Genomic DNA, 72,089 nt, shown 5'->3' with positions numbered 1-72,089 from the left:
TGGATACATTGTTGATCCACTTCCAAACAACCCTTGGGTGGTCGGTGACTGTGGCAACTATGCTCAACGAGCCTTCGACGAGGACATGTTGGACGCTAAAAACCTGCATCTCGATCTCTTTCGCCATTTGGAACCGCTGGACCGGAGGGCTATGGTTTGGAGAATTAGGATTAGATGGCTAATCTAACTGAAGAAGATGATTATTTATAGGGGCTTCGGAATTACTCCAGGAGGATGTGAAGAGGTTAAAACAATGTGAATGCAGTGTGGCTTGGATGCAAATGAAGATCAAGGAGTAGTGAAAAGTCGAGGAAAATTGGTTCCTGATGGAGAAGTAAATGGGAGAAGTTATGCGCATGCATGAGGAGAGGTGCAGTGGTTTGACTGCTGCATGCAATGGATTGGACGGGCTCTTCGGTTGCCTTTTCTCTCTCCCACGCGCACAGAGTGGCCCACTTGCATGCTGCAGTTTATTGGCTGGAGTCGGGCTGCAGCTGCTCATGCGTACGCTAATTAATGTTGTGAATGCGGGGCATGGAGGGAAATGGGTGCATGCAAAAGGGTGTATACACAGACTAATTAGAGAAATACTGAAAAAAGTTATGCGCAGACAAAAGAGGACCAGAGGGAGTACTACTCATGTTCCTACTACGGTTAAGGAATATGCGGTTATCCTCAAAAAAAGAAAAGTCCTTCTTCGCGCTTCCGCATGCACGAGAATTTGGTTCTGCTCGCAATATGGATGATAGCTGGAGGATGAAGTGAACCCAGAGGCTTGCTAGCACGGGAATGTACTCATATTCCTACTACTCCTACTACTAGTAGTAGTACAACTGTGGTACACTTGATGGTCAAAATACTATTATTCATCCGGTCCTCACAGTGAAGTGACAATACCCTGTGCCTGAGGTGACACCAGTCCAGGCGGCGTGTCGGGGTTACCAAAGTCAGCCTCACCTTGTGCACTGTGTAGTCACTGTCACAGCCGCTGTATAGCATGCCTCGCCTCGTCTCCCTCTCCCCTAGCACCACTCCATCTCCATCTCCGTCTTGCCAGAGATCCTGAGGTCACTCTTCATTATTTCACTGTGCCCCCGCATACCCTCGCCTCGCTCGCCACCCCCAGTACCACTATTCCCTCGCTAGCCGCTCCAGCACCGACAGCCTTCTCCCCCATAAATCAAGCCCCCCAAAACCCCACCTTCCAAACTCCACCATGGCCGAACATGAACCGCGCAGGATCCATATGAGCCGCGATTGGAGCTATCTCCCCAGTGACGTCCTCGACCTCTGTTGTTCGTGTATGGATATGTTGAGCGCCCTGCAGCTGGCTGCATGCTCGAGGGGCATGCACACGACCATCATTGAAGCGAGGCCTAAGCTTTTCAAGACACCCTACTTGCTGCTATCTGGTCTTGCGGGATTGGCTCACCATGATACGGAGGCGTACATGATGCCCTCGACTTCAATCCGATCTCCATTAGCCGAAACTTCTTTGCAGGTATGTAGTGGGTCGCCGTACATCATTTCCCTCGACTTCGATCCGATCACCATCGCCCAAAACTTCTTGCACGTATGTACTAGGTCAGCATGAACTCCCACTGGATGGCTGCCGTCAGAGAAGACGGTAAAAAGTTGGTGCTCGTGAACTTCCAGACCTCATATGAGATTATCCTTCCTCCGTTGGATTATATAGAGTATTACCATCACGGTCCTAGTCATCTAGATTACCGCGTCAGTTGGACGGACCTTGTTTTGCAGAAGATTGTAATCTGCCAAGTGCCCACACGACATGCGGATTACGCAGACTTCAAGCTAATTGCCTTGTTCGACAAGGGACTCGCCTATCTTTAAGTCGGTGCCTTCTTTGGATGGAGACAACTCAGCTCGCAGTGGATCGTCATCAAAGCTGATACACACTTCTGTGATGCTATTGAACACAATGGCATCATCTATGCGATCGACAAAGAAGATGGCACCATGTATTGCTGGGACGGCGCGTGTAAGTTATTTCCGTCTCATGTTAATGATGACGCCATGACACTGTTTGAACTTTTTGTGATGATTGGCATATCCTTGTTTGAGCAGAATTTGAGTAGAACTATGGCAATGTATTAGAGACGCCGTAAATCAGCTATATTTGGAATGAGTTAATTCATGCGATTGTGATTATGTCATTACAGCCAATTTGTACCCCTGAATAATCAAATGGTTAGGAATATATGGATATTCTCCTTATTTTATAGTAATCTATATACCACTACTAAATACGAGTGTGTATCAATGGCCATGTTAGTTTCCTCATTTTCATGATGTAGAAACATGCACCACACTGCTGGTTTCATCTAACCATACATTAGGGAAGTAAATGTGCATATGGAGAACTCTATATTTGGAAGTAGTGAATGTTGGGGAACGTAGCAATAATTCAAAATTTTCCTACGTGTCACCAAGATCAATCTAGGAGATGCTAGCAACGAGAGAGAGGGAGTGCATCTTCATACCCTTGAATATTGCTAAGCGGAAGCGTTACAAGAACGCGGTTGATGGAGTCGTACTCGCGGCGATTCAAATCGCGGAAGATCCGATCTAGCGCCGAACGGACGGCACCTACACGTTCAACACACGTACAGCCCGGGGACGTCTCCTCCTTCTTGATCCAGCAAGGGGAGAGGAGAAGTTGAGGGAGAACTCCAGCAGCACGACGGCATGGTGGCGATGGAGCTCGTGGTTCTCCAGCAAGGCTTCGCCAAGCACTACGGAGGAGGAGGAGTAGTTGGAGGAGGGAGGGCTGCGCCAGGGAAGAGTTACAGCTGCCCTCCCACCCCTCCACTATATATAGGGGCAAGGGGAGAGGGGGAGGCGCCCTAGGGTTTCCCCTAGGGGGCGGCAGCCAAGCAGATTGGATCTCCCTAGGGAAAATCCTAGGGAGACTTGCCCCCCAAGCCAAGCAGGTGGAGGCTTGCCTCCCAAGCCAGGTGGAGGCGCCCCACCTCCCCAAGTAACGTGGGAAAGGGTGTGGGGGACGCACCACCCCTTGGTGGGCTGGTTTTCCCCTTCCCCTTTGGCCCATGAGGCCTTCCAACACTTGCCGGGGCTCCCGAAACACCTTTCGGTCATGCTGGCCATAGCCTGGTACCCCCAGAACACTTTCGGACTCCAATACCCTTCGTCCAATATATCAATCTTCACCGCCGGACCATTCCGGAACTCCTCATGGCGTCCGGGATCTCATCCGGGACTCCGAACTACCTTCGGTAACCACATACTATTTCCCATAACAACTCTAGCGTCACCGAACCTTAAGTGTGTAGACCCTACGGGTTCGGGAACCATGCAGACATGACCGAGACACCTCTCCGGCCAATAACCAATAGCGGGATCTGGATACCCATATTGGCTCCCACATGTTCCATGATGATCTCATCGGATGAACCACGATGTCAGGGATTCGATCAATCCCGTATTCAATTCCCTTTGTCAATCGGTATGTTACTTGCCCGAGATTCGATCGTCGGTATTCCAATACCTAGTTCAATCTTGTTGCCGGCAAGTCTCTTTACTCGTTCTGTAATACATCATCCCGCAACTAACTCATTTAGTTGCAATGCTTGCAAGGCTTAAGTGATGTGCATTACCGAGAGGGCCCAAAGATACCTCTTCGACAATCGGAGTGACAAAACCTAATCTCGAAATACGCCAACCCAACATGTACCTTTGGAGACACCTATAGTACTCCTTTATAATCACCCAGTTACGTTGTGACATTTGGTAGTACCCAAAGTGTTCCTTCGGTAAACGGGAGTTGCATAATCTCATAGTTATAGGAACATGTATAAGTCATGAAGAAAGAAATAGCAACATACTAAACGATCGGGTGCTAAGCTAATGGAATTGGTCATGTCAATCAGATCATTCTCTTAATGATGTGATCCCGTTAATCAAATAACAACTCATTGTTCATGGTTAGGAAACATAACCATCTTTGATTAACGAGCTAGTCAAGTAGAGGCATACTAGTGACACTTTGTTTGTCTATGTATTCACACATGTATTATGTTTCCTGTTAATACAATTCTAGCATGAATAATAAACATTTATCATGATTATAAGGAAAAAAATAATAACTTTATTATTGCCTCTAGGGCATATTTCCTTCAGTCTCCCACTTGCACTAGAGTCAATAATCTAGATTACACAGTAATGATTCTAACACCCATGGAGCCTTGGTGCTGATCATGTTTTGCTCGTGGAAGAGGCTTAGTCAACGGGTCTGCAATATTCAGATCCGTATGTATCTTGCAAATCTCTATGTCTCCCACCTGGACTAGATCCCAGATGGAATTGAAGCGTCTCTTGATGTGCTTGGTTCTCTTGTGAAATATGGATTCCTTTGCCAAGGCAATTGCACCAGTATTGTCACAAAAGATTTTCATTGGTCCCGATGCACTAGGTATGACACCTAGATCGGATATGAACTCCTTCATCCAGACTCCTTCATTTGCTGCTTCCGAAGCAGCTATGTACTCCGCTTCACATGTAGATCCCGCTACAACGCTTTGTTTAGAACTGCACCAACTTACAGCCCCACCGTTTAATGTAAACACATATCCGGTTTGCGATTTAGAATTGTCCGGATCAGTGTCAAAGCTTGCATCAACGTAACCTTTTACGATGAGCTCTTTGTCACCTTCATATACGAGAAGCATATCCTTAGTCCTTTTCAGGTATTTCAGGATGTTCTTGACCGCTGTCCAGTGATCCACTCCTGGATTACTTTGGTACCTCCCTGCTAGACTTATAGCAAGGCACACATCAGGTCTGGTACACAGCATTGCATACATGATAGATCCTATGGCTGATGCATAGGGAACATCTTTCATATTCTCTCTATCTTCTGAAGTGGTCGGGCATTGAGTCTTACTCAACTTCACACCTTGTAACACAGGCAAGAACCCTTTCTTTGCTTGATCCATTTTGAACTTCTTCAAAACTTTGTCAAGGTACGTGGTTTGTGAAAGTCCAATTAAGCGTCTTGATCTATCTCTATAGATCTTAATGTCTAATATGTAAGCAGCTTCACCGAGGTCTTTCATTGAAAAACTTTTATTCAAGTATCCCTTTATGCTATCCAGAAATTCTACATCATTTCCAATTAGTAATATGTCATCCACATATAATATCAGAAATGCTACAGAGCTCCCACTCACTTTCTTGTAAATACAGGCTTCTCCAAAAGTCTGTATAAAACCAAATGCTTTGATCACACTATCAAAACGTTTATTCCAACTCCGAGAGGCTTGCACCAGTCCATAAATGGATTGCTGGAGCTTGCACACTTTGTTAGCTCCCTTTGGATCGACAAAACCTTCCGGTTGCATCATATACAACTCTTCTTCCAGAAATCCATTCAGGAATGCAGTTTTGACATCCATCTGCCAAATTTCATAATCATAAAATGCGGCAATTGCTAACATGATTCGGACAGACTTAAGCATCGCTACGGGTGAGAAGGTCTCGTCGTAGTCAATCCCTTGAACTTGCCGAAAACCTTTTGCGACAAGTCGAGCTTTGTAGACAGTAATATTACCGTCAGCGTCAGTCTTCTTCTTGAAGATCCATTTATTCTCAATTGCTTGCCGATCATCAGGCAAGTCAACCAAAGTCCATACTTTGTTCTCATACATGGATCCCATCTCAGATTTCATGGCTTCAAGCCACTTTGCGGAATCTGGGCTCACCATCGCTTCTTCATAGTTCGTAGGTTCATCATGATCTAGTAGCATGACTTCCAGAACAGGATTACCGTACCACTCTGGCGCGGATCTTACTCTGGTTGATCTACGAGGTTCAGTAGTATCTTGTTCTGAAGTTTCATGATCATTATCATTAGCTTTCTCACTAACTGGTGTAGGTGTCACAGAAACAGTTTTCTGTGATGCACTACTTTCCAATAAGGGAGCAAGTACAGTTACCTCGTCAAGTTCTACTTTCCTCCCACTCACTTCTTTCGAGAGAAACTCCTTCTCCAGAAAGTTTCCAAATTTAGCAACAAAAGTCTTGCCTTCGGATCTGTGATACAAGGTGTATCCAATAGTTTCCTTTGGATATCCTATGAAGACACATTTCTCCGATTTGGGTTCAAGCTTATCAGGTTGAAGCTTTTTCACATAAGCATCGCAGCCCCAAACTTTTAGAAATGACAACTTTGGTTTCTTGCCAAACCACGGTTCATAAGGCGTCGTCTCAATGGATTTTGATGGTGCCCTATTTAACGTGAATGTGGCCGTCTCTAGAGCGTACCCCCAAAACGATAGCGGTAAATCAGTAAGAGACATCATAGATCGCACCATATCTAGTAAAGTACGATTACGACGTTCGGACACAGCATTATGCTGTGGTGTTCCGGGTGGCGTGAGTTGCGAAACTATTCCACAATTTTTCAAATGTACACCAAACTCGTAACTCAAATATTCTCCTCCACGATCAGATCGTAGAAACTTTATTTTCTTGTTACGATGATTTTCAACTTCACTCTGAAATTCTTTGAACTTTTCAAATGTTTCAGACTTATGTTTCATTAAGTAGATATACCCATATCTTCTCAAATCATCTGTGAAGGTGAGAAAATATAGATATCCGCCACGAGCCTCGATATTCATCGGACCACATACATCTGTATGTATGATTTCCAACAAATCTGTTGCTCTCTCCATAGTACCGGAGAACGGCGTTTTTGGTCATCTTGCCCATGAGGCACGGTTCGCAAGTGCCAAGTGATTCATAATCAAGTGGTTCCAAAAGTCCATCAGTATGGAGTTTCTTCATGCGCTTTACACCGATATGACCTAAACGGCAGTGCCACAAATAAGTTGCACTATCATTATCAACTCTGCATCTTTTGGCTTCAACATTATGAATATGTGTGTTACTACTATCGAGATTCAACAAGAATAGACCACTCTTCAAGGGTGCATGACCATAAAAGATATTACTCATATAAATAGAACAACCATTATTCTGTGATTTAAATGAATAACCGTCTCGCATCAAACAAGATCCAGATATAATGTTCATGCTTAACGCTGGCACCAAATAACAATTATTTAGGTCTAATATTAATCCCGAAGGTAGATGTAGAGGTAGCGTGCCGACTGCGATCACATCGACTTTATAACCGTTTCCCACGCGCATCGTCACCTCGTCCTTAACCAATCTTCGCTTGATCCGTAGTCCCTGTTTCGAGTTGCAAATATTAGCAACAGAATCAGTATCAAATACCCAGGTGCTACTGCGAGCATTAGTAAGGTACACATCAATAACATGTATATCACATATACCTTTGTTCACCTTGCCATCCTTCTTATCCGCCAAATACTTGGGGCAGTTCCGCTTCCAGTGACCAGTCTGCTTGCAATAGAAGCACTCAGTTTCAGGCTTAGGTCCAGGTTTGGGTTTCTTCTATTGATTAGCAACTTGCTTGCCGTTCTTTTTGAAGTTCCCCTTCTTCTTTCCTTTGCCCTTTTTCTTGAAACTAGTGGTCTTGTTGACCATCAACACTTGATGCTCCTTCTTGATTTCTACCTCCGCAGCTTTCAGCATCGCGAAGAGCTCGGGAATAGTCTTATTCATCCCTTGCATATTATAGTTCATCACGAAGCTCTTGTAGCTTGGTGGCAGTGATTGGAGAATTCTGTCAATGACGCAATCATACGGAAGATTAACTCCCAATTGAATCAAGTGATTATTATACCCAGACATTTTGAGTATATGCTCACTAACATAACTGTTCTCCTCCATCTTGCAGCTATAGAACTTATTGGAGACTTCATATCTCTCAATCCGGGCATTTGCTTGAAATATTAACTTCAACTCCTGGAACATCTTATATGCTCCATGACATTCAAAACGTCGTTGAAGTCCCGATTCTAAGCCGTAAAGCATGGCACACTGAACTATCGAGTAGTCATCAGCTTTGCTCTGCCAGACGTTCATAACATCTGGCGTTGCTCCTGCAGCAGGCCTGGCACCCAGCGGTGCTTCCAGGACGTAATTCTTCTGTGCAGCAATGAGGATAATCCTCAAGTTACGGACCCAGTCCGTGTAATTGCTACCATCATCTTTCAACTTTGCTTTCTCAAGGAACGCATTAAAATTCAACGGAACAACGGCACGAGCCATCTATCTACAAACAAGCATAAACGAGCAAGATACTTATCAGGTACTAAGTTTCATGATAAATTTAAGTTCAGTTAATTTACTTAAAGAACTCCCACTTAGATAGACATCCCTCTAATCCTCTAAGTGATTACGTGATCCAAATCAACTAAACCATGTCTGATCATCACGTGAGATGGAGTAGTTTCATTGGTGAACATCATTATGTTGATCATATCTACTATATGATTCATGCTCGACCTTTCGGTCTCCGTGTTCCGAGGCCATATCTGTATATGCTTGGCTCGTCAAGTATAACCTGAGTATTCCGCGTGTGCAACTGTTTTGCACCCGTTGTATTTGAACGTAGAACCTATCACACCCGATCATCACGTGGTGTCTCAGCACGAAGAACTTTCGCAATGGTGCATACTCAGGGAGAACACTTCTTGATAATTAGTGAGAGATCATCTTATAATGCTACCATCAATCAAAGCAAGATAAGATGCATAAAAGATAAACATCACATGCAATCAATATAAGTGATATGATATGGCCATCATCATCTTGTGCTTGTGATCTCCATCTCCGAAGCACCATCGTGATCACCATCGTCACCGGCGTGGCACCTTGATCTCCATCGTAGCATCGTTGTCGTCTCGCCAAGCTTGTGCTTCCACGACTATCGCTACTGTTTGGTGATAAAGTAAGGCATTACATCGCGATTGCATTGCATACAATAAAGCGACAACCATATGGCTCCTGCCAGTTGCCGATAACTCGGTTACAAAACATGATCATCTCATACAATAAAAATCAGCATCATGTCTTGACCATATCACATCACAACATGCCCTGCAAAAACAAGTTAGACGTCCTCTACTTTGTTGTTGCAAGTTTTACGTGGCTGCTACGGGCTTAAGCAAGAACCAATCTTACCTACGCATCAAAACCACAACGATAGTTTGTCAAGTTGGTGCTGTTTTAACCTTCGCAAGGACCGGGCGTAGCCACACTCAGTTCAACTAAAGTTGGAGAAACTGTCACCCACAAGCCACCTCTGTGCAAAGCACGTCGGGAGAACCGGTCTCGCGTAAGCGTACGCGTAATGTCGGTCCGGGCCGCTTCATCCAACAATGCCGCCGAACCAAAGTATGACATGCTGGTAAGCAGTATGACTTATATCGCCCACAACTCACTTGTGTTCTACTCGTGCATATAACATCAACATATAAAACCTAGGCTCGGATGCCACTGATGGGTAACGTAGTAATTTCAAAAAATTTCCTACGCACACGCAAGATCATGTGACGCATAGCAACGAGGGGGGGGAGTGTGATCTACATACCTAGTAGATCGACAACGGAAGTGTTTGGTTGATGTAGTCGTACGTCTTCACGATCCGACCGATCAAGCACCGAAACTACGGCACCTCCGAGTTCAAGCACACGTTCAGCTCGATGACGATCCCCGGACTCCGATCCAGCAAAGTGTCGAGGAAGAGCTCCGTCAGCACGACGGCATGGTGACGATCTTGATGTACTACAGCAGCAGGGCTTCGCCTAAACTCCGCTACAATATTATCGAGGACTATGGTGGCTGGGGGCGCCGCACACGGCTAAGGAAAAGATCACGTGGATCAACTTGTGTGTCTCTGGGGTGCCCCTGCCTCCGTATATAAAGGACTAAAGGGGGGAGGCTGGCCGGCCAAGGAGGGCGCGCCAGGAGAGTCCTACTCCCTCTGGGAGTAGGATTCCCCCCCCCAATCCTAGTTGGAATAGGATTCGCGGAGGGGGGAAAAGAGAGAGAGGGGCCGGCCCCCTCTCCTTGTCCTATTCGGACCAAGGGAGGGGAGGGGCGCGCGGCCCATGAGGGGCTGCCTCTTCTCTTTTCCACTAAGGCCCATCATGGCCCATATAGCTCCCGGGGGTTCCGGTAACCTCCCGATACTCCGGTAAAATCCCGATTTCACCCGGAACACTTCCGATATCCAAACATAGGCTTCCAATATATCAATCTTTATTTCTCGACCATTTCGAGACTCCTCGTCATGTCCGTGATCACATCCGGGACTCCGAACAACCTTCGGTACATCAAAATACATAAACTCATAATATAACTGCCATCGTAACCTAAAGCGTGCGGACCCTATGGGTTTGAGAACAATGTAGACATGACCGAGACATGTCTCCGGTCAATAACCAATAGCGGGACCTGGATGCCCATATTGGCTCCTACATATTCTACGAAGATCTTTACCGGTCAGACCGCATAACAACATACGTCGTTCCCTTTGTCATCGGTATGTTACTTGCCCGAGATTCGATCGTCGGTATTCCAATACCTAGTTCAATCTCGTTGCCGGCAAGTCTCTTTACTCGTTCTGTAATACATCATCCCGCAACTAACTCATTTAGTTGCAATGCTTGCAAGGCTTAAGTGATGTGCATTACTGAGAGGGCCCAGAGATACCTCTCCGACAATCGGAGTGACAAAACCTAATCTCGAAATACGCCAACCCAACATGTACCTTTGGAGACACCTGTAGTACTCCTTTATAATCACCCAGTTACGTTGTGACATTTGGTAGTACCCAAAGTGTTCCTCCGGTAAACGGGAGTTGCATAATCTCATAGTTATAGGAACATGTATAAGTCATGAAGAAAGCAATAGCAACATACTAAATGATCGGGTGCTAAGCTAATGGAATGGGTCATGTCAATCAGATCATTCTCTTAATGATGTGATCCCGTTAATAAAATAACAACTCATTGTTCATGGTTAGGAAACATAACCATCTTTGATTAACGAGCTAGTCAAGTAGAGGTATACTAGTGACACTTTGTTTGTCTATGTATTCACACATGTATTATGTTTCCGGTTAATACAATTGTAGCATGAATAATAAACATTTATCATGATTATAAGGAAATAAATAATAACTTTATTATTGCCTCTAGGGCATATTTCCTTCATTGTCAACTTAGTCAATATAAGCGATTCTAACTGCAGTGACCGTACGATGTCCATCCAACGGCCGTAGTGCTTCTTCAACCTCCGGTCTTCTTGCTCCAGCCGCCCAAAGCAGCGCCGGTCGTGTCGCGTGCTCCTGCCTCCCGTGGCCGGCTGTGATGCCGCGGAGGCCTCACCGCCCCCTACTACTCCCACCGCTGGCCAGGCCATCCCTCTACTCACCCACACCCCCTGTTATTCCACGGCGACGACAGCCTCACACCGCAGCCGAACCAGTGAACCCTCGTACTCCTCTCCGCGCGGGCTTCCACTGCTGCGTCTTCCCTGGCTCTACATCGTCCCCTTCCTAAGCCTCGCCGTCGTCCATCGCCCTGGTGCTCTCTGCGCGGCGTGGTCAACGTGGTCAAGGAACGGCTTCCATCAGACGTGGATTGCATGTGGAGAGGCTGACAGCTGGGTCCACGGCCGCAGCAAGGAAGTGCCTCCTTATTACGCGCAAAATAATTATTCCTCCACCTGACAGCGGGGACCCACCGGACGGGCCACCGTATTTCATGAAAAAAACCATTTCCCCCTGACTGCTGGGACCCACCAGCTACATCTTCGCATGCAAGGAAGTGCATTCGGGCAAAAAAAACGATTCGCCCCCCTGACTACTGGGACCCACCGGCTACATGTTCGCAGGCAAGGAAGTGCCTGACAGTCGGGACCCACCTGGTCGAGGCGTACGTAGCATTGTCATTCTGGTCGCGAACGTGTACGTACATACTGGTCGATGTAGAGGCGCGCACGTACTACATACAGCGGCCAGTGTGCAAGAAAGAAAATACGGCCACGTACGTACATACGGGTAGGGTCTCGAACGCCTACTCGCGCATACGTACGGCCAGGGCTCGTGTACATGGCTGGGTCGGAACGGAGAAACAGCATCGTCGTCGTGTTCATGGGGAGCCAACCGGCTGGGTCGGAACGGAATGCGTCGTCATGTTCATCGGGCGGGCTTGGACGAAACAGCCGATGGAAACGAGGCCTGGCGTACCGCAGAACGGAGGAAACGGCCTTGTGTTCGACCGGCCACGTTCGAAACTGTAAGTGCATCTAGTGCCACCCCTAGTTGGTTTTGGAGTATTAACGACAAACCTAGTTGAGGGACTAATGTGTTTGTGACAATTGCAGGATAACACAGGTAGAAGTCCCTCATTGATTCGGTTTTACTACCAGAGATGACCCCTAAAAATGTACGAAGACATTGAAGTCAAAGGTGGTATATGAAGATATTCACATTGAAGACTATGACAAATGAAGACACGTTATGAAGCCTATGGAGCTCGAAGACTTAGATCTTTCGTAGTTCTTTTTCTTTTGTGTTGAGTCATAGGAACCACCGTACTGTTAAGTGGGGTCCAGGAGAACCAGTCAGAATGACTGAAGTGATGCCTAAACCAAAAACCTATGTCTTCGAGTGAAGACAATGAGAGCGAACCTTGTCCAGAGCCGGACAAGTCAGCTTTGCTTGTAGCCCAAGTAAAGTTGCCATGAGAGTTTGAAATCTGACCGTTGAGACACGTGTCGGTTCCTTAGTGACCCAGGGTCATTTCGGACAAATCAGGTCGGGTTGCCAAGTGGCTATAAATAGCCCACCCCCTACAACCATAAACGGTTGGCTGCTCAGATTTCAGTGCATGGCTTTTGTCGTTTGAGAGCAACCCACCTTGAAGACTTTGAGAGAAAATTCCTAGCTAGGAAAAAGCCCTAACCACCCAGAGCCAGAGAACATTGGGCATCACTTAAGTCTTCTTGTCTGTGTGATCTGAAGACTTATTACACTTGAGGACTGTGAATCCTCCAGACGGTTAGGCGTCGCGTTCAGAGCATCCAAGAGACATTGTGGATTGCCAGTGAACGAAGTCTGTGAAGGTTTGGGAATCTACCTTGAAGACTTACCAGAGTGATTGGGCGAGGACTATGTGACCTTAGCTCAAGGAGAATACGGTGAGGACTTGGTGTCCTGAGCTGCGTGTTCAGGACTGGGTGTCCGGGACTGTGTGTCCTAAGGTTTAAATACCTAGCCGCTCCAACCAGACGTACAGTTGTCACAGCAACTGGAACTGGTCCAACACATCATTGTCTTCAACGAGTCACTAGTTTCATCTTCACTTCCTTTTACTTACTGATCACTCGTTGTGAAGTCATTGCTTGTCTGTTCTATCTTTTGTCTTCACAACGTGAGTGTATGATCTGTTTGGCTTCATAGTATCTTCCTACCTGATCCTTATTACACTATAGCTATTTGTCACTGTGCTTTCACTCTATTGATACTTGACCATGGCTTGCCTAGTGTAGTCTAACTTCCGCTGCATAGTAATAGGAATATCTCTACTGTTTGTCTTCATAACTTCCACGTTTTGAAGACTTTCATAAAAATCACCTATTCACCCCCCCTCTAGTCGATATAACGCACTTTCAATTGGTATCAGAGCAAGGTGCTCCCTTGTTCTGTGTGATTCGGTTTAACCACCTGGAGTTTTAGCTATGTCGACTGCAGGGATAATCAAAGTCTCCGTTGCGTGCCCCGTCTTCGATGGAACTGAATATCCCTACTGGAAGAATAAGATGCGCATGCATCTTGAAGCCATTGACGTCGACCTATGGTATGTCGTCGAGAACGGCGTTCCCAAGGCTGGAGAAGGTGTCACTGCTGCTGATGTCAAGAAGTTCACTCAACTGGACTCTACTGCCAAGAATATCATCTGCGGTCATCTGACCAAAGGACAGTATGGCCGTGTGAGTGCCTTGAAGACATCCAAGCTGGTCTGGGACTGGCTCTCCAAGGTCAATGAAGGCATCTCAACCCAGAGAGATCAAAGAATCAGTGTCCTTCGCAATCTCTTCAACCGCTTCAAGCGAAATGACAATGAGAATGTCCAGCACACATTTGACAGACTCACTGACATCACAAATGAGCTTCAAGCCCTCGGCGCTACTGAGATCACCAAACATGAGGTCGTTAAGACGCTGCTGAGATCACTTGATAGTTCGTTTGACATCCTAGCCCTGATGATTCAAGAACGTCCTGATTTCAAGACACTCGATCCATCTGACATACTTGAGAGGCTCAACACACATGAGTTTCAGCTTTCTGAGAAAAGAGATATCTACGGTCCAAACTATGGGCGAACTCGTGCCTTGAAGGCAAAAGCTGTTTCCTCATCTGAAGAAGAATCTGAGAGCAGTTCTGATGATCCTGAAGACATTTGAAGGGAACTTGAAATGCTAGTGAAGAAGTTTCAAAAATTCACCAAGAAGAAAGGCTTCAGAAAGTCTTCACGATCAAGCTCAAGGAATGATGAAGCTTCTGCTCATGACTACAAGAAGAAAACATGCCACAAGTGCAAGAAAACTGGACACTTCATCTCTGAGTGTCCACAGTGGGACAATGAGAACAGAAGGAAGAAGAAATGCAAGGAATATGATTCTGACGACAAGAAGAAGAAGAAATACTCAAAGTCTTCTTCCAAGTCTTCCTCAAAGTCTTCATCACACAAGAAGAGCTCATCTGGCAAGGCACGTGCGTTTGTTGGCAAGGAAATGGATTCAGAGGAGGAGTCCGCTTCTGAGGAGGCAGAGGTGGAGTCTGAGGAGGAGTCTGATTCTGGCATTGCGAGTCTGGCTACAGCATACGTCGCCAAGTCCATCTTCAACACTGAAGACAATGACTTCATCACCAACACCGATGAAAATGACAAGAACAACTCCACTCCTACCTACTGCTTCATGGCACGTGGTGCCAAGGTAAACACACGCACTACTCGCTATCGAACATCTAGTGACGATGACTCTGACTGTGATTCAAAACCCAGCTACAAAACACTTGCTAAAATTGCAACTGAACAACAGAAAGCTATGGAACATATTCAAAAACTGTTAGACAGAAGCGATGATCTGTTGGGTGCTGAAATGACTCGATCTGAATCCTTAATTGAAGACATAAAAAATCTTCACGTTAAGTATCAGGAACTTGAAGATCGTCTTGATACTCTCTCAACAACTCATGAAAAGCTTTCCTATGATTATCTTCAAAGGAAGCAAGAACTTGAGAAATTGAGAGCGGCTCATGAAGATCTTCAAAAGGAAAACGAGTCACTTCGCGCCGAACAGATCAGTTCCGCTCAGGAAGGATTTGAACCACCATGTCTTAAATGCATTGAGCGTGATAATGCTACTTCTGTTGCTGAATGTTCCACTGCTACTGCTGTTGCAATATCTTCAAATGTTGATGTGGTAACTAACGCCTCTACTGAGGATACCACTGTTATTGCTGATGAGAATGCTAGGTTGAAGACATTGCTTGAAACAGGGATGTACAAAAGTCTTAAAGGACATCAGACATTATGTGATGTCCTCAAGAAGCAGATTCTGAACCGAAACCCTAGGAAAGAGGGTGTTGGGTTCGTAAGAAAATAAATGCAGATGGCTCTTACTGGAAACCTGAGCAGTACTCCAAAACCACATGGGTTGCTGCAAAGGAACTTTCAGCAGATCCATCCAATCTATCTGGCTTCACTTGTGCTGACCCCATTATCATTGATGAATCCTTTGATGCAAACTATGAACTGTTTAAGAATCAGAATGGTGAAGTGTTTGCCAGGTACATTGGTACTAACTGCAGGAATGGACCGCCTATGAAGAAGATCTGGGTTCCGAAAACGTGTCTGGAAAACCTTCCTGTGAATGTCTTCATGACACCTCACTTGAAGAAGACAAACCTCAGACCAAAGGCTTCATACGGTCCAAAGGCTTCATACAAACAGAGGACTCACCTGAGTCACACTAACGCAAATGTTTTGCAGGGAAACCATACTCAGGCATATGAATATGAGAGCGGTTCATCGAAACGTCATGTTCATATGACCAAAAATTATTCTGCTTATTCTTATGAGTATTATTGTCCACCTGCAAGACTGTTTGCTAAGGCTTCAAAGCCAAAATTCTCAGATGTTGCACTTAGACTTATTGCTTCTAAGCCACCCTTGAAGATGTGGGTTGTTAAGAAAGCTTAACTCTCTTTTGCAGGGAAAGGTCTCCAGCAGAAAAACAAAATCTTCTGACGCTATTGCTGGGGACCATAAAAATCTTGTAGGGCGCAAGATAAAATGCCCGAATGGCATCATTATGTACTTCGTTCCTGAATCGCATGCTACTCTCCCTATTAGTCCTAATCTGGATCTAAGTTTTCATAACCCACTAGTTCGTCAAATGTTTTTGCTTCACAATTCTCTTCGTGAAGCCTATCCCCCTAACTGCACTGTAGGGTACGACACCAGCGTCTTCAAAGTCTTCAGAATGGGTTATTGACAGTGGGTGTACAAATCATATGACTGGCAAAAGAAGCCTTCTTATGGACTCAACCTTACGTCCATCTGACAAGAGCCACATCACATTTGCTGACACTAGTAAAAGTAAGGTATTAGGTCTAGGTAGAGTTGCAATCTCAAAGGATCAACACATGGATAAAGTCATGCTTGTTGAATCCCTTGGTTTCAACTTAATGTCTGTCTCAATGCTTTGCGATTTGAACATGGTCGTAATATTTGGAAAATATCGTTGCCTGGTACTAATGGAATCTGACAAGTCTCTAGTGTTTGAAGGGTATCGGAAAGATGATTTGTATGTGGTAGATTTCTCAGCAGGGCCACAACTTGCAGTATGTCTTCGTGCAAAAGCTTCAGAATGCTGGCTTTGACATCGGAGGCTTGGGCATGCTGGCATGAGGAACCTCCACACCCTTGCGAAGAAGAAACATGTCATAGGCATCAAGGGCGTCAAGTTCAAGAAAGATCACTTATGCGGTGCCTGTGAATCAGGGAAGATGACGAGGGCAAAACATCCTTCGAAGACAATCATGACTACTACTCAACCCTTCGAACTGCTCCACATGGATCTTTTCGGTCCCACTCACTACTCAACTTTTACTACTACTGCTTGCCTCTATGGCTTCGTCATTGTTGATGATTACTCTAGATATACTTGGGTGCACATAATCCTTTACAAGACTGAAGTGCAGGATGTCTTCAGACGCTTCGCCAATCGTGCTATGAACAATTTTGGCGCCAAGATAAAGCACATCAGAAGTGACAATGGCACTGAATTCAAGAACACTGGCCTTGATACATATCTTGATACCTTGGGCATCACACATGAATTCTCAACCCCGTACACGCCACAGTAGAATGGCGTCGTCGAACGCAAGAACAGAACACTAATTGAGATGGCCAGAACAATGCTAGATGAATACAAGACTCCAAGAAAATTCTGGACTGAGGCCATTGACACTGCATGCCATACAATCAATCGTATTTATCTTCACAAACTTCTGAACAAGACATCTTATGAACTCCTAACTGGCAAGAAGCCAAATGTTAGTTACTTCAGAGTATTTGGCACAAGGTGCTGGATCAAGGACCCACACCACACCTCAAAGTTTGCACCAAAAGCACATGAGGGTTTTATGCTTGGATATGGAAAGGATTCGCACTCCTACAAAGTCTTCAATATCTTTCATTACAAAGTGGTTGAAACAGTGGATGTGCGGTTCGATGAGACAAATGGTTCACAAAGAGAGCAACTGCCAAATGTGCTAGATGAGATTCCAGCTAGTGAATCAATCAAGCTAATGGGAACTGGAGAGATTATACCTTCTGAAGCTCATCCTGAAGAAGAACTTATCATCTCAGCACCTGATCAACATGAAGACAATGCTCAGCCTGAAGACATTCCTTCCAACAACAACACAGATCAGCAAGAGCAAAGTCTTCACCCTGTACATCCTCGCGTTGCTAATGAAGTGCAGATTGAAAGAATAATTGATAGCATCAATGCACCTGGTCCACTCACTCGTTCAAGGGCAACTCAGTTAGCAAATTTCTGTGGGCACTTCGCATTCGTCTCAATATCAGAACCCAAGAAAGTTGAAGAAGCCTTCATGGAACCTGAATGGATTCAAGCTATGCAAGAAGAGCTTCAACAGTTTGAAATGAATAATGTATGGGAACTGGTTAAGCGTCCTGATCCACGGAAGCACAACATAATATGCACCAAATGGATATACCGCAACAAGCAAGATGAGCATGGTCAAGTTGTCAGAAACAAAGCTCGTCTCGTTGCTCAAGGATACACTCAAGTGGAAGGCATTGACTTCGATGAAACATTCGCTCCTGTGGCTAGGCTTGAAGCCATACGCATACTGCTGGCCTATGCAAATCATCATAACATACTTCTATATCAAATGGATGTGAAGAGTGCCTTTCTCAATGGCAAGATTGAAGAAGAAGTGTATGTTGCACAACCGCCTGGCTTTGAAAATCCAAAACATCCTGACATGGTATACAAGCTCAACAAGGCGTTGTATGGCCTCAAACAAGCCCCTAGGGCCTGGTATGACACACTCAAATACTTCCTGAAGAGCAAAGGCTTCATACCTGGTTCCCTAGATCCCACTCTTTTCACGAAGACATATGATGGTGAACTGTTTGTGTGCCAAATATATGTGGATGGCATTATCTTCGGCTGCACCAATCAGAAGTACAGTGAAGAGTTTGGATATATGATGCAAGAGCAATATCAGATGTCCATGATGGGGGAGCTGAAGTTCTTCCTTGGTCTTCAAATACGACAACAACGCAATGGCATCTTCATATCTCAAGAGAAGTATCTCAAAGATTGCCTGAAGAAGTTCGGTATGCAAGACTGCAAAGGCTTCACAACACCAATGCCAGCCAAACATCATCTGGGTCCTGACGACAATGGTAAAGAGTTCGATCAAAAGTTATACCGCTCCATGATTGGCTCTTTACTTTATCTATGTGCATCTAGGCCAGATATTATGCTTAGTGTTTGCATGTGTGCTCGATTTCAAGCGGCACCAAAGGAGTCGCATCACTTAGCTGTGAAGCGAATTCTTCGATATTTGGCTCACACCCCAACTCTAGGATTATGGTATCCAAAGGGCTCAGAGTTTGATTTGGTTGGATTCTCGGATGCTGATTATGCTGGTGACAAAGTTGATCGCAAGTCTACATCAGGCACATGTCACTTTCTGGGATGATCACTTGTATGTTGGTCTTCAAAGAAGCAGAACTGTGTATCTCTCTCCACTGCTGAATCTGAATACATTGCTGCTGGATCTTGCTGCGCTCAGCTTCTGTGGATGAAGCAAACACTCAAGGACTATGGCATTCATCTGAAGCAAGTGCCACTTTACTGCGACAACGAAAGCGCCATCAAGATTGCCAACAATCTAGTTCAGCACTCGAAGACAAAGCACATTGAAATTCGTCATCACTTTCTCAGAGATCATGTTGTGAAGGAAGACATTGATATCATACACGTCAACACTGAAGAGCAATTGGCAGATATCTTCACCAAGCCCTTGGATGAGAAGAGGTTTTGCAAGTTACGGTGTGAGCTAAATATCCTGGAATCCTCAAATGTCCTGTGATCAGGCACACATCCTAACCCTTATGCATATTGATGACTTAGATGTGCAACACATGAAGTGAAGTATATCTTCAATCAATGAAGACATACATTCTAAGTGTGAATACATTAATATGGAATTTGACTTCGGAGCGCCACGATAATTGTGCGCCGTGTCTGGGTCTAATACTTCCTATACGGTGGGTAACGCCACCACCAAACGTTCTATTTTGAAGTGTTTCTCTCATGGCGTTACCTTGCAATGTCTTCACATTTGATTTGGCTTCGAACTCAACATATTTTCATGATTATCTTCACTATGTTGACTATAGATATATATATATATATATATATATATATATATATGCTAGTGTTCTGTCCTCTACAGCATTCACTTATAGCTATGTCTTCGTGTTGAATCTTTTGAACTAAGTGAATCTGATCGGACCCCAAACTTCTCTATGCTTTCTATCTCAAACTCTATCTCTCTAAGTCATATGCATTCTATTGAAACTGTCGAATGTCTTCACTGCGTCCTTGTCAGCAGAAGATATAGAGACAACCATAAAGTCCGTTTTCAATGCTCATTCCTCCACATAAAATCCGGAGAAGCAGGAATGACCGCCCGACAATCCAGGCGTGCGTGGGACGAGGAACAAACCCCAAACTTTCGCAAACTGGCCACGCGTTCCTCCGATGCGAATCGCCAGGGGCACCTAAGTAATAGCACAGTGCTGCCCCTGTGCCTATAAATTCACACTTACCGTGGTCATTATCTCCTTCTTCCACCCTCGCACGAACCCTAGCGCCACCGCTAGCTCTCTACGACACCGGCGACGAAGCGCTTCGCTGCCGCAACCTCTCCGACGCCGTCTTCACGCCGATCGCGGACATCGTCCTCTCCGTCGTCGCCGTAGGTGTCTTCCGTCGCCAAGTTAGGGCACGGAGGATTGAACTGCTCGGCATCATCTCCCACTCCGTCTAGCAGTTCCAAGTGTGGTAAATAAAACTTCTTTTTACAGCCCCTTTTGATCTCATGGTTCTGTCACTTTATACCATAAGAAGTTTCTCTTCACACAAGTTAGATCTCTCAATCTGCATCTCATAACATGCTTAGTACATTCACTTGTGCTTCATGAAGTAGTTAGATTCCTCACTTGTACTGATCTGTGCGTTCGTACAAATCTGGAACCAACTTCTTATCTATGAGTGAATGTCTTCGCACGATGAGGTCAATGTCTTCTAAACTGATTAATCTTCAAAACCTTCTGAGAATGCATATGACCTCTTCCCCTTCCCTCGCACCTTAATGCTGTCACAGGTACATGTCCGTGGGAGAATCCTTCGGTTCTCATAGTCTGCATTCATTTGCAGAATTCCTATAGCATCACATAAATTCTCCTGAAGCCAGTTCCTGTTGGTCCAGCAAAAGAAAGCCTTTGAAGCCTTTGAAAATTTACCGGTCGAGTGAAAGTTTGCTGACCGGATGAACTTATTATTATCCAAGTGGAAATATAGTCATCCGAATGGAAATATGGTCATCCGAGTGAAATTGTCCTCCAGGTAGAAATATTCCGAGTGAAAAGATTACCATCGGGACGAAGACTTGCCGATCGAATAAAATAATGCCTTCCGAGTGGAAATATAGTCATCCGAGTTGAAATATTGCCTTCCGAGTGAAAATATGGTCGTCCGAGTGAAAATTGTATTCCGAGTGAAAGATTCTGAATATCCGAGTAAAAAAGTCCAGTCGGACGATCCAAATGAATGACTCTAATCCAAGTGGATGAGCTCGAATCCGAGTGAAACTGAACATATGCCTGAAAGTTTATCAAGATGACCTCGGATGAAGAAGTGTTCAATACAGAAGTTGTGCGTATCATCAAGACGGTAAACTTTGATTTTGGAGTCATCATCATCAGAGATAGTATATAGCCTACAAATTCACTACGAGACTCGGATAATCCAGTCTACCGCAAGACCGAGTCCGACTAGGAGATAAAGATGACCTCGAAAAGTATTCAAGATGGCCTTATTTGAAAAAGTGATCAACATGAGAGTTGTTCGTATCATTGAGGCGCACAAGTTTGATATTTGGGTCGTCTTGATCAGAGATCATATGCAAGCCCGGTGGCCCGCGCAAGAAGGAAGACAGAGTTTGGGCCAGATTCAGACTAAATCTGAGTTGGAATAGAATTAGGACTTTAGGACGTGAATTGATGTAATTTTTCTTGTAAGGAAAGCCTAGACGGATCCTTTACTTGATCTGTCAAGTGATGAAGATCTTGGAGATGACGCTCTCGAGCAGCTCATCAAGAGCAAAGAAGAAGCTGAAATCTTCAACAACTTGCCTCTCTTTGATGTCGCCATCATCCACAACTTCATCGACGAATGGTTTGCCACACCAAACATCAGCTTCGAAGATCTGCAGCTGCCCGTTGGCCTCAGCATCGCCTTCCAAGGCGCTATTGCTTCAGAACTTGCAATTGCCCAGCGCATTGTTGAACTGAAGCAGAAAATTGATCATGAAAAGGCTCAGTTCAAGAAGAATATGGCCAAGCTCAGCGTGCAAGAAGTGAAGAGCTTCAAGACCATGTTGCATGAGCTAAAGGAAAATTTTCTGAAGAAGCATGCAGAAGCTCAGGGTTCACGTGAGCGGATGAAGTCTCTGGCTGAAAGATGTGTACAAGCCTACAATGAGGCTAAGAAGCGCAAGGCACTTGGGCATCCTGGCATAGACCCCAAGATGGCCGCGAAGAAGAAGAAGAAGCCTGCTATGGCTGAACCAGAGGCACCTAGGCAAGAAGCAGTTCCAATTGTCTTCCCAACTGCAACGACTGGCTCGAAGCCAAAGAGCCGGTCAACAGCTTCAGAGCTCAAGAAGACAAGAACTGCTGAGGCTGAAGCCAGGAAGAGGAAAAGCTCTGAAGCCTCTCCTACTGCCCCCAGCAAGAAGAAGCGAAAGATCAAGAAATCTCGGGCTGCTCCCACAGAGCCCTTGATAGTTGAACCTATTTCTATGGTTCACCCCAACGCAGAACGACAACTGACAGTTCATGAGCCTGCTTCCACAGAGGCTCCTGAAGCTGAAGACATACCAGCAGCCGACCCCATTGCTGCTGAAGACATTGGTCATCAGGAAAATGTACAAGATGATGCAGCCCTTCCTCAGTGTGAACAAAGCGAACTCATCAGCATTGGTCATCCTCTGACGCCAATTGCACAAGATGCGTCATGGGCGGATCGCCCTCAAGAGGAAGAAGACAATGAGGCCCAGCCCACTCCAACCCCACAGGCGTCGTCTGCATTCCGTAGGCGTCGCAAAGGTCCAAGGCCTCAAGTCTATGCTGAAGACATTCTGGCTGCATCAGCCGAAGAAGAAGCACCACAAGAGCCCACTCCTATGCTCCACCAAGAAGCAGTTCTCCAGGAGAACGTGCTTGTAACCGACCCTCCAGCTAGTCAAGCGGAGGCTGAAAATATTAAGGCTGCCACAACCAACACTGAAGCCAATGTGGAGCCCTCCCCACCAAAAGCTTCAGAAGACAGCGAAGCTACTGATCCAGACACTTCTGTTCCTGAGTCTGCTGCATGTCCTCAATTTGATTACCATGTTGAGCACAGGCCTAATGTCCAGAAGCTAGTCCCAAGGCTGCCAAGGTTCCCAGGTCCTGCATCAGCACCTGGCTGCTTTAACATCAATAGCTTCAAGGCAGATAATGCGTTCTTCAACAGCTCCAAGAACCCCTATTCAAGGGAAAGGATTTCATCAGATAGGTTATGGAGCTATCCTCAGCGCAGCTACTATTCATGCATCCTATACAACCAAGGTCGCATCTTCCCGCACAAGCGCCTTGATGTTGAAGCCATTGCTCGTCTGCCCTGTTTAGAGGAAGCGTTGGATTGCTTCAAGCAAGTGGGTCTGCTGTAGTTTGTAACTGATGAAGAGCACTGGAACGAAGAGCTTCTGTTGCAATTCTATGCCACCCTCCACATCAAAGGATACAACAGAGATCCGAAGACTTGGGCCCTGGAGTGGATGACCGGCAATGTCCATCACGAAGCCAATGCATTTGATATCATTGAGCTCACCAGCCTGCCCACTCCTGGCGAACTCTTCGAGGAAGGATGTCCACTACACACTGAAGCTCTTGAGAGCATATTCCAGAGGCCTGAACCAAATATGAGTCAGATGCTCTCCATGATGAAGCCATTGCCCCACGATGCTCCTTATCCAACAGAGTTCTTCGTTGAAGACTTTGAGTACCTGCCCAGAACCATCTATCACATTATCCGGCGGACTCTCTGGCCTATCAAAGGGCACTCTCCAAATGCCAAGATCGAGGGTGCAATGAAGACTCTGCTGTTTTGTATCCTTCATGGCAAATGCTTCAACGCACAGGACTTCTTCATACGCCAACTAGCTGCATTAGGCTCAGATCTGTTTGGTTTAAAGTTCTATGCTCCTTGGGTAATGAGACTGATCAAGCTTCACTCTGCGATCTCATATCAGCCCTCAGCCCGCAACCATCGGATCTTCTTGCCAGATGTGGATACCTCTGCTGAAGCTATATATCCTGAGCCTGCCAAGCAACCTTTGAGTCTTCAGAATGCAGAACACCAGAGCTTCACTCAAAACGTTGAAGGTGTTGAAGCCATCTCCAGGGTGTATCCTTTGGCTGGCACTACACGTGCACCACACCCTGCTTCAACTGAAGCCACTGACAGTGCAACTGCTTCAAGACCCAAGAAGCGCGCTCGTGTTCTCAATAACCGAGAGCTTCTTGTGGCCCTTCATCAAAAACAAGATAGGCATCACGACTGGCTAAAGCGTCAGATGAAAAGCCTCTTGGTGGATGTTAATCGTCTTCGAAATCTTGCCACCAAGAATGCTTTCGTCACCCATGAAACCTGTCGTCGTACATGGAAAGGGCTATCAATGATGTGTACTGAAGCTGAACTTGAAGAGGATGGCTTCACTGAGCGATTCAAGTTTGACACCACACCTCCTAGAAGGGCTGTGATGTGAAACACACCATCACTTGAAGACTCTGAGTTCTCTTCATCTGCTGCGACAGTAACTGCACGAGTCATCGAGGATGAAGACAATGCAACTTCACCACCACCCTCTTCTGCACCGCCAAACACCTCCAACGACCCTGCTGCTCCTGGGAACGAGTAGACACTCTATGTCTTCAAACCTTTTTGGTCCTTGCTGACAAAAGGGGGAGAAGCATATGAGTTGATAGTCTTCAAGCGAGTCCATATGGGCGGGTGCTTTATGTTTTGCTATATTTTGCTTCGTGCTTACAACTCTCGTTTTTTTTGCTACATTTGGTTCTTATGAGTTGTAACACTTAAACCAGATGGTCGTCTGCTACTTGTTTTCCACCCTGTTTTGCGAACATAAATTCCTGTACCCAACCCAACATGTACCTTTAGAGACACTTGTAGTACTCCTTTATAATCACCCAGTTACGTTGTGACGTTTGGTAGTACCCAAAGTGTTCCTCCGGTAAATGGGAGTTGCATAATCTCATAGTTATAGGAACATGTATAAGTCATGAAGAAAGCAATAGCAACATACTAAACGATCGGGTGCTAAGCTAATGGAATGGGTCATGTCAATCAGATCATTCTCTTAATGATGTGATCCCGTTAATCAAATAACAACTCATTGTTCATGGTTAGGAAACATAACCATCTTTGATTAATGAGCTAGTCAAGTAGAGGCATACTAGTGACACTTTGTTTGTCTATGTATTCACACATGTATTATGTTTCCGGTTAATACAATTCTAGCATGAATAATAAACATTTATCATGATTATAAGGAAATAAATAATAACTTTATTATTGCCTCTAGGGCATATTTCCTTCATTGTCAACTTAGTCAATATAAGCGATTCTAACTGCAGTGACCGTACGATGTCCATCCAACGGCCGTAGTGCTTCTTCAACCTCCGGTCTTCTTGCTCCAGCCGCCCAAAGCAGCGCCCGGTCGTGTCGCGTGCTCCTGCCTCCCGTGGCCGGCTGTGATGCCGCGGAGGCCTCACCTCCCCCTACTACTCCCACCGCTGGCCAGGCCATCCCTCTACTCACCCACACCCCCTGTTATTCCACGGCGATGACAGCCTCACACCACAGCCGAACCAGTGAACCCTCGTACTCCTCTCCGCGCGGGCTTCCACTATCGCATCTTCCCTGGCTCTACATCGTCCCCTTCCTAAGCCTCGCCGTCGTCCATCGCCCTGGTGCTCTCTGCGCGGCGTGGTCAACGTGGTCAAGGAACGGCTTCCATCAGACGTGGATTGCATGTGGAGAGGCTGACAGCTGGGTCCATGGCCGCAGCAAGGAAGTGCCTCCTTATTACGCGCAAAATAATTATTCCTCCACCTGACAGCGGGGACCCACCGGACGGGCCACCGTATTTCATGAAAAAAAACATTTCCCCCTGACTGCTGGGACCCACCAGCTACATCTTCGCTTGTAAGGAAGTGCATCCGGGCAAAAAAACGATTCGCCCCCCTGACTACTGGGACCCACCAGCTACATGTTCGCAGGCAAGGAAGTGCCTGACAGTCGGGACCCACCTGGTCGAGGCGTACGTAGCATTGTCATTCTGGTCGCGAATGTGTACGTAAATACTGGTCGATGTAGAGGCGCGCACGTACTACATACAGCGGCCAGTGTGCAAGAAAGAAAATACAACCACGTACGTACATACGGGTAGGGTCTCGAACGCCTACTCGCGCATACGTATGGCCAGGGCTCGTGTACATGGCTGGGTCGTAACGGAGAAACAGCATTGTCGTCGTGTTCATGGGGAGCCAACCGGCTGGGTCAGAACGGAATGCGTCGTCATGTTCATCGGGCGGGCTTGGAGGACGCCGATGGCGGGTCCTGTTACCTGCTTAGGACTGTGGAAATGCCACTGATTATGTGTGCTTTGTCGAGGAGGCGTGGATACAGTGCCTTAAGTGCATCTAGTGCCACCCCTAGTTGGTTTTGGAGTATTGACGACAAACCTAGTTGAGGGACTAATGTGTTTGTGAGAATTGCAGGATAACACAGGTAGAAGTCCCTCATTGATTCGGTTTTACTACCAGAGATGACCCCTAAAAATGTACGAAGACATTGAAGTCAAAGGTGGTATATGAAGATATTCACATTGAAGACTATGACAAATGAAGACACGTTATGAAGCCTATGGAGCTCGAAGACTTAGATCTTTCGTAGTTCTTTTTCTTTTGTGTTGAGTCATAGGAACCACCGTACTGTTAAGTGGGGTCCAGGAGAACCAGTCAAAATGACTGAAGTGATGCCTAAACCCAAAACCTATGTCTTTGAGTGAAGACAATGAGAGCGAACCTTGTCCAGAGCCGGACAAGTCAGCTTTGCTTGTAGCCCAAGTAAAGTTGCCATGAGAGTTTGAAATCTGACCGTTGAGACACATGTCAGTTCCTTAGTGACCCAGGGTCATTTCGGACAAATCAGGTCGGGTTGCCAAGTGGCTATAAATAGCCCACCCCCTACAACCATAAACGGTTGGCTGCTCAGATTTCAGTGCACGGCTTTTGTCGTTTGAGAGCAACCCACCTCGAAGCCTTTGAGAGAAAATTCCTAAAGAGGAAAAAGCCCTAACCACCCAGAGCCAGAGAACATTGGGCATCACTTAAGTCTTCTTGTCTATGTGATCTGAAGACTTATTACACTTGAGGACTGTGAATCCTCCAGACGGTTAGGCGTCGCGTTCAGAGCATCCAAGAGACATTGTGGATTGCCAGTGAACGAAGTCTGTGAAGGTTTGGGAGTCTACCTTGAAGACTTACCAGAGTGATTGGGCGAGGACTATGTGACCTTAGCTCAAGGAGAATACGGTGAGGACTTGGTGTCCTGAGCTGCGTGTTCAGGACTGGGTGTCCGGGACTGTGTGTCCTAAGGTTTAAATACCTAGCCGCTCCAACCAGACGTACAGTTGTCACAGCAACTAGAACTGATCCAACACATCATTGTCTTCAACGAGTCACTAGTTTCATCTTCACTTCCTTTTACTTACTGATCACTCATTGTGAAGTCATTGCTTGTCTGTTCTATCTTTTGTCTTCACAACGTGAGTGTATGATCTGTTTGGCTTCATAGTATCTTCCTACCTGATCCTTATTACACTACAGCTATTTGTCACTGTGCTTTCACTCTGTTGATACTTGACCATGGCTTGCCTAGTGTAGTCTAACTTCCGCTGCATAGTAATAGGCATATCTCTACTGTTTGTCTTCATAACTTCCACATTTTGAAGACTTTCATAAAAATCGCCTATTCACCCCCCCCCCCTCTAGTCGATATAACGCACTTTCAGAAACGGGATCCTGTTCATCGGGAGGGGGTCTGGCGTACCGCAAAACGGAGGAAACGAACCTCCTATGGTCGAAATGGGGGTCCTGTTGATCGGGAGGGGTTTGGCGTACTGCAAAACGGAGGAAACGGACTTGTGTTGGAGCGCTACGGTCGAAACGAGGATCCTGTTCATCGGGAGGGGTGTGGCGTACCGCAAAACGGGACTCCACGGGATACTGTTCATCTCCACCGTCGACCCCCTCCAGCCTCCACGGGCTATTGTTCATCAATCGTCGACGTCCTCCAGCCTCCACCTGCGACTGTTCATCCACGGGCTCCTGTTCATCCAGCCTCCACCGCGCGCTACTCCACCGGCTACTGCTCAACTATCCCTCTCCACGGGTGTAGGATCAAAAGTATGTCTAGAGGGGGGGTGATTAGACTACTTGACCAAATAAAAACTTAACCTTTTCCCAATTTTAGTTCTTGGCAGATTTTAGCTATTGTAGGACAAGTCAAGCAATCATCACACAATTCAAGCAAGCATGCAAAGAGTATATTGGCAGCGGAAAGTAAAGCATGCAACTTGCAAGAATGTAAAGGGAAGGGTTTGGAGAATTCAAACGCAATTGGAGACACGGATGTTTTTCCCGTGGTTCGGATAGGTGGTGCTATCCTACATCCACGTTGATGGAGACTTCACCACGAAGGGTAACGTCGCGCGCTCCACGAAGGGTCCACGAAGAAGCAACCTTGTCTATCCCACCATGGCCATCGCCCACGAAGGACTTGCCTCACTAGCGGTAGATCTTCACGAAGTAGGCGATCTCCTTGCCCTTACAAACTCCTTGGTTCAACTCCACAATCTTGTCGGAGGCTCCCAAGTGACACCTAGCCAATCTAGGAGACACCACTCTCCAAGAAGTAACAAATGGTGTGTTGATGATGAACTCCTTGCTCTTGTGCTTCAAATGATAGTCTCCCCAACACTCAACTCTCTCTCATAGGATTTGGATTTTTTGGAAAGAAGATTTGAGTGGAAAGCAACTTGGGGAAGGCTAGAGATCAAGATTCATATGGTAGGAATGGAATATCTTGGTCTCAACACATGAGTAGGTGGTTCTCTCTCAGAACATATGAGTTGGAATTGTGTATGTGTTCTGATGGCTCTCTCCACGAATGAAGAGGAGGTGGAGGGGTATATATAGCCTCCACACAAAATCCAACCGTTACACACAGTTTTCCAATCTCGGTGGGACCGAATCAACAAACTCGGTCGGATCGAAAAGGTAAACCTAGTGACCGTTAGAGATTTTCGGTGGGACTGACATGCAACTCGGTAGGACCGATATGGTTAGGGTTTGGGCATAACGTAATCTCGGTGAGACCGATTACACAAACTCGGTGAGACCGAGTTTGGTAATAAGCTAACCAGAGAGTTGGTCAGGTAAACTCGGTGGGACCGATTTGCTCTTTCGGTGAGACCGAAAAGTTACAAAAAGGAAACAGAGAGTTTACACTGCAATCTTGGTGGGACCGATTCGCTCTTATGGTGAGACCGAAAAGTTACGAAAGGGAAACAGAGAGTTTGCAATCCCATCTCGGTGAGACCGAGATCCCTATCGGTAGAACCGAATTGCTAGGGTTTGGCAGTGGCTTATGACAAGTGAAACTCGGTGGCGCCGGATAGAAACAATCGGTAGGACCGAGTTTGGCTTAGGGTTTAGGTCATATGTGGATATGGGAAAGTAGTTGAGGGTTTTGGAGCATATCACTAAGCACATGAAGCAAGAGGCTCATTAAGCAACACCTCATCCCTCCTTGATAGTATTGGCTTTTCCTAAAGACTCAATGTGATCTTGGATCACTAAAATATAAAATGAAGAGTCTTGAGCTTTTGAGCTTGAGCCAATCCTTTGTCCTTAGCATTTTGAGGGTTCCACTTTCACATCCATGCCATGCCAATCATTGAGCTTTCCTGAAATAGTCATCTTGGAATAGCATTAGCTCAATGAGTTATATGTTGTTATGAATTACCAAAACCACTTAGGGATAGTTGCACTTTCAATCTCCCCCTTTTTGGTAATTGATGACAACATATAGATCAAAGCTTCGACAAATGATAATAAGCATGAAATATATCGTCGCTTTGAGAAGTATGTGACAAGTAAGAGCTCCCCCTAAATTTGTGCATATTTAAAATTTGCTTTGGACTGCAAATGCACAAAGAGTTAGAGTCATGGGTTACTCTTCCATGTCACATACATCTTGGTGGAGCGCTTAAAATGATGAGAATGAAATACATGCACTCATCACCAAGAATAGTGAATGATCACATAGCTTATGATCAAACACACAAAGTTCGAAAAACCACCAAATAAAACAAGAGAGAATAAAAGCAACACTCTCTCTCGAAGCCTATGATCTATACATTTTCTCCCCCTTTGGCAACAAGTTACCAAAAAGTTCCTAGAAAATGCATAGTGCTAAGTCGACACTCAGGCTTGATCTTCAGGTGGTGGTGGAGTCCGGAGCACTCCAAGGACGAAGCCTTCTGTAGACGTGGTCGGAGTCGAGGCTGAAGTGGACGCTGGAGCTGGTGGAACTGAGGCTGTAGCTGGTGCAGATGTGGTGGCTCTGGGGTCAGCAACTGGCACTGCAGACGACCTCGGACCTCGTGGCACTCTGGCAAAGGCATCAGTTGTAGTCTTTCCTCTCCTCTCCTGCATGTCATCCTGGAGCTGCTCCACTGCAGTCTGAATCTCTGTCACTTTGACATCCAAGTCATAGAACTTTTGTTCCATGATCCTCTCTAAGCTTGCCTGGTTCTGAGTTAGGGTGGCTAGTCCTTGCTCAATCCGCAGGGTGGATGCAATCAAGTAACCAAGCTGCTCTTGTTTGGTTTTCAGGAAATATTCAGATGCCTCCTCTTGAGTAGGCATCTTGGCAGCTTTCTCCTTCCTCGCCTTCTCCTTCTTGGCTTGTGCTTGGGCAGATGATGGCTCATTCTCAGTCATGACCACTTGATTATCTTCAAAGTCTGGACGGATGGGCAGGTGTTCCTTGTCCAATAAGTATATGCCCGTGCCCATCTTAGAGTTGATGAGCTCATGAATCTATGGGGCATATCCACAGCTCCTCTTCTGGTCTACTGCTGTCCTCTTGATTGTTTCAATCATAAGGCTCATGACTTTGAATTTCTGTGGCACGTCAAAGATATGAAGCAAGTTGATCGCGTGGCCCCTGATCATCTTGTGATCTCCAGACTTGGGCAATAGGGTGTGCCTAAGAATCCAGTTGATGGTTGGCAGCCCTGACAGAAGATAGTGTACTGAGCCAAACTTGAACGTATCAAGTGCTTCATTTGGAATCTCCTTGTACATGTTTGACATTGAGTTGTGGTCCATCTTCTTCTTGGCATAAATGTCCAAGTCATCGTCATGCTCTTCTGGGGCGTTAATCAACTGAGCCCATTCAGCAACTGTAGACTAGTACCTCGTACCCTCTGACATCCATACAATCCTGCCATCTGGATAGAAATGGGCTGTGGAGTAGAACTGCATGATGAGTTCCTCATTCCACTTTGTGAGCTTCTGCCCAACAAAGTCCTCTACTCCACATGCCTTGAAGCTGTCCTGCACTCCAGGGTAGTACTCTTCATTGTCCTTGATGTATTGCCAATCAACCCATCTCATATCACAGACAATTGGCTTCTTGTCTAGCAGCACTGTCTCATAAAAGTCTTGCTGCTCCTTGGTGTGAAACCTGTAGTCAACTGCAGTCCTTCTCCTTGAAGCATATGGGTCTGCTTCTCTCCACTTACGGAGCCCTGAATCTCTCCTGAGTTTCATATCCTCAGCCACAGGATGAGCATCGTTGTGGTCTGGGATCTTGGGCTTGAGCTTTCTAAGAACATTCTCTTCTTCTTCTTCTGAAGCTTCAGGCACTGGGGCCTTGTTCTTCTCAGTAGCTGGGATGCTTCTTGTGTTCCTCTTTGGCTTTGGCTTTGGAGCTGGCTTGGCCTTGGAAGCAGCTGCCCCTATTCTTATGGCATCACCCATCATCTTGGGTGCCTTAGGTGCTGGTGCAGCTACCTCTTCTTCTTCCTCCTCATCTTCCATGATGGAAGCCTTGCCAAGCACTCTGGCTACAGTTTTCTTCACCCTTTCTTTCCTCTTCTTGCCTTCAGCAGCAACTGGCTCAATGGGAGTGGGCTTCTCGGTTGAAGCTCTGGCCTTTGACATAGGATGCCTGCCTGCTGGCCTTTTGATCTTCATCCCTGGTTTTATGCCCTGTGCTGGCTCAACTCTCTTGGAAGTTGCTTCCTCTTCTGCCACATAATCCTCATCTTCTGAGTCTGAGGTTCTCTTCTTTCTCTGTCTTGTGGCAGCTTTAGGCAGATTGCTAGGGGTGCTCCTGCTGCCATCATCTGAGGAACTTGAGGGACTAGTGCCCTCACTCATCTGCACTTGCTGCTCTGACAAGTTCTGGCTATCACTTTGGTCTGACATGATGCAAACTCTGACTGCTGACCCTGTGAATAGGTTATAGATGAGATAGAGTGGATAAGCATCACAAAATGCAGAGATTTTTGCAAGAGAATAATTCAAAAACTTAGTTTTAGTTTCCCACTGAAAGCATCTCGGATCTACCGATTTCTAAACTCGGTGATACCGAAGCAGTTTTGGCACCTAAACTAGTGAACTCGGTCAGACCGAGTCACAGTTCGGTGGCACCGAGACTGCTAGGGTTTCACAGAGTTCCAAAATCGGTCACACCGATAAGTAATTCTCAGTTAGACCGAGTCTCACTTGTGCAATGGCATAAGCCAAATCGGTGGGACCGAGTTTTTCAACTCGGTGGGTCCGAGATGGTTTCGGCGGAAACCTAACCCTAAAATTTTCGAATTAAACCTAATCTACGAGTTCATTGACTGGATAGAAGTTTAACAAACGTGGAAAGGATCATGATGATCACAATGTGCTAAGAATCGGATTGGGGAATAGCACAAAGATCGAGTCCATACCCTAGTTCGGCAGAGACTCGCTACGGCGGCAACGGCGGGGTTGAATTTCCATTGACGGCGACGGAGACCAGCGACTGGAGGCGGCTGGCGGCGAGGAGACGATCCGGAGACCAAGTTGGCAGAGCAGGCTATCGCGCGGGCGAAGGGGTTCAGAGAAATTTCCAAATTTTTGCCCGTGACTATATATAGCCCGACCCTGTCGGTGTGACCGAGTGGAACAACTCGGTGGCACCGAGATGCAAAACTGTATATAGTTGTTGCAACTCGGTGTGACCGAATGGTTCAAATCGGTTGCACCGAGATCGAGAACCTAGATCAACTTAATGATCTCGGTAGGACCGAAAGTAGGGTATCGGTCAGACCGAGAATCATAAAGAGGTTTTGGAAGTTTAAGTCTATGACGAATCGGGGACTCCGAGCGCTCCTCACACAGAGTGGTTCGAATCTGACTTGATCAAATTTTGTGATCTAGCATGAATAGAGTTTGAGACGAGAAAAGCATAGATAGCAAGAGGAGGTTCTTAGGCATTCTTGTCCATCCACTTGGCAAAAGGAAATAAAACCAAACAATCAAAACAACAAGTGGATGTCCTCGAATGAGTAAAATATACAACCAACATGCTCACACAATAAGATGGCAATTGAAATATGTGACAAGGCATGCACAACCAATTCTAGCATCTATTAAGCAATTTGCGATGACAAGGTCATCTATATATGAGTATATTGACTTAGGAGTCAAGTGAGAACACTTGATCATAGGTCATACTCATCGTTTAAGCTCAAGTGGGGTTGCCACTTTTACATAAAGCATTATTGTGTTCACATCTTTAGAGTTGCTTTAGCTCAAGTCTTAGAGTAAAGCTCCCCCTGGATGTGATATCCCCCCTTAGAGGGATGAACTAACCTCGGGTTTTGTCGATGATGACTTCATGTAGATGTTGAAGATGTGGATGCTCAATGTTGATGTAGATCACTTGGAGCTATCCATTTGAGTGAATTGCACTTTCAATACCTACATGGGTTAGTCCCACAAGGAACAAACAAGGATATCCATAGACATAGAGTGATGCACATACAAGATGATGTCCATGAAAACTTTTAGGTTACCTTGTCCCTTGTCTTACCAACAAGAGGGTTTGTGACTCCTTGAACTAGTTCAAGATGTGGAAGTTGATTGCACTTGTTCTTGCCAAAATGATAAGAGTGAAGTATGTTGGCGGAGTCACCCTCAAGAACTCTCTAGTTCTTCTTCTTTTGGATCCACACCATCTTGATGGGAATCCTTGGAGTTGTAGTCGTACTTGATGAAGTGGAACTTGAAGTAGTCTTGGGAATCCACTTGACTAAGGTCTTAGGAGCTTCTTCAAATGCATCAATTTCCTCTTGAAGCTTGTCCTTGCCTTTTTGCTTGTAGTCTTGTGGTGGAAGATCATCTTGAGCTTGTGTCCCCTTGAAAGAAGTATCATACTTCTCTTGTTGAGGAACAAACTTTGTCTTGGGGTATTGATCTTCTTCCCACTCAACTCCATTGGGCATTGAACTTTCGTTCAAAACCAACACCTTGATTCTTCCGGTGCATTCCTTGCTTGCGCACAATTTCCTCGAATTGCTTACTCCCGGCAAGGCTTTTGTACACTCCTTTCTCTATAATTCCCTTCAATAAGCTATTTTCTTGCTCAAGTGTAACTTGTCTAAGAGAATCATTAGTGGAATCAAGAGAACTACTAGAAGCAACAATATTGGATTTAGCATGATCATTGTTACTGCTAGAGGAAGAATCTTTCTTGTTCTTGTTACTAGACTTGACTTGAGGCATGTAAGTGGATAAGAGTAAACGCTTGGCAATGTAAGAAGATCTTTTCTTGTGGAGATCATCATTGATTGCTTTTAAGAACTCATGCTCTTGCTCAAGATTGAGCTTTTCAAAGCGTAATTTCTCATGAGCTCTTAAAAGTTCTTGATGATCTTCGAAGATAGTTTCATGAGCTAACTTAAGAGTGTTTAGTTCTTTAGTTAGAGCCTCAATCTTCTCCTTATCATTGTCATTCGTTTTATCTTGATTAGCATGATTAATTGAAGTTTCATCATAGTATTCATCACTAGAGTTGTCAACAAGCAAATCATCACCTAACAAGTCATCTTCATCACTATTGAAATCAACATACTCGGGGTGTGTTACCTTAGGACCTTTGGCCATGAAGCATCTTCCAATTCCTTCATTTGGTGAGTCAAATATGTCGTAGGAGTTGGTTGACACAAGTGCTAGACCGGCAACACCTTCATCTTGAGTATCTTCGGAGTCGGAGTGATAACTTCTCTCGGAGTGGCTGTCGGAGTCGGAGCCAGATACCCATTCACCAACATGAGCTTGATGTCTTCGTTTTGTGTAGCTCCTTGATGATTTTTCCTTCCTTTCCGAATCCTTGCTTCTCCGTGAGTATCTTCGTTCATAACGATCATCTCTACTCCTTCTCTCTCTTGGTGGTGATTATTTGCTTCTTCTTTTTGGAGAATCTTCTCTTCTCTTGTAGGGAGCCGTACACTCATTGGAATAGTGTCCGGGTCTTCCACAACTGTAGCAGTTTCGCTCTCGACTAGAAGATCTTTTGTCATTGTAGGACCTTGACTTGAAGCTTCTATCTTTGCTTCTACTCTTGTAGAACTTGTTGAAGTTCTTCACCGTTAAGCTCAATTCTTCATTGAAGTTTTGTTTCTCACTTGATGATGTAGGGGCTTCACATGAGGCTTTGTAGGCACCACTTGATTTGTTGTGAAGTTCCTCTTTATCCTTAAGTGACATCTCATGAGCAACAATTCTTCCAATCACCTCCGTTGGCTTGAGATCTTTGTAATTGGGCATCATTTGGATCAATGTGCACACGGTATCATATTTTCCATCCAAGGCTCTTAGAATCTTCTTGATGATGAATCTATCGGTCATCTCTTCACTTCCTAAGCCGGCAATCTCATTTGTGATGAGAGCAAGCCTAGAGTACATTTCAGAGACACCTTCACCATCCTTCATTTTGAACTTGTCAAGTTGACTTTGAAGCACATCCAACTTGGATTCCTTGACGGAGTCGGTACCTTCGTGCATATCAATCAAAGTGTCCCAAATTTCCTTTGCATTCTCAAGACGGCTGATTTTGTTGAATTCTTCGGGGCACAATCCGTTGAAGAGAATATCACAAGCTTGAGCATTGTATTGCAACATCTTCAACTCATCCGCAGTAGCTTCACGGTTTGGTTCTTTCCCATCAAAGAAGTCACCTTGCAAACCAACACACACAATAGCCCAAACGGCGGGGTTATGTCCAAGAATATGCATTTTCATTTTATGCTTCCAACTAGCAAAATTAGTACCATCAAAGTAAGGACCTCTACGGTGATAATTTCCCTCGCTAGACGCCATACTCTCCTAGGTTGTGAAACCAAGGCTATGACCACCAAAAGCTATGGAGATCAAAGCAAATGGAGACCAAAGCTCTGATACCGGGTGTAGGATCAAAAGTATGTCTAGAGGGGGGGTGATTAGACTACTTGACCAAATAAAAACTTAACCTTTTCCCAATTTTAGTTCTTGGCAGATTTTAGCTATTGTAGGACAAGTCAAGCAATCATCACACAATTCAAGCAAGCATGCAAAGAGTATATTGGCAGCGGAAAGTAAAGCATGCAACTTGCAAGAATGTAAAGGGAAGGGTTTGGAGAATTCAAACGCAATTGGAGACACGGATGTTTTTCCCGTGGTTCGGATAGGTGGTGCTATCCTACATCCACGTTGATGGAGACTTCAACCCACGAAGGGTAACGGTCGCGCGAGTCCACGGAGGGCTCCACCCACGAAGGGTCCACGAAGTAGCAACCTTGTCTATCCCACCATGGCCATCGCCCACGAAGGACTTGCCTCACTAGCGGTAGATCTTCACGAAGTAGGCGATCTCCTTGCCCTTACAAACTCCTTGGTTCAACTCCACAATCTTGTCGGAGGCTCCCAAGTGACACCTAGCCAATCTAGGAGACACCACTCTCCAAGAAGTAACAAATGGTGTGTTGATGATGAACTCCTTGCTCTTGTGCTTCAAATGATAGTCTCCCCAACACTCAACTCTCTCTCATAGGATTTGGATTTTTTGGAAAGAAGATTTGAGTGGAAAGCAACTTGGGGAAGGCTAGAGATCAAGATTCATATGGTAGGAATGGAATATCTTGGTCTCAACACATGAGTAGGTGGTTCTCTCTCAGAACATATGAGTTGGAATTGTGTATGTGTTCTGATGGCTCTCTCCACGAATGAAGAGGAGGTGGAGGGGTATATATAGCCTCCACACAAAATCCAACCGTTACACACAGTTTTCCAATCTCGGTGGGACCGAATCAACAAACTCGGTCGGATCGAAAAGGTAAACCTAGTGACCGTTAGAGATTTTCGGTGGGACTGACATGCAACTCGGTAGGACCGATATGGTTAGGGTTTGGGCATAACGTAATCTCGGTGAGACCGATTACACAAACTCGGTGAGACCGAGTTTGGTAATAAGCTAACCAGAGAGTTGGTCAGGTAAACTCGGTGGGACCGATTTGCTCTTTCGGTGATACCGAAAAGTTACAAAAAGGAAACAGAGAGTTTACACTGCAATCTTGGTGGGACCGATTCGCTCTTTCGGTGAGACCGAAAAGTTACGAAAGGGAAACAGAGAGTTTGCAATCCCATCTCGGTGAGACCGAGATCCCTATCGGTAGAACCGAATTGCTAGGGTTTGGCAGTGGCTTATGACAAGTGAAACTCGGTGGCGCCGGATAGAAACAATCGGTAGGACCGAGTTTGGCTTAGGGTTTAGGTCATATGTGGATATGGGAAAGTAGTTGAGGGTTTTGGAGCATATCACTAAGCACATGAAGCAAGAGGCTCATTAAGCAACACCTCATCCCTCCTTGATAGTATTGGCTTTTCCTAAAGACTCAATGTGATCTTGGATCACTAAAATATAAAATGAAGAGTCTTGAGCTTTTGAGCTTGAGCCAATCCTTTGTCCTTAGCATTTTGAGGGTTCCACTTTCACATCCATGCCATGCCAATCATTGAGCTTTCCTGAAATAGTCATCTTGGAATAGCATTAGCTCAATGAGCTATATGTTGTTATGAATTACCAAAACCACTTAGGGATAGTTGCACTTTCAACGGGCTCCTGTTCAACCACCCCTCCATGGGCTACTACTCATCCTGCCCTCCACCGTCTACTATTCATCCTGCCCTCCACGGGGTGGTCCTGTTCATCCTGCCCTCCACGGGGTCCTGTTCATCCAACCCCAACCGGCTCGAACGATCGGGGTCCTATTCATCCACCCCCACTGGGAACTGTTCACCCAAACCCCCCCAGCAACGCTCACTGTTCATCCAGAGGCAACGCCACGAGGTCCTGTTCATCCACCCCCATCGGGAACTGTTCATCCAACCCCTCCCCCAGCAACGCTCACTGTTCATCCAAAGGCAGCATCGATCGGCTTTAGTTAGAGCAGTAGTGAAGGAATCGCTCGATCGGGTTCAGTTAATAGCCATCAATCGATCGCTCGGGTTCAGTAACGCGTAGCCTGCAGTGCAATCGCTCAGGTTTAGTTAGAGCCCAACGCCTCGCTCGGGTTCAGTTAGAGCCCAACGCCTCGCACACACGCGCGTACGTATGAGAGAAACGCACATCGCTCGGCCCCCGACCACCCACCGTAACCGGGGACTCCCCGATATTTTCCACGCCCTCGCTTCTACCACGGTTTTTTCTGTCATGGACGGCCCAAAGAATGTCATGCAGTTGCGTCTCCGGCCCGCCCAGGACGAAAAGCCCATTTTCTGTCATGATTTTTTGTCATGGAAGTAGGACCCCACCACATCTATGATGATACTGTGACGCCCCCGATTCAATCGTACACTAATCATACACGCAAACATGTACGATCAAGATCAGGGACTCACAGGAAGATATCACAACACAACTCTAAAAATAAAATAAGTCATACAAGCATCATAATACAAGCCAGGGGCCTCGAGGGCTCGAATACAAGTGCTCGATCATAGACGAGTCAGCGGAAGCAACAATATCTGAGTACATACATAAGTTAAACAAGTTGCCATAAGTTGGATAGCACAAATTGGGATACAGATCGAAAGAGGCGCAGGCCTCCTGCCTGGGATCCTCCTAAACTACTCCTGGCCGTCGTCAGCGGCCTGCACGTAGTAGTAGGCACGTCCGGTGTAGTAGGAGTCATCGTCGACGATGGCGTCTGGCTCCTGGGCTCCAGCATCTGGTTGCGACAACCAGGAAGAAGGGAAAGGGGGAGAAAAGCAACCGTGAGTACTCATCCAAAGTACTCGCAAGCAAGGATCTACACTACATATGCATGGGTATATGTGTAAAGGGGCCATATCGGTGGACTGAACTGCAGAATGCCAGAATAAGAGGGGGGATAGCTAATCATGTCGAAGACTACGCTTCTGGCAGCCTCCATCTTGCAGCATGTCGAAGAGAGTAGATGGTAAGTTCACCAAGTATCATCGCATAGCATAATCCTAACCGACGATCCTCTCCTTGTCGACCTGCGAGAGAGCGATCACCGGGTTGTATCTGGCACTTGGAAGGGTGTGTTTTATTAAGTATCAGGTTCTAGTTGTCATAAGGTCAAGGTACAACTCCGGGTCGTCCTTTTACCGAGGGACACGGCTATTCGAATAGATAAACTTCCCTGCAATGGTGCACCACATTACCCAACACGCTCGATCCCATTTGGCCGGACACACTTTCCTGGGTCATGCCCGACCTCGGAAGATCAACACATCGCAGCCCTACCTAGGCACAACAGAGAGGTCAGCACGCCGGTCTAAATCCTATGCGCGCAGGGGTCTGGTCCCATCGCCCATTGCACACCTGCACGTTGTGTATGCGGTCGATAAGCATACCTAGCCTCCCTAATACAAGAGCAGGTGTTCCAGTCCAATCCGGCGCGCGCCGCTCAGTCGCTGACGTCAATGTTGACACCTGATTTTGGCAAGATACAGAATGAAAGGATTTTCAGCATGAGGAAGTTTCACGTCGTCGAGTGGAACAACTTTGATGTTTAGGCTATCGCCATTGGACCTCATCTCAGTGGCCGAAGTTGTACTCCGAGTGACAAAATTTAGTGTTCTGAGTGCTTTTCGGCCGATTACGCCCTCAATATGACCTCATATGAAGGAGTGATCTAAAGGGATTGTCTTCGTCTCATCGAGACGATCGATTTTCATATATAAATCATCTTAATCCGAGTTCATATGCAAAAGTTATAGTCAATACGGTCTGGACAGGCCAGAAACCAAAATGTTACGCTTGACACCAGACACATGTTGATGAGTGTCTGGTGCAATGCGTGAGCAATTCGGCCCTCAAGATGGCCTTGAATTGAAAAACCTTCAACACGGAAAAGTTTTGTCTCGTCGAGCCAATTGATTTTCATATATAATTCGTCTCAATCCGAGGTCTTATGAGGCCTGGAGAGACAAATCAAGATCAGGCTATGTTTTCAGTCGGAAAATCAGAGTGAAAAGTTTACCATCCGAGTGAAAGTTTATGGTCGAGTGAAAATTTACCGGTCGAGTGAAAGTTTGCTGACCGGATGAACTTATTATTATCCAAGTGGAAATATAGTCATCCGAATGGAAATATGGTCATCCGAGTGAAATTGTCCTCCAGGTAGAAATATTCCGAGTGAAAAGATTACCATCGGGACGAAGACTTGCCGATCGAATAAAATAATGCCTTCCGAGTGGAAATATAGTCATCCGAGTTGAAATATTGCCTTCCGAGTGAAAATATGGTCGTCCGAGTGAAAATTGTATTCCGAGTGAAAGATTCTGAATATCCGAGTAAAAAAGTCCAGTCGGACGATCCAAATGAATGACTCTAATCCAAGTGGATGAGCTCGAATCCGAGTGAAACTGAACATATGCCTGAAAGTTTATCAAGATGACCTCGGATGAAGAAGTGTTCAATACAGAAGTTGTGCGTATCATCAAGACGGTAAACTTTGATTTTGGAGTCATCATCATCAGAGATAGTATATAGCCTACAAATTCACTACGAGACTCGGATAATCCAGTCTACCGCAAGACCGAGTCCGACTAGGAGATAAAGATGACCTCGAAAAGTATTCAAGATGGCCTTATTTGAAAAAGTGATCAACATGAGAGTTGTTCGTATCATTGAGGCGCACAAGTTTGATATTTGGGTCGTCTTGATCAGAGATCATATGCAAGCCCGGTGGCCCGCGCAAGAAGGAAGACAGAGTTTGGGCCAGATTCAAACTAAATCTGAGTTGGAATAGAATTAGGACTTTAGGACGTGAATTGATGTAATTTTTCTTGTAAGGAAAGCCTAGACGGATCCTTTACTTGTACGGGAAGTCCAGCCACCTCTTATATATGTTGGGGGTGACGGACGATTGAACAACACACAATCGAACAAATCAATATACTACTTTTTCAACTACGTTTTATCTCTCCACCGTCTTTCTCTCTCGTTCTTCGCTGTTCTTCGTGTTTGAGAGCTGCGAATCCCGAGGCTCTAGGGGCGAGCGAATCGACCTAGGGCAGCCCATAGCCGCCGCACTCCCTGACGGGGTCCCTCCCGGGAGTGTGGGGTTTTCGGGTCTGCAAAAGCGCCCGTCGACTGTCTTGCGTATCGCGTTGTCGGTCGGGTCTCCTTCGACGTGAGCTGCGGTGCATCACCCCCGGCGTCAAGGGTACACATGACGTGTTCGTGTGTCAACACACTTTTTGGCGACTCCGCTGGGGAACGAAGATCAATCATCATCATCCACCATGTCCGATCTTCCCAAGCCATCTGAGGTAGACACCGATAACATCATTAAGCCCAGTCTTGATGAGATATCGGCCGATCATCTCCAAGTCTATGAGGAGTACAAGAAGGCACGCGAGGAGAAGGACCTGCAGGAGTTCCTTGCAAAATTCAAGAAAGATCGCCAAGGCAACATCACTCCGATTGAAAAAATCAAGTTCCCTCCTCTTCAAACTAAACACGTTAAACCCTTTGTAAGTACCACCTTTTCTCCTGAGCAGTGGGCTGAGATTGAAAGTCGTATTGCTTATGGTAACAATCTAGTCTATCAAACTTTCATAGAAAATACTAATGCTCAGAAGAATATATCTCAATCGTCTAGTGGTAATGATGGTGTAGCTGCTAGTGTGCAAAACCCTAATCTGGCTTTACCTATTACATCGGCGCCTCCCATGCCGATGGCTTATTACCCTACCCATACAAATCAGATTGTGGCTGCACCCATTAGTCCTATCATGAGCATGCCAGGTTCGGTGGCAACGCCGAACCAAACCCTACCTACAGCTACAACCACTCGACCACTACCAAATTATGGGTCGACATACATGCCACAATTCTTACCTACGGCTAGTAACCCTACTCCTCCTATGCCACTGCCACAAGCTTCATCGTCCACTGTGGATGATGGTCTAGCTAATCTTAGAGAGGAGATGGCTAAGATGCTTTGAGAGAATTTTGGAGTTGAGTTACCTCGGAATCGGATTTACCAAAAGCCGTACCCCGAGTACTTTGATGCCATCTAGTGCCCTCCAGGATATAAGATTCCAGATTTTGTTAAGTTCAATGGAGAGGGCACAAAAACCACATGGGAGCATGTTAGTCAATACTTGGCACAATTGGGTGAGGCAGGCTCATTGAATGAATTGAAAGTGCGTTTATTTCCTTTATCATTAACTGGTACTGCATTTTCATGGTTTTCTTCTTTACCCCATGGTTCCATTCGGGTTTGGTCGCAGCTAGAGCAGAAGTTTCATGATCACTTTTATAGCGGCGACAATGAACTCAAGTTGTCACATCTAACATCGGTTAAACAGAAGCATGATGAATCGGTCTCCGATTACGTCAAGAGATTCAGAGAAACAAAAAACCGGTGTTTTAGTTTGGTGATAACCGAGAGGGACTTGGCGGACCTAGTGTTGAGTGGTTTGAGAACCCCCATTAGAGAAAAGCTAGAAGGCTATGAGTTCTTAAATATCAACCAAGTCTTACAAAGGGCTTTGGCTCAGGAAAGCTGAAGCAAAGACCTCAAAGAAGTGCATAGATACAAAGCCGATCGTCCAAAGATGAATATGGTGGAATATGACAGTGATCACTCGGACGATGAGGGTGATGTTTTTTCTACTGAATTTGTTTGGCCATCTAAGGCCAAACCCTTTACTTGCAATGATCTGAAACCGATTCATAAGAATCGTGATGAAGAGATGAAGTTTACTTTCAACATTGCTAAGTGTGATAGAATATTTGATGCTTTGCTGCAGGCTAAGATTATTAGAATATCTCATACTTAACCGCCGTTTGAAGAGCTAAAACGGCATGCTTATTGCAAGTATCATAATTCTTTTTCTCATGCTACTAACGATTGCAATGTTTTTCGACGACAGATACAATCGGCCATTAATGACGGACGATTGAACTTTTCTGAGATGCAAGTTGATAAACAACCTTTTCCAATGAATACCATGGATTTGGAGGAGAAGAAACTACTCATTCGGTCGGAGGTAGCCGAATCTGCTAATAAAGCTAATGTCATTGTTGGTGAGCCCAGGAAAGACAAGGAGGACAATAAGGTCTTGGGGAGACAGGTTGTGCTTGGTAAGCAACCCGATGGCCAGGAAGTGATCAAAATCACCATCAAGAATCCTACACTCGGGGGGCAACTACAAGTGCAAGAAAATGCTCGTGTGAGATTTGTCAAGCCCAAGAGTCCAGAAGTTGGCAAGTGGAAAAGGAATGAAGTTAAAGTACAGCGCAAGCGGATCAAGCCAACTTTTGATATGTTGCTGTCCAAGTACACCAACTAGTCGGCCGGTTCTAGCTTTAATCGGCCGACTCATCTGAAGCGACCAAGGTCACCATCAGCTGATATGTTCAGTCAGTATATGAAACCGAGTGGACCAAGGGTGCCGTTTCCAGAAGTGCATACGCAATCTGTTTGGGATCGACTTGACTATTCATATAGAGGCCGACTGAACATTGGTGGCTATCAGTCGACTGGTCAAAACATGCGACCGGATGAAAATTATCCGAGTGTAAGAATGCACCCAGGTGGAAGTTATCCGAGTGAAAAAATGTGGCCAAGTAGATTCCATCCGAGTGAATGCCATCCGAGTGGATTCCATCCGAGTAAAAAGGTGCGCCCAAGTGGAAATTTCATGCATCTGGAAAGTCGAAAAGAATGGCGTGTTAAGTCACCAAGTGTTGCAACAACTGAGTTGGGAAAAGGCAAGGAGAAAATGGATGCCGACTCACTTATCTTGGGCACCGAAACATTTGCTATACAGCAGTCGATTGTGCATAGCAATCCGACTGAGCCGATACTTTCTATCGCGCCAAAGCACTCGGCTAATGACCATGAAGCAAGCACCAGCCGAGTAAAAATGAGAGATCCTAAATACACTCAGCCAAAGTGGTGTCCTCCAGGGCTAACAAAGACACAAAAGAGGAAACTACAGAGGTTAAGGAGTCAAGAGATGGCAGAACAAGAGGCTGAGAAGCAAAGGGATAAGTTGTTCAATGACACTCGGCCTATGGTACCTACAAAACAAGTGTGGAGGCCCAAACAAATACAAGATACAGTGGCCTCTACACCTATCACAGCAGCACCTACACTACCAAAAGAGGACGATGCAATTATTGCATCATCCACGTTACCTATTGCTTCCTCTTCACTCGGACAAATTTCTGAATCGGTGGATGCACTCGAGGAGGAGGCTGATATGTTGGACTATGAGTCTACACCGGTTCATGAAGGTATGGATATCAATATGGTGTATTACTTACCTGCTGAGTTTCGTGCTGTAGATGAGGAAGGGGAAGTGGCTCAGCTGGATTTTGGCCCTAAAAATGCAATATTCGAGAAGCCGAAAGAACCAGTAACACATCTGAAACCGTTATTTCTCAGAGGTCATATCAATGGGTCGCCACTCACTCGGATGCTTGTGGATGGAGGTGCTGTGGTAAATCTTATGCCCTATTCGGTCTTCAAGAAATTGGGTTTGCCTGATGAAGAATTGATAAAGACCAATATGGTGCTCAACGGGTTTGAAGGCAAAGAGAAAACTGAAGCCAAAGGTGTAATGTATGTGGAGCTTACAGTCGGAAGCAAAACTTTGGCTACTGCATTCTTTGTCGCTGACGTGCAAGGTAACTACAACGTTATACTAGGCCGTGATTGGGTTCATGCAAACCAGTGCGTGCCATCCACTATGCACCAGTTTTTGATTCAGTGGGCTGATGATGAAGTGGAAGTCATTCATGCGGATAACTCGGCATGTGTTTCTTTGGCCGATGCATCGGTGGATTGGCAACATCCCAATGCTACTTGCTTGACGGGACGTGACTTATCAGAATTTTATTTTCTCAGCGCGACCAATAATGGTTTTGTTCCTGTCTCTTTAAAGCCGACGGAATGCAATCGGCTCCAAGGTATGATATGTTTAAATGGATCCTAATTCCGAGTGGTTACAAAAACGTCTTGTAAAGTATCGGTCCAGTGAGAACGATATGTATGAGTCTATAGAGGAGTTGGATGACATGGATAAACTTGGACAAGGTTTTACGTCGGCCGATCCATTAGAAGAGGTAGATATTGGAGATGGTTCAGTCACTCGACCGATGTTTGTAAACAAAAATTTGAAAGCCGATTGTAAAGCTAAGTTAATCGGGCTATTGAAAGAATATGTTTGTTTCTTTGCATGGGAATATCATGAGATGCCAGGGTTAAGCCGAGAGCTAGTGGAGCATCGGTTGCCTATAAAGGCCGGTTTTAGGCCTTATAAACAGTCGGCCAGAAAATTTAATCCGAAAACATATGACCGGATCAAGGAAGAGATCGGTCGACTGCTTGAAGCTAATTTCATTCGACCTTGCAGGTATGCCGAGTGGATTTCTAACATTGTCCTAGTGGAGAAGAAAGGATACGGCAAGTTGAGGGTGTGCATTGATTTCAGAGATTTGAATAGGGCTACACCCAAAGATGAGTATCCTATGCCAATAGCCGATATGCTTATTAATGATGCTTCTGGACATAAGGTTATTAGCTTTCTAGATGGTAATGCTGGATACAATCAAATTTTTATGGCCAAAGAGGACATGTACAAAACGGCTTTCCGATGTCCTGGTTTCCTTGGTTTATTTGAGTGGACAGTGATGACATTCGGATTAAAAAATGCTGGAGCCACATATCAAAGGGCTATGAATTTGATTTTTCATGATTTACTCGGTATCATACTTGAAGTTTATATTGATGATATTGTTGTCAAATCGGATGCTTTTGAATCTCACTTGGCCGATTTGCGTTTAGCTTTTGAAAGAATGAAAAAGTATGGACTGAAGATGAATCCTTTGAAGTGTGCTTTCGGCGTGTCAGCTGGCAAGTTTTTGGGTTTCATTATTCATGAAGATGGCATAGAGATTGATCCCAAAAAGATAGAGGCTATACAGAAAGTGGAGGCTCCAACATGTAAGAGAGATATGCAAAAGTTCCTTGGCAAGGTCAATTATTTGAGAAGGTTCATAGCTAATCTATCAGGGAAAGTTGATGCATTTACTCCTATCCTTCGGTTAAAGAATGATGTTGATTTCACTTGGGGGGCAAAATAGCAAGAGGCATTTGATATGATCAAGAATTATTTGTGCACTCCTCCGATGATGAAAGCACCCAAGCATAGGGAACCCTTCAGGCTTTACATTGCAGCGGAGGAGGGAGTTATTGGTGCTGTTTTGACTCAAGAAACCGAGGGAAAAGAGCATGCTATTACATATTTGAGCAGACGCTTATTGGACGCCGAGACAAGGTATACATTTATTGAGAAATTATGCCTATGCTTATATTATGCTTGCACAAAATTGAGACATTATTTAGTGCCGAGTGCTTGTATAGTAGCTTGTCAAACCGATGTCATTAAATACATGTTGCATAGGCCAGTTCTTAGTGGTAGAATTGGCAAGTGGGCTTATGCTTTGATTGAATATGATTTGGCTTATGAATCTCTAAAATCCATGAAAGACCAAATTGTTGCTAATTTCATTATTGAACATCGGATTAATGACAAGCATGGTGTTGATATGAACCTTGTTTCATTAGTACCATGGAGATTATACTTTGATGGTTCGGTTTGTAGCAATGGCCAAGGTGTTGGTATTGTTTATATATCTCCTCATGGCGCTATTTTTGAAGCCTCATGCCGCTTAGAATATTTTTGCACAAACAATCAAGCCGAATATGAAGCATTGTTATTCGGCCTAGAGATGTTACTTGCTATAGGTGTTACACATATTGAGGCTTACGGTGATTCGTTACTAGTGGTGCAGCAAATATCCAGAGTCTTTCAATGTTTGGACGAATCACTTAATGTTTATCTTGATAAATGTCTAGATATAATTTCTACTTTGGATTGTTTTAGCATTGCACACATATCTAGACATGACAATTGGAAAGCAAATGAGTTGGCACAGCAAGCATCTGGATATCATGTTGATCATGGAATGTTTCATATCTCTCAAAGACCGATGTCTTGTCTTGCCAATATGGGGGAGGCCGAACCTGAACCCACTGATTCGGCCATTAACAAAAAATCTAGTGCAGGTGACAATCCCGACTGGAGGAAGCCCATTGTTGCTTACTTGCGCAATCTGAGTGAAAGGGTGGACAGGGATGTTCGGTGTATGGCTTTTAAATATACTATAAGAGATGATGACCTTTATCGCCGAACAGTTGATGATGTTCTTTTAAAGTGCTTGGATGAGGACCAAGCAAGAGTTGCTATGGGGGAGGTACATGAAGGCATTTGTGGTACTCACCAGTCGGCTCCCAAGATGAAATGGTTATTACGACGTGCTGGGTTTTATTGGCCGACTATGATTAATGATTGCTTCAGATATTATAAAGGGTGTGAAGCTTGTCAAAAGTTTGGTGATATTCAATTGGCTCCCGCTGCTATGTTACATCCTATTATCAAACCGTGGCCTTTCAGAGGTTGGGGTTTAGATTTCATTGGACAAATCCATCCGTCTTCCTCAAAAGGGCATCGGTTCGTATTGGTGGCAACTGATTATTTCACTAAATGGTCTGAAGCAGTACCTCTCAAGAACATGACGCATACGGAGGTAATTCAATTCATAACCGAGCACATTATTCATAGATTCAATATTCCTCAAACGTTAACTACAGATCAAGGTTCATCTTCTATGTCACACCAAGTCAGAGAGTTTGCCGAATCTTATAATATAAAGTTGCTCAATTCCTCTCCGTATTATGCCCAAGCTAATGGACAAGCCGAGTCTAGCAATAAAATTTTAATCAAACTCATCAAGAAGAAGATTGAGGATAATCCGAGGAGATGGCATGAGTTGTTGTCTGAAGCTTTATGGGCACATAGAATTTCAAGGCATGGTGCTACGAAGGTGACTCCATATGAGCTAGTATATGGTCAAGAGGCTGTTTTACCAGTGGAGGTAAATTTGAATGCTTTGAGAATAGCCAAACAGAATAATTTATCGGCAGTAGACTTTTATAATTTAATGATGGACAATATTGATGAGGTTGCCGATAAACATTTGGCTGCTTTAAAGTCCATAGAGAGAGATAAGTTGAGGGTGGCAAGAGCTTACAATAAGAAAGTCAAATTGAAGAATTTTCAAGTTGGTGATCTCGTCTGGAAAGTGATTCAACCGATTGGTTCAAGAGATAGAAAATTCGGGAAGTGGTCTCCAAGTTGGGAAGGTCCTTTTAGGATTACAAGAGTTGTTCCCGGAAATTCATATTTGGTGGAATCAATACAAGGGGCATTGTTACCTCGAGCTCTCAATGGCAAATATTTGAAGAAGTACCACCCGAGTGTGTGGCAGGAAGCCTAAGTAGGCAACGGCCGATATATGATTATCGCCCTTAGCACAAACATGGCCGATAAATAATTATCGCCCTGAGAAAAATAAATAGCCGATGGAGTGTTGACATCGTCCTTAGAACGAACACCATGCATATTATTTTTCGGCATGCAAGCTTTGCCGAAAAACAGGGGGGCATGTGTTGACACCTGATTTTGGCAAGATACAGAATGAAAGGATTTTCAGCATGAGAAAGTTTCACGTCGTCGAGTGGAACAACTTTGATGTTTAGGCTATCGCCATTCAACCTCATCTCAGTGGCCGAAGTTGTACTCCGAGTGACAAAATTTAGTGTTCTGAGTGCTTTTCGGCCGATTACGCCCTCAATATGACCTCAGATGAAGGAGTGCTCTAAAGGGATTGTCTTCATCTCGTCAAGACGATCGATTTTCATATATAAATCATCTTAATCCGAGTTCATATGCAAAAGTTATAGTCAATACGGTCTGGACAGGCCAGAAACCAAAATGTTACGCTTGACACCAGACACATGTTGATGAGTGTCTGGTGCAATGCGTGAGCAATTCGGCCCTCAAGATGGCCTTGAATTGAAAAACCTTCAACACGGAAAAGTTTTGTCTCGTCGAGCCGATCGATTTTCATATATAATTCGTCTCAATCTGAGGTCGTATGAGGCCTGGAGAGACAAATCAAGATCAGGCTATGTTTTCAGTCGGAAAATCAGAGTGAAAAGTTTACCATCCGAGTGAAAGTTTATGGTCGAGTGAAAATTTACCGGTCGAGTGAAAGTTTGCTGACCGGATGAACTTATTATTATCCAAGTGAAAATATAGTCATCCGAATGGAAATATGGTCATCCGAGTGAAATTGTTCTCCAGGTAGAAATATTCCAAGTGAAAAGATTACCATCGGGACGAAGACTTGCCGATCGAATAAAATAATGCCTTCCGAGTCGAAATATAGTCATCCGAGTGGAAATATTGCCTTCCGAGTGAAAATATGGTCGTCCGAGTGAAAATTGTATTCCGATTGAAAGATTTTGAATATCCGAGTGAAAAAGTCCAGTCGGACGATCCAAGTGAATGACTCTAATCCGAGTGGATGAGCTCGAATCCGAGTGAAACTGAACATATTCCTGAAAGTTTATCAAGATGACCTCGGATGAAGAAGTGTTCAATACAGAAGTTGTGTGTATCATCAAGACGGTAAACTTTGATTTTGGAGTCATCATCATCAGAGATAGTATATAGCCTACAAATTCACTACGAGACTCGGATAATCCAGTCTACCGCAAGACCGAGTCCGACTGGGAGATAAAGATGACCTCGAAAAGTATTCAAGATGGCCTTATTTGAAAAAGTGATCAACATGAGAGTTGTTCGTATCGTTGAGGCGCACAAGTTTGATATTTGGGCCGTCTTGATCAGAGATCATATGCAAGCCCGGCGGCCCACGCAAGAAGGAAGACAGAGTTTGGGCCAGATTCAGACTGAATCCGAGTTGGAATAGAATTAGGACTCTAGGACGTGAATTGATGTAATTTTTCTTGTAAGGAAAGCCTAGACGAACCCTTTACTTGTACGGGAAGTCCAGCCGCCTCTTATATATGTTGGGGGTGACAGCCGATTGAACAACACACAATCGAACAAATCAATATACTACTTTTTCAACTACGTTTTATCTCTCCACCGTCTTTCTCTCTCGTTCTTCGTGTTTGAGAGCTGCGAATCCCGAGGCTCTAGGGGCGAGCGAATCGACCTAGGGCAGCCCATAGCCGCCGCACTCCCTGACGGGGTCCTTCCCGGGAGTGTGGGGTTTTCGGGTCTGCAAAAGCGCCCGTCGACTGTCTTGCGTATCGCGTTGTCGGTCGGGTCTCCTTCGACGTGAGCTGCGGTGCATCACCCCCGGCGTCGAGGGTACATGTGATCATCTCCCGACGTCAAGTGCCCATAACTGTTCCCGTGTAGTTGGTTAGTGCGTATAGGCCAGTGGCCAGACTCAGATCAAATACCAAGATCTCGTTAAGCATGTTAATTGAAGTATCCGCGAACGCCGACCAGGGCCAGGCCCACCTCCCTCCTAGGTGGTCTCAACCTACCCTGTCGCTCCGCCACAAAGTAACAGTCGGGGCTGTCGGGAACCCAGGCCCACCTCTACCGGGATGGAGCCACCTGCCCCTTCAGCCCCCATCTCCAAACAATATCATAAGTAATGTAATAGTATAAAGTATATAGCATATGCCCATGATCATCTCCCGAAGTGATCACGGCCCAGTAGTATAGAATGGCAGACGAACAAGAGTGTAGGGCCACTGATGGAATACTAGCATCATATACTAAGCATTTAGGATTGCAGGTAAGGGTAACAACTGTAGCAACAATGACAGGCTATGTAGCAGAATAGGATTAACCGAAAGCAGTAACATGCTACACTACTCTAATGGAAGCAGTAGAGAGAAGGAATAGGCGATATCTGGTGATCAAGGGGGGGCTTGCCTGGTTGCTCTGGCAAGTAGGGGTCATTAACAACATAGTCGATCGGGGCACCAGCAGCGGCGTCAGTCTCATAGTCTACCGGAGAGAAGAGGGGGACACAATAAATAATAGAGCAACCAAAGCATCACAAAGCGTAAGATGGCAATACGCGGTGCTAGGGGTGACCTAATGCAGTAGTAGGTGATACCGGCAAAGGGGAAATACATCCGGGAAAGTATCCCCAGTGTTTCGCGTTTTCGGACAAATGAACCGGAGGGGGAAGGTTGTGTGTTCGCTATGCTAGGGATGTGTGGCGGTCGAACGGGCTGCGTATCTAGATTCGTCTCGTCGTTTTGAGCAACTTTTATGTACAAAGTTTTTCTATCCGAGCTATGGTTTATTTTATATTAACATAAAAAGAATTTAATCATTTTATAGAATTAACGGATTATTTTAATTCGAAAATGCACTTATGATGTCATCATGATGTCAGCATGACATCGGCGGTCAAAGTTTGACCATTGACCGGTCAAGACAGGTGGGCCTGTTTGCCATTGACTTAGTTTAACTAAACAGAATTAGCTAGTTTAAGTAAGTGATTAGGTTAAGCTAACATATTTAATTAAGTTAATTTACTTAGTTAACTAATTAATTAATTCATTAATTAAATTATATTTTTATTATTTTCTTATCTCCTTTTTTAAAATTGTTCTAGGGCGGGCCCCACTTGTCATTGGCATAGTCGCCTTAGCGGGCGTGTGGGTTACGGGCGCTGGCGCCCAACCCGATTGGGCATACGCCCAGATCGAAGGGGGGAGGCGCCGGCCACGGGCACGACGACGCCGGCCGCCTGAGGCGGCAGTGCCGAGGCCAGGCGAGGTGAGGCAGCGCGCGGGCGCGGCGGGTGACCAGGGGCCATGCGAGAGGAGGCGAGGTGGCACGGCCGGGCGAGGACGGTGCCGGAGCATGCGGCATGCTGCGGCGGTACGGGCGCGTGCGCGCACGACAGCGGGAGCCGAGGTGGTCAATGGTGCGGCGGGCGCAGCGATGGGTTGCGAGGCCGCGCGGCGGGAGCGGCAAGGCGAGGTGAGCCGCGGCAGGGAGCAGGGGCATAGAGAGGTCCATGGGCATGGACAGCGTTGGGGCGTACGAGGGAGAGAGGAGGAGAGGCAGAGGCCGAGGGCCTCACCGGCGGGGCGTAGGGCACAGGGCAGCGGTTGTCGAGGCGGAGGACGGGGACGACGCGCGCTGGGGAGGAGATCCGGCGAGGAAGCGTTCCGGCGACGACGGGCGACGGCATGGGGTTGGCGACGAGGCGAGGCCACGGCTCAGGCGGGAGCTGCACGAGGGAGAGGGGTGGCGCGGAGGAGTCCGGAAGGGGCGGCGCCGGCGCCGGCTGGCGGCAACCCTAGCGGAGCGGCAGCTTCCATCAGGCACGGGCGTGCGGGAGGAGGGGATCGAACAGGAGCCCCCCTCCTCCGTGCGTCGGCGTGTGTGTGTGCGTCGTGGGTGGCGGCGCGGGGAGGGAATGGGGGAGAGTGGGGGATGGTGCAGGAGAGAGTGGGTGAGGCCTAGAGCTTGCGGGGGGGGGGAGGGGTGGACCGGGGGGATAAGGAGGAGTAGAGTAGGCCTCCTGGTTGGCCTAGAGGCCAGCTGGGCCGGGGCCCAGCGGGAGAGGGGGGTTTCTCTTTTATTTTTTGTTTCCTTTCCTTTTATATCTTGTTTATTTTCTTTTACTGTTTTCTTTTATTTCTTTGGACTAATTTTGTTTTATTACCACAAAGTGAATTCCCAATTTAGTGTCTCATGATCGCCCACTACCACAAAAAGTTTTCTTTCTAAACAAATAGATTAGTATTTTGTAAAATATCAAAATCAATTATTTAATTGTTTCAACTACTGTTTTAACCAATTTAGAGTATTTAAGTATTTTATAAAAGTGTGGTTTCTCCACCATACTTACCTATGCATTATTTGGCACAACCCGAACATTTTAGTTTTAATGTTTGAAAACTTTTACCGTTTGACTTGATTTTGAATTTGAAGTTGAATCGGTTCCGAACTAACGTGAGATTAGCAACAGTAATTGAGGTGATGTGGCATCATCAGTAGAGGGTTATTGTAGCTTAGTTACCCGGGCGTCACACGGGTTTTTTCACAATTGTCGTCATAGAAGTGTCATAAGTATGACAGAAAAGATTTTCGTTCGGCCCAAAATGTCACGGATGTGTCTTTTTTTTGTAGTGCAAGATATATTCATGTAGGAATAGACCCCATCTTTTTATCCTTAATAGCAACGATACATGCGTGCCTCGCTACCCCTTCTGTCACTGGGTGAGGACACCGCAAGATTGAACCCATCATAAAGCCCCTCTTCCCATTGCAAGAAAAATCAATCTAGTTGGTCAAACCAAACCAAAGTTTCAGAGAAGAAATACGAGGCTATAATAATCATGCATATAAGAGATCAAAGAAGATTCAAATAATATTCATGGATAGAACTGATCATTAACTAGCAATTCATCTAATCCCAACAAACACACCACGAAAGAGTTACATCAAATAGATCTCATAGAGGAGAGCATTGTATTGAAGATCAAAGAGAGAAGAAGACATCTAGCTACTACCTACGGACCCGTAGGTCTATGATGAACTACTCACGCATCATCGAAGAAGCACCAATGAGGATGATGAACCCCTCTGTGATCGTGTTCCCCTCCGACAAGGTGCCGAAATAGGGCTCTAGATTGGATCTCGTGGTTCTGGAACTTGCGGCAGCTAGAATTGTGTTTCATCAACTACCCTAGGGTTTCTAGAATATTTGGGTATTTGAAGAGCTGAGAGGTGGTGGAGAGGACCTTAGTGGGCCCCACAACCCATCAGGGTGTGTCAGGGGCCTCTGGCACGCCCTGGTGTCTTGTGGGCCCCACGGGCCTCCCCTGCTGCACTTTGGCCCAGTTCTTTTGCCAGAATCTGGGCATTCTCCCAGAATCCGACCCTACCCAGCTTCTCCTATAATCTTTGAGCCCCATTTGTTTTACAATCCTGTCTAATTAGACCCTAACTAGATAGGATTGTAAAACAAATGGGGCTCAAAGATTCTGGGAGAAGCTGGGTAGGGGTCGGATTCTGGGAGAATTCCCAGATTCTGGCAAAAGAACTGGGCCTTCCTTGGCTCCCAAGTTGTCTTCTAGATAGAAAAAAATCTCCAAAAAGTTTCATGGCATTTTGACTTCGTTTGGTAGTGATGCTCTACGAAGTAAAAAAACAAGCAAAAAACAGCAACTGGCACTGCCACCTCCTGTTCTTCATCTGGAGGCAAGATCTGGAGTCTGTTTTGGGCTCCGGAGAGGGGGATTCATCGTCACCATCATCACCAACCATCCTCCATCATCGGTTTCATGATGCTCACCGCCAGGAGTGAGTAATATCTTCATAGGCTTGCTGGATGGTGTGAGTTTGGATGAGATTCATCATGTAATCGAGTTAGTTTTGTTAGGGCTTGATCCCTAGTATCCACTATGTTCTGAGATTGATGTTGCTATGACTTTGCTATGCTTAATGCTTTCCACTAGGGCCCGAGTGCCATGATTTTAGATCTGAACTATTTATGTTTTCACCAATACATTTGTGTTCTAGATCCTACCATGCAAGTTACATGCACATATTACGTGTTATGATCCGCATACCCCAACGTGACAAGAATTGGGATTCTTTCTGGTGATTATCGTAAGTTGAGGAGTTCATGTATTCACCTTGTGTTAATGCTTTGTTCATGTTCTCTATTAAAAGGAGGCATTAATATCCCTTAGTTTCCTTATGGACCCCGCTACCATGGGAGGGTAGGACAAAAGATGTCATGCAAGTTCTTTTCCATAAGCACGTATGGCTATTTACGGAATACATGCCTACATTACATTGATGAATTGGAGCTAGTTCTATGTCACCCTAGGTTATGACTGCTACATGATGAATATTATCCAACATTGTCACCGATCCAATGCCCATGAGCTTTTCACATATTGAGCTTTGCTAAGTTACTACTGTTGCTGCTACTGTTACAATTGCTACAAACTGCTACTGTTACTATTACTATTATTATTGCTAGTGTTACCACTGCTATCAAATCACTACCTCCTTCCCAAAATATAAGACGTGATTGACTTTGCACGGTCTTTGATGCACGAATTTGACCACTAATATATGTCAATTGAACGTGTATAAATGACATCATTGTATTTGTTTTGCAAAACAATTTTATTTCATATGTATGTGTTTTAAATTTATATAAATACAATAAGTGAAAATCATAGTCAAAGTTGTGTAACAAAAACCAGAAAAGTCAACCAGCACCTTATATTTTGGGAAGGAGGGAGTATCATAATACTATGCTACTGATCACTCTGCTGCAGATATTTAGTCTCCAGGTGTGGTTGAATTGACAATTCAACTGCTAATACTTACAAATATTCTTTGGCTCCTCTTGTGTTGAATCTATAAATTTTGGTTGAATACTCTACCCTCGAAAACTGTTGTGATCCCCTATACTTGTGGGTTATCACCAAGGTTGAAGAAGACCTGAAGGGCTTTTGTGCGCAGCGTGATGCCCTTCAGAAGGAGAAGGATAGTATCGCGTTTGAGCTGGCTACAACTAGCTCGGCATGCAAGGAGGCCAAGACCCAGACTCGAGCTGACCGCAAGATGCTTCAACAAGTGAAGCAAATCATCATCGGCAGGCCCTATCTACTTTGCTACAATTTTTATGACATTCGATTTTATCATCTTACACAAGAGTCTGGCATTCTTCAAAGGTCTTTAGGGACCTTCCATGGAGTACTTCGCTACCCTGCCTGATGGGTCCGAGGAGAAGACCTTCTAGGCCCAATTCCAGGTGCCCGAGCATCCGCCGCTACTGAACAATCAGATGAAGCAGCTGGCGGAGCTGTTCCGCGAAGCACGACCGGTGATGCAGGACATCTACATTAACCTCTGTCGGGCCAGTTGATGCCGACAAGCTTCTTCGGCCTGGTAAATAGGCTTCAGGAAACCAACCCCCAGGTGGAGAAGTGGAAGCGGTCGGCCTATCTGGAGGGGGCTGATACGTCCATTTTGCATCATGATTTCTTACTGTTATTTATAAATTTTTTATGCATAATAATGCTTTTTGGAGTATTTCTCATGCCTTTTCTCTCATAATATGCAAGGTTTACACAAAGAGGGAGAATGCCGGCAGCTGGAATTCTGAACCTGAAAAAGCTACGTCAGAGTTACCTATTCTGCACATCTCCAAATGAGCTGAAAATTTATGGAGAATTATTTTACAATATATGAAAAATAGTGGGCAAATAACTACCGGAGGAGGCCCACTGATACGTCTCCAACGTATCTATAATTTTTGATTGCTCCATGCTACTTTATCTAGTGTTTTGGACTATGTTGGGCTTTATTTTCCACTTTTATATTATTTTTGGGACTAACCTATTAACCGGAGGCCCAGCCCAGAATTGCTGTTTTTTGCCTATTTCAGTATTTCGAGGAAACAGAATATCAAACGGAGTCCAAACGGAATGAAACCTTCGGGAACGTGATCTTCTCACCGAACGTGATCCAGGAGACTTGGACCCTACTCCAAGAAGTTTCCGGGGAGGTCACGAGGGTGGAGGCCCCCCCCCCGGGGCGCGCCCCCCTGCCTCGTGGGCCCCTCGGAGCTCCACCGACGTGCTCCTTCCTCCTATATATACCTACATACCCCCATTAGACCAGAGACGGAGCCAAAAACCTAATTCCACCGCCGCAACTTCCTGTATCCACGAGATCCCATCTTGGGACCTGTTCCGGAGCTCCGCCGGAGAGGGCATCCATCACGGAGGGCTTCTACATCAACACCATAGCCCTTCCGATGAAGTGTGAGTAGTTTACTTCAGACCTTCGGGTCCATAGCTAGTAGCTAGATGGCTTCTTCTCTCTTTTTGGATCTCAATACAATGTTCTCCCCCTCTCTCGTGGAGATCTATTCGATGTAATCTTCTTTTTGCGGTGTGTTTGTTGAGACCGATGAATTGTGGGTTTATGATCCAACTTATCTATGAATAATATTTGAATCTTCTCTGAATTCTTTTATGTATGATTGAGTTATCTTTGCAAGTCTCTTCGAATTATCTGTTTGGTTTGGCCAACTAGATTGGTAGTTCTTGCAATGGGAGAAGTGCTTAGCTTTGGGTTCAATCTTGCGGTGTCCTTACTCAGTGACAGAAAGAGTTAAGCCACGTATTGTATTGTTGCCATCGAGGATAACAAGATGGGGTATTTATCATATTGCATGAATTTATTCCTCTACATCATGTCATCTTGCTTAAGGCGTTACTCTGTTTTTAACTTAATACTCTAGATGCATGCTGGATAGCGGTCGATGAGTGGAGTAATAGTAGTAGATGCAGGCAGGAGTCGGTCTACTTGTCACGAACGTGATGCCTATATACATGATCATACCTAGATAACCTCATAACTATGCTCAATTCTATCAATTGCCCAACAGTAATTTGTTCACCCACCGTAGAATATCTATGCTCTTGAGACAAGCCACTAGTGAAACCTATGGCCCCCGGGTCTATTCTCATCATATCATTCTCCATTACTTTATTTTACTTGTTTTCCTTTTACTTTTCACGTTGCATCTTTATACCAAAAATACCAAAAATATTATCTCTATCAGATCTCACTCTCGTAAGTGACCGTGAAGGGATTGACAACCCCTAAGCGTTGGTTGCGAGTTGCTACCGTTTTGTGCAGGTACGAGGGACTTGCGCGTGACCTCCTACTGGATTGATACCTTGGTTCTCAAAAACTGAGGGAAATACTTACGCTACTGTGCTGCATCACCCCCTCCTCTTCAGGGAAAACCAACGCTAGCTCGAGATGTAGCAAGAAGGATTTCTGGCGCCGTTGCCGGGGAGGCCTACGCCAAGTCAAGTCAAGATTTACTCTCCCGTCAACGAGCCATTTCTGGCGCCGTTGCCGGGGAGGCCTACGTAAAAGTCAACATACCAAGTACCCATCACAATCTCTATCTCTCGCATTACATTATTTGCCATTTGCCTCTCGTTTTCCTCTCCCCCACTTCACCCTTGCTGTTTTATTCGCCCTCTCTTTCCCTTTGCCTTTTGTTTGCTCGTGTGTTAGTTTTCTTGCTTGTCGTGATGGCCCAAGATTGTACCAAATTGTGTGACTTCACCAATACCAATAACAATGATTTCCTTAGCACTCCGATTGCTCCTCTTGCCAATACTGAATCTTGTGAAATCAATATTGCTTTGTTGAATCTTGTTATGAAAGATCAATTCGCCGGCCTTCCTAGTGAAGATGCCGCTACTCATCTAAATGGCTTTGTTGATTTATGTGATATGCAAAAGAAAAAGGATGTCGATAATGATGTCGTTAAATTGAAGCTATTTCCTTTTTCGCTTAGAGATCGTGCTAAAGCGTGGTTTTCATCTTTGCCTAAAAATAGTATTGATTCTTGGAACAAGTGCAAAGATGCTTTTATCTCTAAGTATTTTCCTCCCGCTAAGATTATCTCTCTTAGAAACGATATTATGAATTTTAAGCAACTTGATCATGAACATGTTGCACAAGCTTGGGAGAGAATGAAATTAATGCTACGTAATTGTCCTACTCATGGTTTGAACTTGTGGATGATTATACAAAAAATTTATGCTGGATTGAATTTTGCTTCTAGAAATCTTTTAGATTCGGCCGAGGGAGGCACTTTTATGGAAATCACTTTAGGAGATGCTACTAAACTCCTAGATAATATTATGGTCAATTATTCTCAATGGCATACTGAAAGATCTACTAATAAAAAAGTGCATGCTATAGAAGAAATCAATGTTTTGAGTGAAAAGATGGATGAACTTAGGAATTTATTTGTTAAGAGTGTTTCTTCTGATCCCAATAATATGCCTTTATCTACTTTGCTTGAGAATAATAATGAATCTATGGATGTGAATTTTGTTGGTAGGAATAGTTTTGGTAACAACGCGTATAGAGAGAATTTTAATTCTAGGCCTTATCCTAGTAATCCTTCTAATAATTATGGAAATTCCTACAACAACTCTTATGGAAATTTTAATAAGATGCCCTCTGAATTTGAGAGTAGTGTTAAAGAGTTTATGAATTCGCAAAAGAATTTCAATGCTTTGCTTGAAGAGAAATTGCTTAAAGTTGATGATTTGGCTAGGAACGTTGATAGAATTTCTCTTGAGGCTGATTCTTTAAAGCTTAGATCTATTCCTCCTAAGCATGATATCAATGAGTCTCTCAAAGCCATGAGAATTTCCATTGATGAGTGCAAAGAAAGAACTACTAGGATGCGTGCTTACAAAGATGCCTTTATTAAAGTGTGTTCTTCTAATAACTATGAGAATCAAGATGAAGATCTAAAAGTTATTGATGTGTCCCCTATTAAATCTTTGTTTTGCAATATGAATCTTGATGAATCTGATTATGATCTTCCCTTACCTAGAAGGCATTCTAAGAATTCTGAGTTTTTAGATCCTGATGATGAAATTGATAAAAAAGGGATTGAAAGAAATAAAAATCTAGATATTGCTAAACCCACTATTTTGGATCTCAAGGAATTTAACTATGAAAATTGCTATTTAATTGATTGTATTTCCTTGTTGCAATCCGTGTTAAATTCTCCTCATGCTTATAGTCGAAATAAGGCCTTTACCGAACACATTGTTGACGCCTTAATGCAATCTTATGAAGAAAAGCTTGAGTTGAAAGTTTCTATCCCTAGAAAACTCCATGATGAGTGGGAACCTAAAATTAAGATTAAAATTAAAAATTATGAGTTTCATTCTTTGTGTGATTTGGGTGCTAGTGTCTCTACTATCCCCAAAGCTTTGTGTGATTTGCTAGATTTCCGTGACTTTGATGATTGCTCTCTAAACTTGCATCTTGCGGATTCCACTATTAAAAAGCCTATGGGAAGAATTAATGATGTTCTTATTGTTGCGAATAGGAATTATGTGCCCGTAGATTTTATCATTCTTGATATAGATTTCAATCCTTCATGTCCTATTATTCTTGGTAGACCTTTCCTTAGAACGATTGGTGTAATTATTGATATGAAGGAAGGGAATATTAAATTCCAATTTCCCTTAAAGAAGGGCATGGAACACTTTCCTAGAAAGAAAATAAAATTACCATATGAATCTATCATGAGAGCCACTTATGGATTGCCTACCAAAGATGGCAATACCTAGATCTATCCTTGCTTTTATGCCTAGCTAGGGGCGTTAAACGATAGCGCTTGTTGGGAGGCAACCCAATTTTATTTTGTGTTTTTTGTTTTTGGTTCTGTTCAGGAATAAATAATCCATACAGATTCTGTTTAGATGTGGTTTTATCTTTTAATTAGTGTTTGTGCCAAGTTAAACCTATTAGATCTTCTTGGAAGATAGTTATTTGATCTTGCTGTAATTTCCAGAATCTTTGCGCTCAGTGCCCGAATTGTTAAAAATCACCAGAATGTGATAAAATAGTGATTCCAATTGCTGCTAATCTATAAACAAATTTCCCAGGTCGTCTAATTTTGGTAGAATTTTTTGGGTTCCAGAAGTTTGCGTTAGTAATAGATTACTACAGACTGTTCTGTTTTTGACAGATTCTGTTTTGCGTGTGTTGTTTGCTTATTTTGATGAATCTATGGCTAGTAAAATAGTTTATAAACCATAGAGAAGTTGGAATACAGTAGGTTTAACACCAATACAAATAAATAACAAGTTCACTACAGTACCTTAAAGTAGTCTTTTGTTTTCTTTCTCTAACGGAGCTCACGAGATTTCTATTGAGTTTTGTGTTGTGAAGTTTTCAAGTTTTGGGTGAATTCTTTTGATGGATTATGGAACAAGGAGTGGCAAGAGCCTAAGCTTGGGGATGCCCATGGCACCCCCAAGATAATCCAAGGACACCAAAAAGTCAAAGCTTGGGGATGCCCCGGAAGGCATCCCCTCTTTCGTCCACTTCCATCGGTAATTTACTTGGAGCTATATTTTTATTCACCACATGATATGTGTTTTGCTGGGAGCGTCTTGTATTATTTGTGTCTTTGCTTGTTAGTCTACCACAATCATCCTTGCTGTACACACCTTTTTAGAGAGCCATGCATGAATTGAAATTTGTTAGAATACTCTATGTGCTTCACTTATATCTTTTGAGCTTGATAGTTTACTCTATGTGCTTCACTTATATCTTTTTGAGCGTGATAATTTTTGCTCTAGTGCTTCACTTAGATATTTTAGAGCACGGTGGTGGTTTGTTTTAAAGAAACTTTATCTCTCATGCTTCACTTAGATTATTTTGAGAGTCGTTACACTAGTAGAAAAATGGTCAAACGTGGAGCACATTAGTGCCGGTTTGTATTTGAGCCGGCACTAATGTATACATTAGTGCCGGTTCCAACGGATAGCTGGGCCGCTTTCATTAGTACCGGTTCGTGGCGAACCTTTAGCACCGGTTCATGCCACGAACCGGTACTAATGAGAGTGGTGGCAGGATGTTGTCAGAGTGGGGCCCCTCCAGCACCTTTAGTACCAGTTCGTGCCACGAACTGGTACTAAAGGTCGTCCTATATAAACCCTTCGTCCACCAGCACTCTGTTCTTCCCCCTTTCCCCTCTCCGGCCCTCTCCTCTGTTCTTCCCTTCTTCCTCTCGAGTTCATCACAAAATTTGCCCAAAATTTGTCAAGATTTGAAGGCCCTCATCCATTCAAATGATCACAAAGGTTAGCAACTTTGTCCTTTCATCTCTCATTGCTAGATTAGCTCTTGCATTGGTTTATATAGTGATTAATTTGTGAGTTTAGTAATTTGGGAGTATATATATATATATATATATATGTGCTAGTATTTGATTTATATGCAATTTGAGGTCAAAAATAACACTTAGTTTGCATATGTAGGTGTGGTTTACTTAGTGCCTTCTAAATCTCCATCGTAGCCACCGTCGATCGCCCGCACCGTCCCGTCGCCGGCACCACCTTGTGGTGAGCCTCTTGTTCATGAAATTTTATATAAAAATTGATGTTTGTGTGATTTGGATATATAGTTACTCGTATAATTATCTTACCCATACGTTGTTTGCTATACATATAGTGCCATGGTTTTGATATCCGTCCCCGTCGGCCCTAGTCCTTGTTATGATTCGGATGTGGTATGTATATTCTCTTTTAAAACTAGTTGCATTTCGTGTTTATGACAAATTATGCCCATCAAGTTGACATAGAAATTTTTTCTAGGAGGTATCTGAACCGGAAATTCCAACCGACCCTATTGCCGAGAGGTTAAATTTAGTTGAAAGAGAAAACGAGTACTTGAAAGAAAAATTGAAAAGAATTGAGGGGGAGAAGATGGAATTGGAGTTGCATGTTGCCGATGTTGTCGATGATCACAAGATCAAGATGGAGAAAATGCGCTTGAAGATTAGAAAGATTAGAAAATATGCCATCGATAGTGAGGCTTGGTATCATTATGCTGTTGGATCCATTGTTACCTTAGTTGCGATCTTGATCGTATTTGTTGTTGCATTTAAATGCTTTAGCTAGAGAGTTATTTGTTTGTTGCATTTAAGTGTTGCATGAACTTTATGTATGAACTTGTATTAATTTGGTCTATTCGGTGTTGTGTAATGAAGATGAGCCGGCAATGGATGTACGATGACCGATGCTCTCCCCAGTTTGTTGAGGGCGTGCGTACTTTTCTGCTTGCGGCTGAGGCAAACAAGCGGGCGGATGGTTTTATGCCTTGTCCATGTGCTTGCTGTAAGAATGGTCACAATTACTCTACGTCAAGAACCATTCACGTCCACCTGTTTAAGACCGGTTTCATGCCCCATTATAATGTTTGGACCAAGCACGGAGAAAGAGGGGTTATGATGGAAGACAATGAAGAAGAAGAGGACGACGACAGCTATCCTGGCCATGGGTTCCCTGAATACGATGATACAACAATGGGGGAAGAAGCTGAGCCGGTAATGCGGGAAGAAGCTGAGCCGGCAATGCGGGAAGAAGCTGAAGAAGAGGCATCAAATGAGCCCGTTGATGATCTAGGTCGGGCCATTGCCGATGCAAAGAGAAACTGCGCAAGTGATTTGGAGAAGAAGAAGTTGCAGCGCATGTTAGAGGATCACAAAAAATTGTTGTACCCGAATTGCGTAGGTGACACGAAAAAGCTGGGCACCACACTGGAATTGCTGCAATGGAAGGCAGAGAATGGTGTATCTGACAAGGGATTTGGAAAGTTGCTGGTAATGATAAAGGATATGCTTCCAAAGGACAACGAATTGCCCGAGAGTACGTACGAAGCAAAGAAGGTTGTCTGCCCTCTAGGGTTAGAGGTGCAGAAGATACATGCATGCCCTAATGATTGCATCCTCTACCGCGGTGAGTACAAGGATTTGAACGCTTGCCCGGTATGTGGTGCATTGCGCTATAAGATCTGCCGTGATGACCCTGGTGATGTCGAGGGCCGGCGCCCCAGGAAGAAGATTCCTGCCAAGGTGATGTGGTATGCTCCTATAAAACCACGGTTGAAGCGTTTGTTCCAAAACAAAGAGCATGCCAAGGCGATGCGATGGCACAGAGAAGATCGTAAGAAAGACGGAAAGTTGAGAGTACCCGCTGACGGGTCGCAGTGGAGAAAAATCGAAAGAAAGTACGGGAAGGAGTTTGCAGATGACGCAAGGAGCGTATGGTTTGGTCTAAGCGCAGATGGCATTAATCCTTTTGGGGAGCAGAGCAGCAACCATAGCACCTGGCCTGTGACTCTATGTTTGTATAACCTTCCTCCTTGGTTGTGCATGAAGCGGAAGTTCATTATGATGCCAGTGCTCATCCAAGGCCCTAAGCAACCCGGCAACGACATTGATGTGTACCTAAGGCCATTAGTTGAAGAACTCTTACAACTGTGGAATGGAACAGGTGTACGTGCGTGGGATGAGCACATGGGGGAAGAATTTGACCTAAAGGCGTTGCTGTTCGTGACCATCAATGATTGGCCTGCTCTCAGTAACCTTTCAGGACAGACAAAAAAGGGATACCGCGCATGCACGCACTGTTTGGACGGTACTGACAGTATATATTTGGCTAATAAGAATGTGTACCTGGGACATCGTCGATTTCTTCCGAGCAGGCATCCCGTAAGAAAGAAAGGCAAGCATTTCAAAGGTGAGGCGGATCACCGGACGAAGCCTCGCCACCATACTGGTGCTGATGTACATGATATGGTCAAGGATTTGAAGGTGGTCTTTGGAAAGGGTCCTGGTGGACAACCTGTTCCGAATGACGCTGACGGACGCGCACCCATGTGGAAGAAGAAATCTATATTTTGGGACCTGCCCTATTGGAAAGACCTCGAGGTCCGCTCCGCAATCGACGTGATGCACGTGACGAAGAATCTTTGTGTGACCCTGCTTGGCTTCTTGGGCGTGTATGGGAAGACAAAAGATACACCTGAGGCACGGGAGGACCAGCAACGTATGCACAGAAAAGACGGCATACATCAGGGTCATGCAAGCTACGCTCTTACCAAAGAAGAGAAGGAAATCTTCTTTGAATGCCTGCTCAGTATTAAGGTACCGTCTGGCTTCTCGTCGAATATAAAGGGAATAATAAACATGGCAGAGAAAAAGTTCCAGAACCTAAAGTCTGACTGCCACGTGATTATGACGCAACTGCTTCCGGTTGCATTGAGGGGGCTTCTACCAGAAAACGTTCGATTAGCCATTGTGAAGCTATGTGCATTTCTCAATGCAATCTCTCAGAAGGTAATCGATCCAGAAATCATACCAAGGTTACAGAATGATTTGGTGCAATGTCTTGTCAGTTTCGAGTTGGTGTTCCCACCATCCTTCTTCAACATCATGACGCACGTCCTAGTTCACCTATGCGAAGAGATTAACGTTTTGGGTCTTGTATTTCTACACAATATGTTCCCCTTTGAGAGGTTCATGGGAGTCTTAAAGAAATATGTTCATAACCGTGCTAGGCCAGAAGGAAGCATCTCCAAGGGCCGTCAAAATGAGGAGGTCATTGAGTTTTGTATTGACTTTATTCCTGACCTTAAGCCGATTGGTGTTCCTGAATCGCGGCATAAGGGCAGACTGGATGGAAAAGGCACGCTGGGAGGGGAACAAATAATATGTATGGACGGACATTCTCTCACTAAAGCACACTACACAGTTCTACAGAATTCCGCCTTGGTGGCTCCGTATATGGATGAACACAAGAATTTGCTACGCTCCAAACACCCGGAGCGGTCTGATGACTGGATTACACGTGAACAAACTAGGAGTTTCGCCAGCTGGTTGCAAGCACGTACCATGCATGACACCTCTATTGAAGATGACCTGTACTTGCTGTCCCAGTTACCATCTTCGAATATAATGACTTTCAAAGGGTACGAGATAAATGGTAATACATTTTACATGATCGCCCAAGATAAGAAGAGCACCAACCAAAACAGTGGTGTCCGCTTTGGTGCAGAAACCAAGACGGGAAAGGAAACATATTATGGTTCTATACAGGACATATGGGAACTTGACTATCGACGTGGTTTGAAGGTCCCTTTGTTTCGGTGCAAATGGGTCAATATGACACGAGGCGGGGTAACGGAAGACCCGCAGTACGGAATGACAACAGTGGATCTCAACAATCTTGCGTATGCAGACGAACCATTCGTCCTAGCCAATGATGTGGCACAGGTTTTCTATGTGAAGGACATGTCTACCAAGCCAAGAAAAAGAAAAGATAAGGAAGCGAATGCATCGTACGATGAGTCAAAGCGGCACATAGTTCTTTCTGGGAAGAGAAACATCGTGGGAGTGGATGACAAGACAGACAAGTCAGAAGATTATGAAAAGTTTGATGAAATTGCTCCATTCACAGTGAATATTGACCCGAGCATCCCATTAAATGATGAAGATTTTCCATGGCTACGACGCAAAGGGACACACGCGAAGAAAAAGTTTCACACCCAAAGATCTGGGATGTGATCGGCTTAACTATCATCACTTTCTTTTGTGTTTCACACCCAGGAGGGAATCTCTGTAATAGTTAGGGTAGCTAGTTATGTGTTTTGGCATTTGAAACGCGAAGAAATTTTATGTGCAAGCAAATTCTTTCATGCATTTATTGATTTTTTCAGCTAAATGACCCTGAAATTGAAAAGCATTTCAAATGAACTCAGAAAAGGATGAAAGTTGGCATGGTATCATAATTTCACCCACATAGCATGTGCAAAAAAGTAGAGAGGGTTACCGCAAAAACTGGATGCACTTCGTGTACAAAATGGACAATCTGTTTCGAAGTATCAGGGTTTCGGACGAAAACTCATCCGTTACAAAGGCATTTCATTTTTAAATAACTTAAGCATTACCAAATTGAATATAATGATAAAACACACTAATATTAAACATAAGAAAAAAGAATCACTGGAAAATGTATTTTTAAAGTTAAGTTATTCACAAACTAGTGATTCACACAAATTTCAAATAATTCAAAATTTAAACTATTCAAATTTAAAAACTACCAGCACTAACTGAAAGTTTCTAAAAGCTATCAAAAATATTCACAAAGAAACTCTAAATACAGCAAAAAACAACTAAAAATAAATAAAACAAAATAAATAAAGCAGAAAAGAAAAAACTAAATGAAAAAAGCCCACCCACCGGGCCACAGCGGCCTGCATACGACTAGAAACCCAACCTGTTATTGGGCCAGGATGCAGGCCCGCAAGCCCAATAGGCCCCATAGGGCAGAGTAGCAAAGGTAGGCCCAGAAGGCCTGCTTTAGAGAGGAGCTCGAGACAGCAGCGGCGGCGGGGCTTATAAGCAGGTGTGAGCGCCCTTCGGCTAGCGAGGTGGGACTAAACTTCTGCGCCCCTCGCCTGGCAGCGCACCCCCTTTAGTACCGGGTCGTGGAACCAACCGGTACTAAAGGGGGGGCCTTTAGTACCGGTTGGAGCCAGGAACCGGTACTAAAGGGGGGTGCTTCCCCCCGCTTGGCCTGGCCAAAACAGGCCTTTAGTACCGGTTGGTGGCTCCAACCGGTACTAAAGGTGTCCCCTATATAAGAAACACTTCGAAAATTTTCAGTTTCTCATCTCCCACTTCTCTCTGCCGCCGCCCCGTCCCGCGCCGTCGCCGCCCCCGTCGCGCCGTCCCCGTCGACTCCGCGACGCCCCCGTCCTCGTCGACTCCGTGGCACCCCCGTCGCCGTCCCGGTCGCCGATCCCCTCGCTTCGCCGTCGCCGTCGCCTTTGGATCAACCTCGCCTCGCCGTCGCCGTCACCTCGACCTTGCCCGCGCGCGCTGTGAGCCCCTCCCCCGGCCCCTCTCCTCCCTCCAATCGATCGTAGCGCACACCGGCGCCGGCGCCGGCGCCGACCGTAGCGCACACACACGCGCGCGCACACACACACTACATGCACACACACACACACTACACACACACTAGACGCGCACACACACACAATTTTTCTGTTTTTAGCTTTTAGTTTTTTCTGTTTTTCATACAAAGTTTTAGATGAATTAATTAATTAGATTAGATTAATGTCAAATAGTATGTAGAAATGTTAGTTATAATATATATAATGTCAAATGTTATAGAAATGTTAGTTATATAGAAATGTTAGAAATTTTGGAAATGTTAGTTTTAGCTAGCTAGATGAATTGGATTAATTTCAAATTGTTAGACGATGATCGATGTTTTTTTAGTTTCTTATATTTTTAGTTATAAAATTTAGAATTTGCATATATGAAATCATCACAATCCATCATTTAAAAAATGTTACTTTACTTTTGTGGCATATAGTATTTTGTTGTCGACGATGCCCGGCCCGCATCCTCGCCGTCGACACGTCCGCGACGACGTCCTGCTTCAGAGGACCCATGTCCGGGACTGGGCTCCGCCGGGCTGGCACTGGGAGGTGCTACCTTCAGGGGCGCGACGCTTGGTGAGGAACCCGGCCCCGGGTCCCGTCGTCGACCCTCATCTCCTTTGGTGGCATTCGCGTGGGCCACTTTCGGTGCGGAGGGAGCCGGCCCCGCCGGAGGTGGTACGTCGCCGTGTTAGGGAGGAGGACGAGCACGTCCATCGCTACATGGCTGCTATGGACGTCAGGTTCTCCAATACCTGGCAGGTTCTTTGGGGAGATCACCCGAGCTATGATCCAGTGATGGTTCCTTCTCTTTGGGTGTCCACCGCCCGCACCTCAGGAACCGCGAGTGCCCTAGATTACTCTGTAGTATTCGATCTTTATTAGCTTGCTAGCTAGCTATCTAGTGATGTATTCAATATTATATCTATTATTCGAGATGATGTATTCGAGATTATATCTATTATTCGAGACGATGTATTTGAGATTATATCTATTATTCGAGACGACGTATTCGAGATTAAATCTATTATTCGAGACGATGTATTCGAGATTATATCTATTATTCGAGACGACGTATTCGAGATTATATCTATTATTCGAGATTATACTAAATTGTTTTATATTTCTTTTGGCATAGTTAAATAAAAGCTATGGCGGACAATACCGACAGAGAGAGAGAACAGACCATGTTCGATATCATACGCGGGCCAGATGATGATCAGAATGAAGAAGATTTTGACGGCTCCGAATTTCTAAACAACACCGGAGAGGGTGATATGATATTCAATCGCGACGACCGAGAAGATGAAGTCATGAACTACAACGAAGAACATGTTGATCCTGAAACAACAAACACCGGCGAGGTATATATATTTATATAAGCAGGAATCAGGTGATCATCGCATGTTTTAAATGAGTTGAAGATATATTAACGAATCGATCTTTCTTCTTTCAGCCATCCGGATCGAGCAAATCTTCAGGCAAAAGGACGAAACGAGGCCCGAACAAAAAGTTGAAGGAGGGCGTAAAGTACAATATCGAGGCATTCAAACCTAATGGCGAACCATTAGCGCCTAAGAAGATTGCGGACAAGTTCGTTCGTCAGTGCGGAGTTCTTGTGAAGGACCAACTCCCGATCTCCCTTCAAGAATGGAGAAAGCCAGCAAATCCACGTCCAGATGTTACTTTTGTTGACGAGAATCAAAAAATCTGCTTTGGGATACTCTCATGGAACATTTCACCCTACCAGATAATTTCACAGAAGCAGATGTGCGAAAAGTCAAGGACGCTGCTTTTAGGAAGATGGCGGTTGCATTCAAGAACCACAAGAGAATGACGTGGGAGAAGTACGTCAAGGGAGGAAGGAAGACTCCAGTATTCGAGGGGATACTAGAGAATCAAAGTGCTCATTGGGACGATTTCGTGAAATTCAAGGATTCAGAATTAGCTAAGGAACGGTCGAGAATAAACAAGAAGAATGCCGAAAAAAGGATAAGTTCCATAAGCTGGGGCCAGGTGGCTACGCGGTAGCAATGCCTAAGTGGGATAAGTCTGAGAAAGAGATGGAGGATGCAGGTGTCACTCCGGTTACTAAGAGCTGGCCCCCCAGGTGCAGGACTTGGTTCTATGCGCATGGGGGGGAGTTGGACCCGAAGACAGGCAATGTTTCGACGAAGGCATGTCTGAACGGAGCCAGCGATGCGCTACTTGTTGCAATAGAAGAGGCTCGATTGGGGGTGTTCCAGCCCAACAGAGAGAACGACGAGCTTACGCGTGCCTTGGGAAATCCTGAACACCCGGGGAGAACACGAGGCAAGGGCGCTCTTCCGTGGTATGAGGGGTTTTCGGACTGGGACGCTGACTACAGAACCCGTGCGAGAAAGAAGATTGCGGAGGAGAAGAAGAGGAAGATGGAGGAGGAGCAGAGGAAGCGGGACTATGAACGCCTTCAAGGCCTAGAAGCAAGTCAAGCGGAATTGGCAGCTAAATTCCAGCGGCAGCAGGAGCAGATCGACTCACTTAGCCAGCAAAGGGGGTCTCAGCATCTGCAGCAGCTAGCGGATGATCCAGCATTGGATACCACCGCCCCATCCATGCCGAGAAGCGGCATGGGTTCCACCCCGGGCGACGCAGTAGTGCTGGATAGATACCCCGTGGATGACATCACGGAGAACACTAACTGCGAGCTACACTTCAAAATGAAGAACATATCCATGAAGGTGGCGGACGCCGTTGCTTTTTCAAATTCCCCCGAGGCAACCTTCCATTGCAACCCGATTCCAGCGGGCTATGCTCGTGTCTTGGTTGATGAGGTGATGGACCCATATTCGGAGCTACAGCTTGACATTCCTGGAGGTGACTGTTGGGGAACGTAGCAGAAATTCAAAATTTTCTTACGTATCACCAAGATCTATCTATGGAGAGACTAGCAACGAGGGGAAGGAGAGTGCATCTACATACCCTTGTAGATCGCTAAGCGGAAGCGTTCAAGTGAACGGGGTTGATGGAGTCGTACTCGTCGTGATTCAAATCACCGATGACCAAGTGCCGAACGCACGGCACCTCCGCGTTCAACACACGTACAGCCCGACGACGTCTCCCAAGCCTTGATCCAGCAAGGAGGAGAGGGAGAGGTTGAGGAAGACTCCATCCAGCAGCAGCACAACGGCGTGGTGGTGGTGGAGGAGCGTGGCAATCCTGCAGGGCTTCGCCAAGCACCACAGAAGAGGAGGGAGAGAGAGATATGCAAGGCTGCACCAACGAGAGATCAAATCACGTGTGTTTTGGGGCAGCCCTAGGCCTCTATTTATATGGGGAAGGGGAGGGGCTGCGCCCCCTCTAGGGTTCCCACCCCTAGGGGGGGCGACAACCCTAGATGGGGACAAGGGTGGCGGCCAAGAGGGGAGAGGGGAGGGAGGCGCCACTAGATGGGCCCTAAGGCCCATCCCCTTTAGGGTTTGCCCCCTTCCCACCTCTTAGGCGCCATGGGCCCTTGTGGGAGGCGCACCAGCCCACTAAGGGGCTGGTCCCTCACCACTCTTAGCCCACGCAAGCCTCCGGGGTTGGTGGCCCCACTTGGTGGACCCCCGGGACCCTCCCGGTGGTCCCGGTACGTTACCGATAAACCCCGAAACTCTTCCGGTGACCAAAACAGGACTTCCCATATATAAATCTTTACCTCTGGACCATTCTGGAAATCCTCGTGACGTCCGAGATCTCATCCGGGACTCCGAACAACATTCGGTTACCACATACAAACTTCCTTTATAACCCTAGCGTCATCGAACCTTAAGTGTGTAGACCCTACGGGTTCGGGAGACATGCAGACATGACCAAGACGTTCTCCAGTCAATAACCAACAGCGGGATCTGGATACCCATGTTGGCTCCCACATGTTCCACGATGATCTCATCGGATGAACCACGATGTCAAGGACTTAACCAATCCCGTATACAATTCCCTTTGTCTAGCGTTACGATACTTTCCCGAGATTCGATCGTCGGTATCCCGATACCTTGTTCAATCTCGTTACCGGCAAGTCTCTTTACTCGTTCCGTAACACATCATCCCGTGATCAACTCCTTGATCATATTGTGCACATTATGATGATGTCCTACCGAGTGGGCCCAGAGATACCTCTCCGTTTACACGGAGTGACAAATCCTAGTCTCGATTTGTGCCAACCCAACAGACACTTTCGGAGATACCCGTAGTGTACCTTTATAGCCACCCAGTTACGTTGTGACGTTTGGC

The sequence above is a fragment of the Triticum urartu genome, chromosome 2 (assembly GCF_003073215.2).
Source record: "Triticum urartu cultivar G1812 chromosome 2, Tu2.1, whole genome shotgun sequence".
NCBI classification, from domain to species: Eukaryota; Viridiplantae; Streptophyta; class Magnoliopsida; order Poales; family Poaceae; genus Triticum; species Triticum urartu.
This window is presented reverse-complemented; position numbering follows the sequence as displayed.